Below are 72,089 nucleotides of genomic sequence, written 5' to 3' on the forward strand. Positions count from 1 at the left end.
GGAAGACTGCATACAGTGCCCATTCTATTTGCCTGTGAATACCACCTAATGAATATATATTTATTGATTGATTGGTTGTAAGAAGAATACAATTCAGGGCTTCATACCTCCCGCCAAGTGTGTTAGGTAGCCCAACAATAATTCCTCACCCTGTAGATAAGCAAAGCAGGTTTTACTGTAAGCCTGCATGAGGCATATATTAGCGCTAGTCTCATGATTTAATACAGATGTTTGTAAATTCAGTTTGGGGGGATCCCAAACTGTGGGAACAAGTGAATCTTAACGTCTTGCCTTTGGATTTGCTTTGAAAATGTCTAACTCCTTATATTTGATCTCCCAGCCCCACTCCACCCCACAACCCTTCTTTGCTTTGGGGTAAGAAAAGAAGATTTTATTGTTCCTATTTGAAAGATGAAAAAACTGAGGTTCAGAAAAGCCCCTAAGCAGCTAGTAGCCTAGAAGGACACATAGGAGGCTCCCAGCACTTTAACCACAAAGAGGTCCTGTGGTGAAATTATCAACGAATAATCCTCACCCCTAAAAAACAAACAAAAAAACACTCACCAGAACATGTATGTGAACAAGTCAGAAACCTTATTTTTCAACTCTCTATGCCATAACGTCTTAGATTTAAAACCAAAAATTGCAAGCAATCTGTATAGAATTCCTCTGGGGGAGAAATGACTTACTTCAGCTTATATTCCTCACTGTACTTGCTCTGAGTCTTGGGAATTACCTTGTCCATGTATTTTCATTCAGAATGAATGCTTTAATGTATTTCTTTAATCTTCTGTTGCATCAGAGAATATTGTTTCATGCATATTAAAGACTTGGGCATGTAATAGACCAGGGTTCTGACTAATAAAAGCGCTCAAAGCATGTCACTAGTATTATTGCTTTTCCTGGCTTCAGGATAGATGTGTTTTATTTGGTAAATAAAAAAAATAAAATAAAAAACACTAATGATGATAATAGTGATTATATTAAACAAAGGGAATTATTTTATTTTGAAAAGTTACCGTGGCCTTGTACAGATCATTATTCTTTTGAAGGAGTTGATCCTCTACCCTTTTTCCAGAGTGTTTTCTTCCCCATTCAGGCAAATCAACCAATGAGTATTAGAAACCTTTTATGGCTGTACAGAAGTAACAAAGAGGCAACATTTACCTAGAAAGTCTTCTAGTCTGGTTTGAGTCTATGAGACTTTCACAAAATAAATAGTTAAATGTACAAACCACATGCTCTAGAAAAACAGAGAAGGCAAAGTGCTTTCTAGAGGGATGGGGCTTAAGTGGGATTTGGGGAGAGTAGAAAGATTAAGATGGGCGAACAAAAGGAAGGAGGCGATTTGGGGCAAGGGGGGGGAGAATTTAAACATAGGCACAATCATTTAATAAACATTTACTGTTCCCCTCATTGTTCTAAGTGAGGTGGCCATAGAGATAAAAGATGTGGTCCCTGTTCTAGAGTTAAAAGTAGAACAGACCCTCGCAGGTGTGTAGACACGGTGGGAAGTACCATGTCGGGTCTGAGCGAGGGCTGCTCCTTGATCTCAGAGGAAAGCTGCACCACACAGCCAGGGGAGAAACAAAAGGACATAGAAAAGTTTCCCAGCATTGCTAATGCCCAAGAGGAATCTTAAGACAAGAAGGCATTAGCCAGAGGAAGAACATTCCAGGCAGATGGAATCCTTCCGTGAGAGCAAGAGGAAAGAGAGAAGAGAGAGCTTGTCACATGTCTCAGTTTGGCTAGAGGGGGTGTGTGTGCCAGAACAGTAAGCGATGAGGCTGGAGAACCAGGGAGATTATAGAAAAGAATCCTTTATAGTAAAGACTTTACTCTGAGAGCAGCCTGGAACAAATGCCATATTCATAGAACATGAAGAAGGAGGAAGGCCTGATTAGAACACAGGATTCTGTGGAGGTTTTAAAAAAAAAAAAAGGAAGAGAGAGTTTGGAAGGGGAAGTTAATGGAGGACTTTACTATCTTTCACAAGAAGTCAGGATTCGAGCCAGGAGTTAACGTGGTCACTGCAGATTTATGTTTTTGTTCTGGCATTTATTTCTGGGAAACCCATTTGACATGACTTTCATGCACATGATAACATACAGTCAAAATAATCAGACCAGATTGTGTGAACGGGGGCAATCACAGTCATACTGTCCGATTTAGCTAACATCACCTAATGATGACGTGGAAAATTAACGTTATGCCCTTCAGAATCGCAATGAATGCCAGTCTTTCTCAAATCATGTTTTGTCCTAATTTCTGATGTGTTTAGATGCCCTGTATAAAATAACATGTGCTAAAGTGAATGTGAACATCATAACTGGTACATTTTTCTGTATTTTTAATCCCTATTTGTAGATTCAAAGATCTTTTGGAGCACATTTACCTGTTAGAACTATGAAAAGTTGGTGGACATTGTCTTTCTTCCTTGATCTCAATCAATCAAGTATATTTGCATCATCTTTTAACAGTCAGGAAATGGAAAATGGAAATGTACGAGAGAGATTAAGAGTGGAATATTTCACTGTGATCCTTCAGCCTGATACTGAAAATAAATTCACACAATCTTGCTATTCAGTTTACCAGCCTGTAAAATGCCCTTAACAGCTTTCCCACACAAATGCCCTGGGGATGGATAATACAACTAATGGCAACTTTTTGTACGACTTCAGGATTTATTGCTGAAAAGGGAATGTACTGTGATTTAGAGATTTTGTATCTTTCAGGAGTAAGTAAATAACTATTGTCAGTATGGATCCTCCTATAATTTAGGAGTGGGGTCTGGATATAAGGAAAGATGAGACAGGTAGTATCTCTTTAATCTAACAGGCTTATGCAACAGACATAAAAGCTCATTTTCAAGGATCAAGATAAAAAAGAAATTAAACTGCCTAAAATTTTTATGTAATGAAAATATAGGGTTTTCTAAAACATAGTACTTAGATTTTAGGAAAAGAAGATTAAGGGTCACAATATTTGATGAAATTCCCAAACTGTTGGAAAAATAATATGAAAGGTGATCCAATGGAATAGTGTTGGTAAATGATACATCTGAAATAAATATAAAATAAAAAAAGTAAAACATGCTAAAAAAATCTGGCAAAAGTTTTATAGTAGAAAGAAGCCACACAACTATATTACATTCTCATAAGGTTTTAAAGTGTTAACCTTGGAAAATGAAAATAAACTTTAAAAAATATATACTAGAATAAGTTCTAGAGATACGCTTATGTTACTCTTTCGTTAGAGATGCCTTGCATAGGAGTTCAGAAAACATTTTATCATCTGCAACATAGTCTACAGCCTTGTTTATTGTATTGGTCAGCTCGGACCACAAAAAAAATACCACAGACTGGTGGCTTAACCTAGAGACATTTATTTTCTCACAGTTCTGAAGGCTGGAATCCAAGATCAAGATGCCAAGGTTGGTTTCTGGTGAGACCACTCTTCCTGGGTTGCTGATGGCTGTCCTCTCACTTATCCTCACATGGCCTTTCCTCTGTGCATGTGTAGAGAGAGAGATTGAGATGGTGTCTCTTCTCTTCTTATAAGGACACCAGTCCTGTTGGATTAGGGCTCCACCCTGGTGACCTTATTTAACCTTAATTACTTCGTTATATGCCCTGTTGATAGGGATAGAGTAGGATAATCAAATAGTTATTCCAGAAATCCCACTAGGGGATTGTACAATAGCTAGAGCATGAAATTTAGGGGGATTTGGGAGACTGAAGTAAGTTAATGATCACTCAAGAAAGTAATGGGAAAAATCCTGAAACAATGTCAGCTTGCTTGACTTACGAAGCAGAGCAAGTCGTTTAGCATCAAAGCCAGACAGGCTTGCCTAACAACAAAACTAAGCTAACTTGCTTAGCAACAAAACCATGCAATGACGTAGAGAATGGACTTGAGGACACGGGGAGGGGGAAGGGTAAGCTGGGATGAAGTGAGAGAGTGGCATGGACATATATACACTACCAAATGTAAAATCGATAGCTAGTGGGAAGCAGCCGCATAGCACAGGGAGATCAGCTCAGTGCTTTGTGACCACCTAGAGGGGTGGGATAGGGACGGTGGGAGGGAGACACAAGAGGGAGGAGATATGGGGATATATGTATATGTATAGCTGATTCATTTGTTATAAAGCAGAAACTAACACACCATTGTAGAGCAATTATACTCCAATAAAGATGTTAAAAATAATAATAAATAAATAAATTTTAAAAAACCCCATGCAATGGAGGCACAAGTCATGCCTCAAGACAATAAAACAATAGTGGAAAAATAAGGCCTACATCCTGCCCAGTGATGTCAACAAGTTAACGACCCCTAGGACATGCTCTGTGCACACATAAAAAACAATAATTTAGGGAAAGGTGACATTTCAAAGTGAAAGACCCTCATTATACTGAGACCTGAAATAATTTTTCCATAGCTCCATGACAGGCCAGATGAGTCATATAGGGTCAAAAACTCCCCCACCCGACATGTAGGAGGAGTTAATGATGGAAGGCTCGAAGAACGAGGAAGAAGGTGGTCTTCTCCCCCTCCCCTCTTTTCCTTTGATTATAAAAATGCAACCCGCTAAGTACTCAGGGCAGTGCAATGCTCGCCTACCCACTCGTAAGACTCACAAGCATCCTATTCCAATAAATCACTTCTTATCTATCACTTTGCCTCTCACTGAATTCTTTCTGTGCTGAGACATAAAGAACTGGAGCTCTTCAGAGCCCCCCCGAAATACCATCTAGCGGTTTCACTGTCTCCAAATACAGTCACATTGGGGTTAAGACTTCAGTGTATGAATTTTGTGGGGAGCACAATTCAGCCCATAACACCCATCAGTGTCAACTCTGGGAAGAGCTAAATCATAAGTTAAGTTATTAAAATTCTTACTAAGATGGTTTCTTTTACTAGTGCCTTATGTATTTATATATAAATATTTTAGTTATGTGAGTCATTATGCCAGGTATCATTTGTAAAGTCTAGATGCATTTATAAGAATACGAGCAGGGCTTCCCTGGTGGTGCAGTGGTTGAGAGTCTGCCTACCAATGCAGGGCACACGGGTTCGAGCCCTGGTCTGGGAAGATCCCACATGCCGCGGAGCTACTGGGCCCGTGAGCCACAATTACTGAGCCTGCGCGTCTGGAGCCTGTGCTCCGCAACAGGAGAGGCCGTGATAATGAGAGGCCCGCGCACCGCGATGAAGAGTGGCCCCCACTTGCCGCAACTAGAGAAAGCCCTGGCACAGAAATGAAGACCCAACACAGCCATAAATAATTAATTAAAAAAAAAAGAATACCAGCAACACTGACATAATTCTTTGAAGATTAAAGTCGCATTCTAATAAAAGCTGTGGATAAGGGGTCTAGGCTGGGCACCCAGATGGTGGAGGAGAGGAACATAGTGAGATAGATGTGGGACTCAGCAGTAGAATGAGAGCTGAAGGAACCTTGTTCAGGTTTGTTTCTTTGGGGAGAACAACAGCCTTGGTTTTTAAAAGCCTACTGTTGAAGGTCAAGATGGCAGAATAGAAGGACGTGGAGCTCACATCCTCCCACAGATACATAAAGAATACATCTACATGTGGAACAGTTCTCACAGAATCCCTAAAAGCTTACTGTTGTTATTTTTTTCCTGCTCAGAGCTTTTAAGTGGAAAAACGTGGTTTCACAAAAGGCAGCTCAGCTGAGACTCAAACATCAGTATTCTGCCCCAACCAGTCTGCCAGTACCTCAGAGCAAGACCGTAGGCAACGTTATAATCCCCGGAGCCCTCAATCTCCTCTTCTCTAAAGTGAGGTGTAGATCTTGATAGGACCCTATTCTACCCTTAACAGCCTGGTTGCTATGACCTAAGACTTAATTCTGGAGAGTGTGTATGCTGGTTCCAACATTTCTAGAACACTTGCTATGTGACATGTAAAAACCTTCCTTCCCCTTACATTACTTACAGAGATGGAAGTAGCTCTCTAATGAATGCCAAGCCTCACGCCCAACTTGACTGAACTCCGAGATATAATCTGGAAACCACTGTAATCTGAGAAGCAATGAAAAAGAAGAAAAAAAATAGCATAGTATTCAAGTAAATGGCCTTATTTCCATGGCCTTGTTATGTAGTCCGCTCATTTATTTAAAAGTAATTTAATTTTAATTACCCCAGTACTGTTTCTGCAATGCTCAGGTTAAAAAAGAACAGACTAAATTTCAACTCTGTGTGTTGAGAACAGAATGTTTTCTTTACAAGAATTAGAGTTTTATTTAGCAAATGCTGTTCTTAGTTTATTAGAAAATTCAAAATAGGTATACTTCTATGGGACATATCATCACAGTATGACATGACATGGTAGAAACACTTTATATCACTATATGGCCATCATTCGTATTTCTTAGGAGATTCCATATATGGCAGATGTTAATCAAATTGCATGCCTTACTCAATCTCTTTCTCAGAGGATCCTTTCCCAAAGCCACCATCAGTCAATATTAAGAGATAGTCACATCATCTAATTGAAGCCAGTCTCGTAATCTGACCTGAGAACTGCTTAGTTGGGCATTGATTTGGCTTCTGGAGTCATGTAGATGTAGGATGTGGATCTCCTTGAAGGATTTTTTTGGTTGAGAGGGAGCTGAGAAAGCTGCTGTGCAGGAAGAAAACAAGACAGAGAGAGAAGCCAGAAACAGCTGTGTGGACGGAAGGAGAAGAGTAACTGCCGAGGATCCTGCTGGCTTTCTTTATCTTTCTCCAGGTCCCCCGGGAGGCCAGTTTGCACTTCCTGCTTTTGGGTTCTTCCAAGAGATATCTCAATGCCCTGTTAATACAGCCATTCTCACCCTCTTGACAAACTACTTAAATATGACTTTGTAGCCCTTGTACTCAACAACCTCTTTATAATCATACTTTATCTTGGCAAACCATTCTAGAATTTAACCACATTTTATTACTTCTTCAGCCAGTGTCCCCTTATTTGCTTCCCCCACCAAAGCAATTGTATATAGGTTGTTCAAATAGTTAGCTATATTGTGCCAATCTGGCCAAGCAGGGCCATAGACTAAATTTTAATGAGCTTCTAACCCCAGTTAGTAATGTGGCACAATTTCCAACAGATGCATGCCACTGGTTAAAAAGAAGTGGTTTGGTTTCAGAAAAGACTTATCACTGCAAATCTATCACTGGAAATCCAACTGAAGATGCCCAATGAGCGTAGTAGGTTAGTAGTGTCAGTATGAGAAATGAATTATGCTCCTGTCATGTCTGTCTTATCTATGAAATCATTTATATCCACAAATGTTTTATGGTGATTCCCAAACCTCTCCAAGATCAGAATTACCCAGGGAACCTTTGTAAACATAAATTCTTAGGTCCATCCCAGAACTATAGAATAAGAACTCTGGGGACATGCGGTCTGGGAATCTGTGTATTTACAGTTCTGTAGGAGATTCTGAGGCTCAGCCAGGTTTGAGGACCAGTGTTCTAGATTACATACAATGTTCAGGGAGAAACTGGTCATTGAAAATAGAACACCAATCAATATAGGAAAATCAATTTTATTTTTAGATATCAACATTGAACAATTGGAAATTGAAATTTCAAAAAATACAGTTTACAAGAGCACCCAAAACATGAAATACTTGGGTAAAAATCTACTGACATATGCAAGATATATATTCTGACAGTTAAAAATACTCATGAAAGAAATCAAAGAATACCTAAATAAATGTAGATAAATACAATATTCATGGATTGGAAAATTTAGTATTGTTAAGATGTCAATTCTCCTAAACCGTTCCATAGTTTCAACTCAATCCCAATAGAAATCTAGCAGCAATTTTTAAAAATTATATGTTTCAGGTGTACAGCATTATAATTCAACATGTGTATGCATCTGTGTTTAAAAAAGAAATTGACAAGTTGATTCTAAAATGTACATGAAAAGACAAAGGAACTAGATTAGCCTAAACAATTTTTGAAAAGCAGAACAAAGTGGTAGGACTCATACTACCTGATTTTAAGACTTATTTTTAAATTACGGTAATCAAGACAGTGTAATATTGGCAAAAAGATAGAGACATAGATGGAAGGAATAGAATAGAGAGTCCAAAATTAGACTCATGCATATACAGTCAATTGATTTCTGAAAAAAAGTGCGAAGACAGTTTAGTGGAGAAGGGAACTTCCTTCCAATAAATTGTGCTGGAACAATGGAATATCCACATGCAAAACAATGAACTTTGACCCATACCTCATATTATATGCAAACATTAACTCAAAAAGGATAACTAGACCTAAATGTAAAATCTAAAGCTATAAAACTAGAAGAAAACATAGAAGAAAAATTTTTGTGATTTTGAGTAAGACAAAGATTTATAGGAAATCATAAAAAAACATGATCTACAAAAGAAAAAAATGGTAAGTTAGATTTCATCAAAATTAAAAGCTTCTGCTTTTTGAAGAACATTGTTGAGAAAATAAAGACAAGCCACACACCGGGAGAAAATATTTGCAAAATATGTATCTGATAAAGAACGTGTATCCAGGATATATGAGGAACTCCTAAAACTCAATGACAAGGGAACAACCAAATACAAATCTTTCACTAGTGTGGTACGTTTATTCCAATTAATGTTCCAATATTAATACATTGTTATTAACTGTAGTCCACAATTTACCTTAAGTCTCACTCTTTGGTATGGATCTTCCATGGATTTTGACTAAAGTATAATGTATATATCCACCATTACAGTTTCAAACAGAATAGTTTCATCTGTGTTTCACCTCTCCATCTTTCCTTTCCCTCCCCTCCTCCTCAACCCCTGGCAACCACTGATCTTTTTACCGTCACTGTAGTTTTGCCCCAACATTATATTTTGAGCCAGAGATTTCATCACATTTTTAGGCCGATCTCTTTGTTTTTCTTAAAATGAAGAAAGAATATGTTCATGAAATTGTTATTTTGCATAGTTAGGAAATGTTCACAGATTGAATTTATTTAGTTAGCTGTAGAGTTTTTTTCAAGGACTAGGTTGCATTTCCTACTCCCATTAACCTAGAGTGAATACGTCGTGGGTCAACTCAAGCTATAGGTGGAAGAAAGGTCCTTGGGGATAAATGAGCATCCAGATAAACCCAGAAATACCCAAGAGGGACACTGATTTCTCTTGTCTATCACCAATTGCAACCAGCAATAGTGTCACTTGACCACATTCTAGCCATTTGATGGAAAATAATTTTTCATCATAGATCAGGAGTCCACATGGGATAAGATCAAAGTTAAAAGAGAAATTCCTGTTTAACTGATGAAAGCAAGATATTTTTGCTAAGCCTCAGTTTTATGGAAAACAAAAGGAGGAGCCCATGTAGAAGCAGAGTGAATTGTGTGACTGATGGTGTGGAAGAGCATGGCCAGATGAAAGCTTAAAAAAATTAATACCTTTATAGTGCTTTATAGTTTTCTAAGTGCCTGTTCTCATATGTCCTTTGATACTAGTTATCCCTATCAGATGTGTTATAATATAGCTGTGTTTTAAGAGTTTGAAAATCTGTTTCTAAGAGTAATAGAGTGATCAGAAATGATCCTATAGTGAATATATAGTGGCTTTCCTCTTCTTTGCTTTAGTGAAATGCTTGAAAGTTTACTCTTTGTGCTGACAGTATGATTTGCTGTTCAAAAACTATTTTAGTCTCAGCAGAGATGGAGTTTGCACATGCATTTTATATAACTATGGCCAACTCACATGGGACGGGGTGGTGGGTAAAGTATATGATTCATAATAACAAATTGCTGCCTTTGAAATCACTTCCTACCATATTACTGACCCCTTCATTACAGTGGTAATGAAAGAAGAAAGAAAGAAAGAAAGAAAGAAAGAAAGAAAGAAAGAAAGAAAGAAAGAAAGAAAGAAAGAAAGAAAGAAAGAAAGAAAGGAAGGAAGGAGGGAGGGAAGGAAGAGAGAGAGAAAGAAAGAAAGAAAGAAAGGAAGGAAGGAAGGAAGGAAGGAAGGAAGGAAGGAAGGAAGGAAGGGAGAGAGAGAAAGAAAGAAAGAAAGACAGAGAAAGAAAGAAAGAGAAAGAAAGAAAAAAACCGAAATGGCCACTTCAAGGGGAAATTAGTGCTTAATTTCTGAGACTGCTTTAATGAATGGAAACACTGGCAGGATTTTACACTTAAATTGCAAAATGAAGAATGATAAGGCTAGTGTGTTAGATCTATCTTCTGAATGGAAAACACTTAATGCAGCATGTGATGAAAAAGCATCTAATGACTGAATACAGCCCTACAGTCAAATATAGTGTCTTTGAAGAAGGGTTTAAAAAATAAATGGGTGTATGTAGGTAGGCATGTGTGTGTTACATCCATTTAATCAGTTGCTACTATCATTAAGCAACGGACCACGCTTTCTGCATGCACCTTTAGCTTGCTAAAGATACTCCAATAAAGAGAAGGTACTGTTAGAAGAAAATTTCATATTTTATTAAAAGTGTCTGATGCAGTCCAAAATGAAGAAACGGATCTTTTCCTGGAAGAGGAAAACAAGACGTAAGACAAAGCAATAACCATAGGTTGGTCCAAGAGTCCCCATTTTTTAGATATCTGTTGAGTCATCTTCCAAAAAACATGTTTTCTGTCCACCCCTCCAACTTCCTCTTTCAGAAAACTGTTTCATCCTGAAATGCACTATTCATCCAGAAAGTGTACCAAATAAAAATATACAGCTCACTGATTTATTTCAAAGGGCATACCAGTGTAATCACCACACAGGGCAACAGAACATTGCCAAGTACCATATAAGCCCCTCCTGTCATCCTTCCTCCTTCCCTTGCCCCCAACATGCAATTGTCTTTTATACTATCATTTCTTTGCTTTTCTTGACAATTTTACCATCAAAGCACGCATCCCTAGACATTATAGTTTTGTTTTGCCCTTGTTTTTTTGAATTTTGTAGAAGTGGAATCATACAGTTTATATTCTTTTGTATCTATGTCCTTTCATGCAACATTTTGAATGTGAAATTTATTCTTGTGGCTGTGAGTGGTGGTCTTTCACTTTCATTCCATTATATACATATACCACAATTTTTCCTACCCATTCTACTGTAGGTGACTACTGTATCTGGATGGCTTTCAGTTTTTGCTTTTATGGGTGATGCTGTTCTGAATATTCTTGTGTCTTTTTATATACGTGTGCACGTATTTCAGTTGTACGTGCCTATGGGTGGAATTTCCGGTCACTGGGTGTGCCTATATGCAAATTTGGTAATGCCAAATAGCTTTCTGAAGTGGCTTTGTCAGCTTACATTTCTATCAGTGGTGTATGACAGCCTTCCTCCACATGGTTGTCAATATCTCGTAGGCACGAAAATATAATTGTTGAAATATGTTTTAAAAAACCTCACCACGATGAATGGAATAAATAGCAGGCTGAAGAGATGAAGAACGTGTTGAAAGATCAGACTGAGAAAATCTCCCAGAAACAGTAAAGAGATGGAAACCATGAAAGAACAGCTCAGGGATACACGAGACAGGAGTAGGATGGCCAACATCTAAAGGAGTCCCAGAAAAGGAAGAAAAAAATCAAACTATTAGACCATTTCAGAAACTGTAGAGATAAGCCCTCTGAATTAAGAAAAAAATTACTACTCATGCCTCAGTTTTTTGAGAAACGCAAGCTGTTAATAATTGAACGGGAAGGGTAAGCTGGGATGAGGTGAGAGAGCGGCACGGACATATATACACTACCAAATGTAAACTAGATAGCTAGTGGGAAGCAGCTGCATAGCACAGGGAGATCAGTTTGTGCTTTGTGACCACCTAGAGGGGTGGGATAGGGAGGGTGGGAGGGAGATGCAAGAGGGAGGGGATATGGGGATATATGTATATGTATAGCTGATTCACTTTGTTATACAGCAGAAACTAACACAACATTGTGAAGCAATTATACTCCAAGATATAAACATCTTATAAACATATAAGGATGTTAAAAAAAGAACTGAGTGAACAAATAATTAAATATATGCTAATAAGATTGATTTTCAGAATTTACGAAATACCTGGGACATTTAAAAGAATAAATCGCCTTATTCAGTGTGTGACTATCAGCCTGTGTATCTTTTTATTCGTACAAGTCCCGAAATGGTAGACTAGGACCATCACCGCCCACTGAGGTTGGCACTCTGCTGGTTCCCCAATTTTCCTGAATCCAACAATGATTCCTAGCTGTTTAAAGATGGATACCTGTCTGACTTTGACTACAGATATGTTTGTAGGCATTTTATAGTAAAGTCCCCCTAGCCTTGCCCCATCTATTAGATCAAACATTAAACATTTTTCTTTCTTTCTTTCTTTCTTTTGGTGGTACTGCACGGCATGAGGGATCTTTGTTCCCTGACTAGGGATGGAACCCGTGTCCCCTGCAGTGAAAGCATGGACTCCTAACCACTGGACTGCCAGGGAATTCCTAGATCAAACCTTCTTAAGACATTTCAATCGACTTCTTTGATTTAATGACAGGTGTCAACATCAAAACAGTCCCAAGATTTTATGATTTTGTGCTGCTTAGCAGAGAGATTGCAGAGAAACATTCTATCAATTAAAATGTAGTTAGAAACTAGAGAAAAATGATTACTTGCCTTTATGAGTCTTCTCTGGACACATATACAAAAACATATCCTACACAATTAAGATATGTATTAATGGCCATTTTCAGAACATATAAAAAGTCAATCCCCAAATGTTCATATTCTGTTTAGTCAGAAATGAAACACAATATACACTTGATCTGCTTTTCATTCCTTTCACTGTAACTGGCATTAGGAGAAAAAAAAAAAGGGCAGCAAGACCTGCAAGGAAATCTATAACAATTAGACTCCAAGGTCTCATTCTATCATTATCTATTGTGAATAATTATCCACGTTTTACGTATTTCACCTATTTTAAATCTTATCAATCATGTCAAACTGATTAAAATGGTCTAATTATGTTTTAGAAAATTTGGGGGGTATCATAGGATTAAGATATTTAATAAAACACATTTTGTGATTAAAGTCTCAGAAGAATCCCTTAAGTGTTAAGCCCTACTTCCCGAACCCCCTGTAATACACAGTTCACTCTGAAGCAGCAGTAAATCACTGAAGTGAACGTTTTCTTCATAATGTCACCAGAAAATAGCATAAAGAGTATTCTAACTACATGCCATGAAATTAAAACAACAGACCATGACTGATAGGAAATTATGGGTTTATCTTACTTTCGTGAAGATTTAAAAAAAAAAAAAGTAATATTTATGGAGAAAGTAATGAATATTAAATCTTTCATATATCTGCAATGATTAAAGAATTCACTTATGCCAGCGACTCTGCAACATGGTAAGATTTCTGTTCAGTTTGCACAAAGAGACTTAGAGGGCTTCCCTGGTGGTGCAGTGGTTGAGAATCTGCCTGCCAATGCAGGAGACACGGGTTCGGGCCCTGGACTGGGAAGATCCCACATGCCGCGGAGCAACTAAGCCCGTGAGCCACAACTACTGAGCCTGCGCGTCTGGAGCCTGTGCTCCGCAACAAGAGAGGCTGCGACAGTGAGAGGCCCGCGCACCGCGATGAAGAGTGGCCCCCACTTGCCGCAACTAGAGAAAGCCCTCGCACAGAAACGAAGACCCAACACAGCCATAAATAAATAAATAAAAATTAAAAAAAAAAAAGAAAAAAAAAAAAGAGACTCTGAGAAGTTAAATAGGGTCAGGCCACACAGAATGGTTAAGTTTGAAAGCAAATGAAGGCAATCATGTGAAAAGTATTCGAATATTTTAAGATGTCCTGATATTGAAAACATCCAGAATTTGTAGCTGAGACCTCCACCCTGAAGTGTGGTCCATGCACCAGAAGCAGCATCTCATTGGTGCAATCTCAGGCCCCAAACCAATCCTACTGAATTAAAATCCTATTTTTAAAGAAGCTCCTCAGGTGACTCATCTGCACATTCAGGTTTTAGAAGCACTACCATTGTGGGGAATTATTATTTTGAAAACTTAAGGCTAATAAGATACTCCAGTGACTGGAAGGAAATCAACATAGTTCATGTATTTTTGTGTAGCGATCATGGCAAATCCTCTCCAGAATGGGTGTTCCTTAAGAGTGAGGGTTGTATTTGATTCTTTTTTGCATCCTAGGCATCTAGTATAATGCCTGGCTCACATCTGATTCAGTGAGAGTGAATGAACAAATGCTGTTAAAATAAAAATAGAGCAGTCAAGTCAGTGATGTTACAGTATTTGTTAAAAAGGTTAAGATGGTTGGTTCAATGGGCAAGTACAAGGTCATTCAATAGGCACACATGAAAAGCAGAAGATATGCAAATGAAACATTTTTGCCCCAACACATAGTGGAAACAAACTGTCATTTGCTTAATTAGGAAGGAAGCACACAAAAAGTTTTGAGCATTACTCTGCTTTGCCTGATGATTTGATAACCGTGTCCTTTAAAGAGCAAATGTGACACTGGGATACATAAATATTTTCATTATGCTAAGCCATATTGTTGCTTTATTATGCTGGTCAAATTTTACTAGAATTCTGCACTCATTGACCAAGGAAGAACCTAGAATGTAAAGTGGGTTAAAGATAAAAATCACTTTAGGAAATTAAGAGACTTAGATAACAGTCCAGTGAATGCTAAAAGAAACATTAGTGAAGCCTGAAGCCTGCAGTGCAATCCTAACTATTTGGAGTTGGTCAAATGTCACACATTATGGGCACAGTCCCCGCAAGACTGCTCTCACTTCAGAACCAGCTGCAAGCTCCGAGGCTCCCAGGCCACCAACTGGTTACAAATTTGGGGGCGTTACCACTTTCCCCTGAGGTTCCATACTTCGCTAGAACAACTCACAGAACTCAGGAAGGCGTTCCACATTCCACTACAGTTTTATCATAAAGGATACAAATCAGGAACAGACAAAAGAAGAGACCTGTGGGGCAAGGTCTAAGCTTCCGTGTCCTCCTGGCACCTCCGTGGGTACCTACAGTCAGGGAAGCAATCCCAAACCTTGGTCTCTGGAGGTTTTTATTGGTCTCACTACGTAGCCATGATTGATTCAATCACTGATCCTGCGATTGAACGCAATCATCTCCAAACCCCTTACCTTCCCCAAAGGTTGGGCCAATATCCTGAGGCTCAAAACCCTAATCCTATAGTCACACGGTGAGACTTCCCAGCAAGGCCATCCCCGACCCTGGAACCACCAAGACTAACAATTCCTATCACTTGGGAAATTCCAAGGACTAGAAGCTCCCTCCTAGAAATCAAGGACACAGGTTGGCCAAATTCTTTACTATACAACGTGCCTTGCTGAGGATTCTGGCTAGGCTGGCTTACCTCTAGGTCAGATCTTCACACAGTGATCCACAAAGAGTTGGCTACATTCTTCTGCTATTGTTATTTTGTTGCACTGTTATTTTGTTATTGTTATCTTGTATGCCAAGAAGGGGACATTATATGGCAGAATTCAGAATGTATCTTTTTTTGTCTAATGGTATTCTTTGATGACTAGTTCTGCATGACACAGATATTTACTGAGTGCCTACTATAGGTATGACAGGCACCTGATGTGAACACAGATGAAGAAACAATTTATATCTACACACAGCTTGAAACAAAGACCTCTATGTGCATTCCACTAATGTGTCCATCAAACGATCTTCACCTATTCATTCAAGTATGTCTCACAAATTCTTTTACTAAAGACACTTCGTCACTCACGATGTTACTTTGGGTTACTTAAGTGTTTATAGTGAGGTACAATGAACAGAAAACATGCCCAGCGGCGTGACTGGGTTTGAAACCTACTCCTGCGCCATAGTGTTATGTGAGCTAGTAAGCTCTCACCCTGGTCCTCAACCTCTGTGTTTGCAAAAATGTAAACATGAATCATCACATCTACTTTGAGAGGCAGCACGGTGGTTAACGGCATGAATCTGGAACCAGACTGCTTGCCAGCTCCGGCTTTTTCTAGCTATGTTAAGGTTACGAATGTCACAATGCCACAGTTTCCTCATCTGTAGAATGAAGCTAATACTTACCCTTAGACAGGTGTTGTGAGGATTAAGTTATTGCATATAAAGCACTTATAATAGTGCCTGGTACCTAACAAGCACTTAAATACTGGCTATTGCAATTAGTATTTTATTCTTTTTTTTTTTTTTTTTTGGCCACACTGCACAGCTTGTGGGATCTTAGTTCCCCAACCAGGGATTGAATCCGAGCCCTTGGCAGTGAAAGCGCAGAGTCCTAACCACTGGACCACCAGGGAAATCCTGCAATTAATATTTTAAATTCCCTTATTATTACTTTTTTTGGTTGCTGGGATGACATAGTCATGAAAGGTCATATTTTAAATCTGGCACAAAGTACACATCCCAATGTTGATTTCCTTCACTACAGAAATTATTCTGTATTTTAGACTACTACTATTCCATGGATACAAATAAGTGAGATGAAGTTTACCTCCTTCTGATGGCAGGTCAAAAAAGGAAATGGAGTATAAAGGGTTAGCCTGACAAACCGATTTTTAAACAGTGCTAAACTGTTTAAAATTGGGGATGGGGTAGGTGGGATGAGAAGCTGGTAACAGGCAGTCAGAGGTAAAAAAATTAGAAAAGTATGGGGATAAAAGGATGACTTGATAAGTTAAAATTATAATATTTTATCAAGGATTCAGTAAAATTAACTTTTTTAAAAAAGCACAAATCCTTACTGTCTTAGAGTTTAAGGCAGTAGTATGATGAAGTGCAAATTAACATTCCTTTCACTTTAAAATATGAAAACTTTAAAAATGATTATCATTTGGGAAAAAAAAGACCCACAGTATTTAACATATGACACATGAAAATCAGGCAGAGTTTCTTGGGCTAGATCCTTAAATTATCATGGGCTCTGTTGCACCCACATATGCACAAAACAGGTTAAGGTCACCATCAGAATACAGTGGAATTTTAAGAATGAGATTAAATATTCCAAGTATACTATACTCACAAAATACAAGTGATATTACTAAGAGCATGGATACTAAGCTGTTTTAACCAACATTTACACTGAAAATGAAGATTAATAGGATTTTTTTAAATACAGTGGAAGCAATTCCAAAACTCACTGCTAAAAAATCAGGGCCAAAATCTTTCTGATTTAGACTTAAAACTGTGCAAGCAACGTATTGTGTGAATTTGCTAAATCTACTTGTGTTTTTTAATTTATCCAATTTCATCTTCAAGCTGTCAAATTAAATTTCATTTTTAAGAAACACTATAATTTTATTATTTTATAGTAATTTAAGACATCAATTATTTTCCCTTCAATTTATTTTTTTATTTTTATTTTACTTTTAAAGATTTTTTTGATGTGGACCATTTTTAGTCTTTATTGAGTTTGTTACTCTATTGCTTCTGTTTTATGTTTTGGTTTTCTGGCCACGAGGCATGTGGGATCTTAGCTCCCTGACCAGGGATTGAACCTGCACACCCTGCATTGGAAGGTGAAGTCTTAACCACTGGACTGCCAGGGAAGTCCCTCCCTTCAATTTAAAAATCCAAATCGCGAAATCTTTTAGCACCTTTGATGGGTAATAGGAAATCTGGCTTGTGATACATACTTACAGGATACAGGATCATGACTCTTTTTACTCTATTGACTATATTCCACAGAAAACGTAAAGCACATTTTCTCTAAAGAATACTTTTAAATGATCAGAGAAAAGCCTAAGTTTTAAAGTTTATGTACTTCCCATCTTCGTAACAAAATCCAACCTTCACTACCCCAATTCCGTCACATTCTTTTAAAAAAAAATCAGAGAATAATTTTTATTTATAATGAAGTTATTCTCTCTAGACTTTAAATCATCAGTTCACTCTTACAACAGAGAATCAATTTAAATAACACCACCAAAATGGAACGGAAAAAAGAAAACAATCTGCGCTTACATATCAATTTCTTTGATATGTCATAATGATATCCAATTTTTCTTGCAACATGGTGGTCCATTTCCAGTGAAATTCTCAACAGACTGTAAGCGTCACGGTCCTTCATCTTGACGTTTTATTCTAAGGTGTGCCAGGTGTGGCTCTTTTGATTGCTTTGGAAGTTAAACAGTCCAACAAGGGTTCTGAAGAAAGGGCGACTTCACATGTAATCCGTCCACAAATGACAGCATGCCTTCAGAGCCTCTGGTTTTTAGAAAAGTCCCTTTGGAAAGTTAATTGATTGATGAATTAATTCTACGTTATAAAGCGAATCGCTGCCTAGACAGTCTGTGCCAATGTCCCTGACCTCCTCACTTCCGCTGTTTTGTTTATCACATCATACAGCGATGGGAGTCTTATTTTGTCCATATTTTTGCTGTAAACATTGAGAAATATACCAAGGATAACTAACAAACCAGACCATACATACCTAAGAGAAAAAAATAAGGAAAAAAGATTAATGTCAGCGTAACAATTTGTCATTAACCACAGAATTTGATGACGTCACAAAAATTCCTCAATGAAATAAAATTTTGCTACTGGATACCTATAGTAAGAGCACTAAAATAAAACAGTATTTGTTTTATTTTACAAATAATATTTAGATCACACTAGATAGAATTCTATATTTTTAATGTTAAGTATGTATGTAGGAAAAGCATTTTACAAAATACTAAACGTAGTTCATTTTTTTTTGAGGATAATAGCAAATTTGAAGTCCAACTCCTACCAAAAGTCTCAAGAGTATGTTTAAAGCACTGGATATGTAAACCTGCCAATGGCCTTCTTAGGAATTCAATTCAGCAGTCCAACTAGTTGGGGTAGAATATAGAGAGATAAAAAGGGACACATCCTGAGAAAGTAGGAGAATTGGCATTGATTACTACAGTGAATACCTAGCCCCTGCAGAAAGAGAAACTAATTTATAGAAAACAAACAGAGTTTTCTATAAATACAGTTGTCCCTAGTATCAGCTGGGGACTGGTTCCAGAACCCAACCCCCTTCTACCCAGAGGATACTAAAATCAGTGGATGCTAAAGTCCTTTATTTATGGCATAGTATTTGCATATAACCTATGCACAACTTTGTGTATACTTTAAAGCATCTCTAAATTATTAGAATACCTAACACAATGTAGATGCTATGTAAATAGGTGTCAGTGCATGGCAAATTCAAATTTTACTTTATGGAACTTCCTGGAATTTTTTTTCTGAATATTTTTGCTTTGCAGTTGGTTGATTCAATCTGCAGATGTAGAACCCATGGATACAGAAAACCGACTATACATTGCTGAAAATTTATTTTGTGGTTACCTTTAAGCTCATACAGCTGACCCTTGAACAACACAGGTTTGAACTGCACAGGTCCAGTTATACGTGGATTTTTTCAATAAATATACAGTCAGCCCTCTGTGTGTGCAGATGTGGAACCCGTAGACATAAAGAGCTGACTGAAAGGGACTTGAGCATCCTTGGATTTTGGTATATGTGTGGGTCCTGGAACCGGTACCCCATGGATTCCAAGGGATGGCTGTACATTGATAATTTCTAAGTCTGAATCTTCTCAATTACCAACCAATATAAGTTTAAATGATGCTAATTTCAAATACATACTAGACAGTAAAGAAAACAGTCAATGCTTCCACTGAAAACCACAAACTAAGAAAACCATTAGGGTACAACTCTAACTCAAATCCTTTGTGGGAAAAGACAGCAAATAAACGTAACAATTTAAAAAACCACATATGTATATATATAAAATTTATATATTTGCACCAGGGCAAGGGGAGTCCCTTAATCTCACCACATCACTCACATTCATTTATACTCTAGACACGGTCACATGTGCATTGGGACTGGTTAGGCAATTTAAGTATACAAAATGATTTCTTCAAAATAATTACATACATTTCTGAAACAGCAGAAGACACAGCAATAAATTTGGATCAAGATGAAAAGGATTCTTTACAAAGAAATTAAGGCTGTTTAAGAGTAAACGTGAAACAAAAGTATCTAAAGGTAGAGAAACTTGTCGAATTAAAAAGTACTTACTGAAATGTGAATGGTTTGGCAAAGAATATAAATGAAAGGACAATGGTCATTCCTTTTCTCCCCGTTGTCACTGTAGGGAGAGGAAGGTTGGTTTTAGAATGCGCCTGTTGTCTTGGTAATATTTCGGAAATAATTTAGTTAACAAATATTTACAGAGCCTACTGTGTGCCAAGATCTATGTGAGGTGCCAAGGAAACAAAGGAAAGCGAAAAAGGAAGAAAATCAAACAGAAAGTCACTGCTCCTGCTACCATGGAATTTATAGGCTAGCAGGGTTACAGACATTAAATAACAGAGTTACATTTAAAGTACAACTGTAATAAGTGCTTGACGGAGGCCATGAGGCTATGGGGGCACGTCATCCTGTAGGGAGACATAGCAAGTCTGACAGGAAAGAAAGGATTTTTCCAAGGAAGACACGACTGGATTCCGTTATCTTTAAAAGCAGCAATCTAAAGGACATCCTAATGGTGGGCATCTCTGGATAAGACCATGAGACATCTTTCCAGTCCTCTTTACACTGTCCTTCCAGGATTATGGCCCGAAGCTTTCCTCCCTCGCCCCACCCAGATGCAGAGAGGAACTCTGCACGTAGCTCCGCTACACCTTTCCACCACCAGACTGTGTGCTTTACTCAGTTCCTTGTCTTATTTGTCCTCATTTCCACAGACTCTGTAGTTCCTGGCACTTGATCTTCAAAGCATGAATTAATGAATGAATACCAGATGAAGACACTGTTTTGGAAACTGTTAGAGCGCGATTCCCCAAATCTATTTTTCCTACTACTTTAGTAAAAAGACCCCTACTTTTAACTGGGATACCTTCCCTGCCTCTCCTACAGTCAGGTGTGGTCACGGGACGAAGTTTGGACAACGAAGTGGCAGCAGAAGTGCTGTCTCTAGGAGTGTGATTTGTAGGAACTTTCCATAAAGAGAAGGCTGTGTCTTTCATCTTCTCTCCACCCACCCTGTCTGGAATGAGGACGAAGATGGCAGAGCAGAAAGAGGGACTGGATTCCTGAGGAGCTGGAGCTACCATGCCAGCTTGGGAGGCACATGGCATACGGTTAAGAGGACAGGTCTGGAGCTAGACGGCCTCAGTTGAAATACTGATTTTGCAACTTACTAGCTGGTCGATCACTTGGCAAGCCACTTAACCACCCCGTGCCTCAGTTTACCCATCTGTAAAATGGAACAATAATAGCACCTACTTTATAGGATCATTGTGAGGTTAAGATGAATAATATATGTAAAATAGCTAAAATGGTACCTGGTGCATAATAAGGGCTATGGACATGTTAGCTGTTATATTACCATCTCTGGATTTGTTTCACGTGAGAGAGAAAGACACCTGCCTGCACCTTCAACACAAGGATTGCATCTCACATTTCTTTATACCAATCACAGGGCTCATCAATACATACAGACTGATATCAGACCCTTTTTGAACAGTTACTATCTTACAAACAAAACTGAAACCCAAGCTAAGTGTATGCATTTGCGGTCTTTCTTGACAGCATGAGCTGACTTGGAAGGTTACTGATATGGCCCAATCTACAATTAAATTCCCTCTACTTACCATTAGGGACGTAAACTTTAAAAAGCAGAGTCATATGTGAGCAAAGAAAGGGAACAGTTAGGAAGAAATATACTTTTACAGAGGGGGCATTTATTCATTTGTTTCATTTACTCTGTGGTATTAAAATAAACATTCCCCTAAAACCATGAAAAATCAAAATCAGGTAAATGAGTAAGGTGTAAATGCCTTATGGATGTAAATTTTATAGATCTCTGATAGAGATGATCTTGTCCAACCCAATCTCTTCACAAAAGAGAGAAACGAGGCCCAGAGAAGAGGAGAGACTTACTCTCCAGGTCCCGTATCACTGAACGTCAGGGCTGGGACTGGCCTGCACCTTCTCTCACACCCCAGCCCAGCGCTCCTCATGGCAGGTCACACGGCTTCCCATCCTGAGGGGCTTCACCCAGGGTTCTCTCCAGATGGGAGACGCTGAGAGCGTTCGTCATGTGGACCATTCTTTTGGCAAACAGTGTGAGGTAGCAATTGGAGTCCTCTGCTCCCCTCACCGGGCCTGACCTGCAGCCCATCATCTGCTCCCCTCACTCCTCCAGAGCAAAGCAAGTAACAACCTCCATTTCTCTGACATGCCAAGCAAAGTCCTTGCACAGAGCACGTGCATAATAATTATTAGTGAAAAGAGCAGCTCATCTGGTTGAGGTTCTAGAAAGTGTACAAACGAAAGGCCCCAAAACCTTTGCTCAAAATATACCTGTCATGTTTTAAGTGTGACAAAACTGTAATTTTCCATTATAAATTAAAAGTGATTAAAGACAGTATTTTTCCTGGAAGGTATTCATCCCATCATACTTTTTAATAAAAAGATCTTTTAATGTACTTAAAGTTACTATCTAGATAAATGTATATATTTGATTTTAAAATTAAACCTTCAAATAAGAAATTCAGATCAAACATCATTTTCTTTAGAATTTTAAAGAAATACCATAAGCCAAGGAATAAATTGGTGAAATGTGACAATTTTCTTTCTTTCTTTAAAAAAAATTTTTATTTTGGCTGCGCTGTGCGGCTTGAGGGATCTTAGTTCCCCGACCAGGGACTGAACTCGGGTCCCGGCGGTGAAAGCACCGAGTCCTAACCACTGGACCACCAGGGAATTCCCGACAATTTTCTTTTTAATGAAGAGTAGATGCTGCCCTTACCCTTTGAAAAAGAATATCAAAGAAAATTTAAATGCTTATTTCATAATCTAAGCAAGTATATCATTCTTACCTGTTACAGCAAAAAGTGCACCAAAAATTTTAATCAAAGCCAGAACAAAAGAGATTCCAAAATACCCAGTGAGGGAAAAAAGGAAAGCATAACCATAGGTCCGAACTGGATCCTGCAAATATAAAAAAGCCTGTTAGAAAAATGCAAAACAAACCCTGAGGTATTATAAATGAAATAAAACTACAGATTTTAATCAACTTTTTGAGCAATAATAAGCCATTCAACAATGCAGTCAAGCAAAGATTCTGATTTAGTTCTGATTTAATGGAAAAATAATGATGAAATTAAAAATCCCCAACTTCTACATTATGAATAGTTTTAAAATTAACTTATAGGAAAGAGCAAGGATAAAAAAATTTAAATATAAATCATTTCATTTCTGAAATAATTTCTGATTTACATATATTTTATTAAAGGAGTTATCAAATTATATAAAATAGTCTTTTGGAACAAGGGGAATTAGAAATACAGAGGAAACTAATTAATGGAAGATGTTTATTTTTAAAAATGTGATTAGTGTTTACCTTTGAACAAAATGTTACTGCAGGGCCTAATCCACTAGTGCATGTCAATCCCAATAAAATGTACACAAAACCGATTGAATACGAATATAAAACCTAGAGAAAAATAAAGTGGAAAAAAGTGCTATTTAACCAAAGGTGTAAAATGAAGGTTTTCAATATATGGCTCAATTTCTTTATTTCGTTAAATCTGTAGAGGAAACCATTTTAAAAGTAACATCATTGTTTCAATATGGCGTAATTTTCTGGAAATGATGGTTGATTCTGTTTATAAGTTTACACATTATTTTAGGTACAACATAACACAGCAGTACTAATCCTTTCATAAATGGTTACCTAATTATTCATTTTTTGCCTCATTTAATTACTGAATTCAAACCAGATTTTAATGTTGGGGGTCCTAAAAACAAACACAAAACAAAGATACTCTAAAACTACTTATTGGACATGAAAAAACCCAAACATTAAGTTTGCAAATGCATTAAAATACAATGAAAATAAGCAGTATATGACACACCTATTGCTTAATTTCCCAATTTTCCTACCAATCTTTCTATTACACTCCTTATAAGAAGAATCGGTGTCATCATCAAACTTAAATACCTGCTACGTGTCAGGTACTGTGCTAATAACGCTCTATGTGGATTATTCCATTTATTTCTCACAACCAACCTAAGAGATAGGCACTCTTAATCATCATTCCCCAATGTGCGGATGGAAAAACTAAAACTTAGAGATATTAAGTCACTTTCCTCAAACAGGAGAGCTAGTAGAGAACTAAGGCTATCTTAGTCCAGAGCCTACGTCTTAACCACTGTATTACATTCTTCCTACCTACTTACAATTCCTTAATTCTCTGATCGTTATCTTATCTAGGGAGAGTGGTGATGATGATCAAGAAAACTCCTGACCAAGATTAAAGTTCCTATGTTCTTAGGGACTCTGTAAAGATGCCCCACTCTGTTGACTAAGTAACCAGTCCTACATATCCTTACTGCTGTGTGCTCTGTCTGTCTAGCAAGGTGATGGGCTACAAAACTAATGCAAACACAGCATAACAACCTTCCTATATACAAACACCAACCAGCTAGAAGATATATTGGAAGAAAAGGCATTATTTGCAGTAATAACGGCAAAAAGATGAAACACCTAACAATAACTTCAATAAAAAATAACTGGATTTAAACAAAGAAAACTTTAAAATCTAAGGGACATTTAAAAGTAACACGTGAATAAAAGGAAAGTCATACCTTATTCTTGGACTGAAAGAATCAAGTGTATAGATGCCATTCTCCCTAAATTAATTTATAATTCAATGCCATACCAATCACAATACCAATGGGTTTCTAGTTTATTTGGGGATATGAACACCCAAGAATAACTACTGGTAGTAACATTCTGAAAAACAAAAGGAACAAAGGTGGCTAGTCCTAACAGATGGTAAATGTATGGTGATAAAGCTGCTGTCATTATATGGTTCTGGTGCAGAAATAAGCTTGAAAGAATAAAATTGTGAACCCTGCATTAGAATAAGATAGGATAAAAGAAGGTATTTAAAATAAAAATTGGAAAAGTGAATTATTCAATAAATGATATTGGGGAAAGTGGATAGCCGTATGGAAGAAAATTTTTTAAAAGTTTTAGTTGGATCAAAGATTTAATAAATAAGGAAATTATAAAAATAGTAGGCAATGGGCATAAAATTCTTAAATCTTAGAGTTGGAAAAGCCCTTTTCAATCATAATACATAGCTAGAAGTCATGAAGGAAAAGATAAGCTAAACTACCTGTAAATTACAAACTTCTAAATGGAAAATAATACCAAATACAAAGAGAGAAGAGAAATGATGTAACAAAGCATTTTTTTTTAACACGCCCCAAACTCCATCAATCAAAGAGGAAAAAAATTTATCAAATGCTTGCAATAAGGTATCAGCGGTGATAATGGTATTTTACTTTTTACCTTCCTATATTTGAACGTACTACTTTTATGAAAATAATGATGATAAACTAGTTTAAAATTGCAATGCAAGTCTTCAATACCATAATTATGTCATAAAATTAAGTATATCATCATTTTTGAGTCTGTCTGACGTGAAGAAAAAGCACTAGAGTATTTACCATTTCTGAATTAGAAGCATTATGGAGTTTCATAGCTTTCTCTTGGACATTTCCAATGACAGCATCTGCACATAGTGCCAGGGAGATGAGGATCACACCTTCAAGAAGGCATAAGAAAAAAATAACCTCCTCATTTAAACATATGAACGATAATCAAGACTTATCAGAAATTTAACTGGGCTAAAAAACCAAAATCAGACCTTAAATCACATTTGCTCAGCAAAGTTGAGTATTTTTATCCACAACCAGATGTAACAGGCATGTAGGTGATGTTATTAAAACAAAAAACCAAAAAAAACCAACTAATACTAATAAATTGCGTTAATGCTGTCACCTTGCTGTGTTTCACAATCACGTCAAATAATATTTCTGCTTTTAAGTAGATTATATGTTGGAAAGAAACACTGTATTAAACAAATACAGAAGAGATTCTTAGATGATCTATTGGGATTGGTGGTTAGTCAGTTAATTCAAACAATCAAAGGAAGAGGGAAAGCATAAAAATAGTACCCATATTATTAAAATATTTAATTTAAAACACATAAACATAATGCAGTTGTTAAGGCCTCTTCTTTGAGTATGGGTCTGTACTAAAATTCTGCACTTTCCTTTGTGTAAGCTGCATTCAGAACACAGTCTCTGTGATTTCCAAGTTGTTTTTAAAAAGTGCACCAAAAGCTTAGGAACTTGTAAAACAATCAGGGTATACAGTCCTTTCATATTTTTATGCTTCCCCCAATTTTTACCCACACTTAATTCAACGGTGATTTTATTGACTTGTCAAAGTGTTTTAATTAACTTAGTTTTCACAGTAACAATTCTCTCTTCAAACTCATTTTTGAATAATTTAAGTAATATTTAATTATTGCATAATTAAAATAACACATACAACTGACATGAACAAATCTGGAAATCAACACACTCATACAAATGTGCATGTCTACCTGAGAAGCACGCTACTACCTGCAAGTATATAGGACGCTGGCCACCAGTCATGGTGCTTTACCAAAAAAACCCAAAAAAACGCAACCTTGGTTATATCTGTGAGTCTGATGAGATTTGAAGTTTTCTCTATTTTTAAAAAATATATAAGCAATCAAAGGTAGCAGAAAAATAAATGTACATGTGTATGCACTTAATTGAGAATTTTCAAGTTTTCATACTTAATCTTCAATTTGACTTTTTATCATCTACCTTTCATATTTATTACCTAAATACACATTTTTATTCACCAAACTTGATTCTGAACGCTCTTTTCCTTGTTTCAAATATCAGATCTGTCCTCGTAAGAAAAAGACATGCTATTATCGAAGACTTGGAAAACAATGTCCCAGCTCCTAAAAGGCTATTCAAAGACATCCCAAAACTGTTCTGAACAATGGCAACAGCATGAAAATACCTGAATTGCATCTGAATTACCTGAATATTTTAAAGGAGGACATTTATTTGAATAAGTAAATTCTGATATATTCACTTCATACATCCAAAGTTTTATTTATGTCTGCCTTAAGTAACCATCTGAATAGCTAACCTAATCTCCTTCAGACAATACACTCATAGATCAAGGACTGTGGTAAGTGCTCATCAATTATTCTCAATGATGAGGAATCGTTAGGTTCTCACGCCCTTAAAAAACATTCCCATGGAACTCAGAAAGGGTGGGCACTTGAGTTATACTGAGAAGTTACAGATCACCGAAACCAGCTCTCTCCATCACTGTCACCACCCTCACCCCACCACGTGCAAGTGCTTTCATGTTCATTATTCCAGCACCTCATTCTATCCTTCCGCTACCTTTGTGTGAGGCAAGCTATTATCATTATCTCTGTTTTATGGTGAAGCACTCCTCTAAAACAGCTTTTCCCCTCAGTTTTCAAATATAATCTTCCTTTTGCAGTTGCTGACACGAAAACGAAGTGTTCCTGAAAAACCTAAACCATGTTAGAAACATCTGCAACTCTAAGCTTTCTCACTGAAGTAAGATCACTCGTACTCTGGATGATCAGAGTTGAAAGAACAGACCTAATAGGTTCTACCAGCATCGTCTATAAAAGGCTGGTTTAAAGGGCTGCTCTAAGATGCTGATCTGAATCCATTAACTTGGCCTGATTAACCAGGTCAGTAAGAAACACAGACGAACAACTGGTCAGGAAAATTCTGATTCTTAGAAAGAACAGCAAAGTTGACGTAAATGATTTTCTTCATCACTGCATACTTTTTTTTCTCACAAATAATTATAGTTTGTACTTGCTGATATATGTATATATATATATTACATATGCTGCTATTTTTGTTATTGTTATTTTGTTTTGCTTTGCTTTTCTCCCTGTTCTCTCACAGTTCCTTTGAAAGAACAATTTTTGTCAGGTATGAGGCTAGGAAATGGGATGAAACTGAAATAATCCCATGAGTAACACTCAATAGTTTAAGAATGACAATACTGTATATATAATAAGCAATCTCCCTGTAAGGTCTTTAGACTAAAAACAAGATTCCAACACATATTTTTTATTCTTATTTATTTCTAAACATACTATAATACCTATTCTCCTCGTGAAAGATCTAAATTTAATTTACAAAATTCCACATGGCACACCATGAGGAAAAGCGTTTATGGTGGAAGCTTTATGCACTTTAAGGTTATGACCACATTTATATTACACAGTTCAATATTAAAGAAGAGCATAATTTTCTTTTTTTAAGCTAAAACAATGAAAAGTAAGTTTGCAAGTTTCATTTTTTTTTAAGAAAATGAGAATAACAATTACTACTGTGATCCTCCTATAACTCATGTGTATATTTCCAATTCAGCTCATAAGAAATTGGTCTGTCATGTACTTGATAATGGGAGATTCTATCTAGGCACACAGCCTCTTGTCATGTCAAAATACTATACAAGAGTACTAGAAACAACTGTTATGTTTCCAGAGTTGTGATATTTTTACTATATGGAAAGTCCAAAAGCTTTATGTTAGATACGAGAATCACAGATGCCACACCATCATTTAAAACCCTCATGAAACTGTAAAAATTCTTACTCTAAACCGAAACACCTACAAAATCTAGGAATACAAGTAAATTCCTTACCTGTCAGGTTGAAATTTGGTGCAACTGTGCTGTCAGCTAGGGTAAACCATATCAGGCCGAGGCTCATGCATAAGGCAGCAGACACATCAGCAACATTGTAACGCTTTCCTGTGCAAAATAAATGTAAGTCAACCTCATTATGCAATTACCCACTCAGCACAGTTTTAGATCTCTGTGTTTAAACAAGCAGAGCAGGGACTGCCTTTTATATCCAATGTCAAAAATGACCAGGAGCACTTAGGTTAAGGCAGGAGACAGTCACAGAAGGGCTTTGAAAATCAAAATTATCCCGTGAGCACCAAAATGTCCTTATAAGTTAGATACGAGATCCTTCTTTATCTGTTATGATAGTGAGTAAATATGAACATTTAAAAAGTTTGTGGAAACTAGTGCCTCTTTTACTTTATGTATAACATAAGGCTATGAATTTTCTTATACTTAATAAGTTTACCAAGAAACCAGAGTAGTTATTCGGGCTATATATATAAGTTTGCAAATACTATAGTCAGATAACTTCTAGGTTGGTGAGGATTAACTTATTTTAGTACATCCAAGTTTAAATAATGAAATCACATAGTGTAACTTTTTGGAAGGACTGTTAAGGAGATATTATACAGGCCAAGTCAGTTACGATGTGAAATGTGATTTTTAATAGGAAATTGAGATCATTATTTTTTCCTGTGTGAACAGTTATCCTGAAATTATATGTGAAGTAGTTGACATACACATTTTCATTTTAAAAGGCTCTTTTGGGAAGGCTTATAATGCATAAAATGAAGTCAGGCTTTATAAGAACTTTAGTGATTATCAAAACATGATTCCTCATGACAGTCAGATGAACAAAACAAAAACTTGTTCCACTGCTTGTCGCTATCATTGCCTCCTCTCTTACTCCTATTTTCACATAGCTTGTAATTTAGTTGGGATCCTAGGGAGTCAACAGTAAGCAGAGTTGGTTAAAAAAACACTTGCTCAGCTTAAGCTTTACTTCAACATGGGAATCGTCCATTTGTATAATGGAGGTGGAGAGTAGAGCCCTGGAGAGTAGAAAAATGAAAGAATTGAAAAAAAGAGCTTTCCAGGTACTTCTGAGCTAGGCCTTCAATATGTAAATACAATATTTCTGGAAATGTATTAGGTTCCAGATTAAAAGAATAAAACAAAATACTATTTTTATTTTTCCCCATCTCTAAATTACTGATTTCAGATCCTGAGGTATATCACAGAAGTATCGGTGTTTTTATAATAGCTTTTTTTTTATTAGATATCACTCAGAAGTGTTACAATATCTAAGCTGTTCATTAAAGATATTAATTGAAGTTTAATGTTTTTCCTAATGCTAGATGCCATAACATATCCTATTAATTTCAAACAGTATGAAAATATATCATTACTATACCTTGAATAAAAACTCCTCCTAGCATAACAGGAATCAATTTGCAGCACTTGAAGATGACTTGGGTAGGATAATTCAGGTAGCCCAAGGAAGTGTTTGATAACCCCATAGTACCCACAGTTAGAAAAGCTATTATGATGTAGGTTTTTCCTGGTATTCTGTAAAAGACAATTTTTAAAATCTTCATTTTGGGACCCAATTCATACTATTGTAAGAGAATGTGTTTACAATGTGTAAATTTCTAATTACTCTTCTAATTTCTGTTTAATATTTCTATAAATATCCGTAAAATATCACTATGCTTAAAGTTACAACAGTGTTAACTGGTATAGAAGAATGTCGGTGAAAATAACAATTTACCTTTATTTAATCAGTTGTAAGTGAGAACTCTCAACTGTGTGAAAAAGTAGTACATTAGAGAGTTACTTAGATTCTTACTGAAAATATAAATGCTATTACATTTAAGGTTTTTTAACAGTAGTTATAGCTACATATAAAAACCATCTTGACTAAATTTAGAAAAAAAGAATTGATTTTTAAAAAAATTGGCTTCTATAATGGGAAAAGGCACCTTAGTTAATTAACTTCTAAATTGTTGTTCTGTTTCCTAACATTCCATCTAGCATTAGGAAAAATACATCTATCCATTCTGCTAGAATAACCTGAGCAGAATTTCTCTAGAAAAAGAACATGGTGGTTTAAAACTCTAGACATGGTTTTTATTACCATAATGTCTTATGATTCATCTCTAATGCTGTAATTCTATAAAATGTTAAAACAATCAACTTTTAGATGAGGAATCTGACTCTCTCCTCACGATCCCAAATTTTCTACTTTGGGCTCTAACTGGATTTCCTAAAGGAGATTCTTAATTTGGTATCTTCATAATTCTGAGCTGTTCTTGTGAGCATATGCTCACAAGATACTTAATGGTCTAAAATAATAATCTTGTACGTTGGTGCACTATTCATATAATTAAATTATGTTGCATTTTTAGATCTAGTTTCCATTTTGGGATTTGTGTTCATGTTTAAATCAAGGCGACGAAATTCCACATTTTTTATACGGCTAGATATAAGGCAAAATAATTTATTAGATAAGTTCAATTAAAATGCATCATTTCCACTTACATTTCAATTTTGAGACCTTTGCTTATACTTTACTAACACAGTGGTCAACATTTAAAATCCATGTGGAAATAATTGGGCGTGCCTGTTATGCATCAGTGTACACAGACACTGGTTTTTATGCTGTCCATGGGGTTTAACTCTCAGTGGGGTATCAGTGAAGGAGGACAGCACCACTTCTACAGGTAATGATAAAAGTCAGAAGAGGCAAATTTCCTCATCCATAAATTGCAAACAGTGGCCAGAAAATAAAAATTCGGGTCAGAAGAATCACAAGATTAAAAAAGCAGCACAGTAAAGGAAGAAAGAAAACCAGCCTGGAACTCAGGAAACCTAAATTCAAAAGGTTCCAAATCTGAGTGCAGCCTGGGGCACGAGCTCATGGAAATCCCAGCTCTCCTCCAGGTCTGCTTTCTCACTGGTGAAATGAGGTTAGATTTCATCATCTTGCCTCTAGGGCTCTCACTGTTTCTATTTGAATACCCCAATTGCTTACTACTTTAGACAGGATGGGAAGTTGTAACTTTGATAAGCCCCTTGGCTTTTCAATTTGGTAGATAGATCTCCTTTATTAAAAACTCACATAGAGGGCTTCCCTGGTGGCGCAGTGGTTGAGAATCTGCCTGCTAATGCAGGGGACACGGGTTCGAGCCCTGGTCTGGGAAGATCCCACATGCCGCGGAGCAGCTGGGCCCGTGAGCCACAACTACTGAGCCTGTGCGTCTGGAGCCTGTGCCCCGCAGCGGGAGGGGCCGCGATAGTGAGAGGCCCGCGCACCGCGATGAAGAGTGGCCCCCGCTTGCCGCAACTGGAGAAAGCCCTCGCACAGAAACGAAGACCCAACACAGCCATAAATAAATAAATAAATAAATAAATAAAGTAGCTATAAAGTTTAAAAAAAAAAAAAAAACTCACACAGAGTAATTAACACTAAAGTTACAAGATGATCTTTGGTGAAATATATACTTTGGAGTAATATACTTCGGCGTATATTTAGGGTATTCTAGTCTGTGATGGGCTATATCACACATCACCATATTTCATCCTCAAACTGAAACAGAGAGAATTTAAGAAACTTCCCTGAGGTATTGACAGAATAGGAGGCAGTAACATGACTCAAATCCCTGTTTTCTGACCCCAAATTCTGTACTCTTCAAGTACATGGGTATTCATATAAATATAGGAAGAGAGAAAAACCTAAGCAAAGAATTTGACTAATTAAAGGTCTAAAGAGCAGTGTCACTTAAATAAATTCAGAAATAGGGGATTGGGCATATTTTCATTGCAATACACTTCTAAAGACTTTTTCGAAAAAAGTTTTTAATGTGCCTTTGAATGAAAAGTGTTCAATTTCTAATTACATTTATTATAGGTCTATAAATTCTTCTACCTAATTCCTTCACTCATGTTTCAATCAAACACAAATGACTTTAAATATGTTATGGTTATGTGGTTTAAAGGTTGGGAAAAACATGACTGGAGGCTCACTCCCCATCTTTTGGTAGCTGAGAGGGAGTTGTATCTTTTTAAAACTTAACAGTTAGGAGATGCATCATCTTTGTGTTTTTTTCATTTAATAAATACAGCATTGGGTTCTTTTATTTTAGAAGCAATCAGAGGTCCAGCAGTTTGCAATACATAATGAATATATATGGAAGCCAGGCTTCCATATATATTAGTCCTGACAGACACATTTAATTACTTTCTATTCTACCACCCATGGCTAAGCTAAGTCTTGTAGAGTTTCAGAACATGAAAATAATAAAGATGATCTCCTCAGATTCAAACATTTTTAACACTGCTGCTATAATAATTTATTGGCAATAGAGAGGTTGAGAGGTAAAATTAGACCCATGAAGAAATACTGGTGTTACTGATTTAAATATTTAAAATTTTATAGTTATTTTCATACAAACATCAGAAACATTTAAGAAAAAAAAGTAGCTATGAAAATTTTTTATTTTCACTGAAGGATTAAACATTTATATCAATGAAGAATGTCAACATTATAGCTCCTTATTACATTTAAACTGTCCAATATATACATGAAATATTCACGTATTAGGGTCTGATATGACAGGATAACCACACTTAAATTTACCAAGAAAATGTTTTATTCAAATTCCCAACCACCTTCTGATAGGTTTTAACTGCATATTGCTCAATATGCCATTAACAATATTTCAAGATATTTCTCAAACCTAGGTGGTCATTAATTTAAAAGATACTGTCATATAAACTCTTTTAGTTTTGACAAAAAGGAACATTATGGAATTTCTCTAATGTCCAAGAATGCAATTTCTACTGCTGGCCATTACAAACGCGATGATGTTAAGTGGAATATATCCCACAAAACAAAACATTAACTATACGTTTCAAAAACCACTATAAAAATAGGTATTGATATTTCATATCACCATTCTTATGTAGTACCATCATAAATTTTTCAGTAATCACACCTATTTCCATTATAAAAACATATATGTACATCTGAATACTTTCTCCTATTTTAAGAAGATCTATCTTAAGTTGAGTATAAACAACATTTTTATTTTATTTTTTTGGCTGCGCTGCGCGGCATGTGGGATCTTAGTTCCCCCACCAGGGATCGAACCTGGGCCCCTGGCAGTGGAAGTGCGGAGTCCTAACCACTGGACCGCCAACGAATGCCCAAAACATTTTTTAATCTGACAACATTACACTTTTTTCAATGTATAATGGAAATACCATATTTAATATTTTTAATAAGTTGATAATACTGATAAAAATTCCTGGGTATTAAATGTTTTATTAATGGGAAATGTATATTTCACGTATAACATACTCCACGTGTGCAAAAAATGAAACAAAAAAAATGTACTACTACTCATGTACTTAACTGCCAAAAGATAAAAACAAATAAACCACATACCTTCTCCTTTTGTCCTGAATAAGCTGAAGCTCTATTAGGCCAAATATGGAGTAAAATGCAAACTGCACTAAAGTAAGGTACCAGCCATAGGGCTTAAAACCCTCCACTGAAAATATTAATTCCTGTCAAGAGAGACATGAACACTGTTTAAGTCCAAGGGGCAGATCAATTTCCTCACAGCGCATTCCTATAAGCACAGCATTTTAATGGAAACCAAGCTTCACCCCCAACAACAAAATGCACAAAAAAACATCCAAACTGTAAGGCTCCTGAGAGGTAAAATTAGAGAAGTTAGGAGGCCTTCCCAAAGAAGTGACAGTAGATATCCGGGTATGACAAACAGCAGAACAGGAAGCAGGGGAGGTAGAACGAGGAAGCAACCCCCTCCTATGCTTTTTTCTTTTTTTAAAAGACCAAAATTAAAAGAGTTGCCCAAAACAATGCGGAAGGCAGCTGATTCACGGGCTCATGTGCTCTTATAAAGAGCGCGCTCCACGAGGGTCTGTTATCTCAGGCTTGTTTCCCAATAGTCAGGTAATCGGTTCAGATCAATAATTAATGTTACTTTGTAGAATTCTTGCGCCATAGATTATATAAAACTTCTCCTTATACAGAAATGGTTACTCTTCTTAAAAATAATGTTATATCATGAAAAAATTTTTGTTAATTGTTAAAAAGCCATTCTTAATCTCATTAAGAGGTATTCTAATAAAGCTATCTGGCTTAATTAAATGCATTAAACTATCCACCAAATATATATATATTTCAGCTGTATTTGAAATAAATTTTAAAAAGATGAAATTGATGGATAAACTTATGTTCAAAGAAAAACTAAACACAGCCTCTAAAAAGATCCTGAACTGATTTTGTACATTTAGGATGCTGTGTAATTCCCCAAATTTAGATTTCATGTTCAAGTAAGTCTGTCAGTTATTTAGGAGATTTCTGGTTTATAAACTATAAAACATAAAAATAGCTTTATTAATATCCTGGCACTCAGGTAAATATTTCACTTTCTATATTGCTAAATTTACTACAAAACCCCATTTTCTTTAACCTATTTTAATATCCAATTAGTAGCAATGTCAGTTCTCACCAAAGTGATGTTACAACTATAATCGGTTTATCTAATTTTAAAAGAAACTTTGCACATATATTAGTTGTAAATTAAAATCTCTGATCATTTATCAAATAGAAAAAATTTAATGAAATTTGTAAATTTCTAATTCATTTTCCATTAAAATGGCTAACTTTGCTCCCAAGCTATTTGGTAACAATGGTTATTTCGAAGGACACAAAAAAATGTTTCTCAACAAGACATTCTAACATTTGATAAAAGTTACTATTTTGTACTGTTCTTCATTGTGATACCTGAATTCTTATATCATCTTCTAGTACAAAAGTCAATTATAAATATTAAGATTTTAAAATTCATGTTGTTTTACACTAATACACCCTATAGTATTTTCAGAAGCTAAGGAACAGTCACAATTCTGTCTCCTCCTTTATACTTACTTTTATATTTCATCTCTATAAAACAAAGGAAAAGCATACAACAATTTTTAAGATCACTCTGATTATAAAGAATATCAGAAATATTATCTATGTTTTCATAGAACATGTGTTTTCAGAAAACACATCACTTTCCTTTTCTTCAACTACAAAGATTTTCTCATGTTAGGGAGTTGCATAAAAAAGCAAAGTTGGTAATGGCTGAAAATACCCACTGATGAGTTGACAATTGGTAATTAACGGTCCCCATGCACACATTCTGTTTACACTAGCCTGGGTCCTCATCCATCCAGCTCTTGTCCTTGAAGCTCAGGAATTTCCTGGTCAAATGTATACAACTATCCCATAAAACAATGCAAATACAAGACAAACTGTGGCAATGTTAGAAATGTTTTGCATAGGCAAAAATCACAGAAAAATAAGGTTCTGGCAAAGTTGAATTAGAAGAGGAAACCAACAAGAATGAGAACACAACAGATGCTTCAAGAAAAGGATGATTCAAGTATTATAGGATTGAAGAGACACCCTTGGAAAAACAGAAAACATCCTGATACACTTTTGCAAAATGACCTCTTAATGAGCTCCAGGAATCAAGAGTGAACTAGAATGTGGCTTTTGTGCTATTGTTCAATTTCATGTGAGAATTATGTTCCAAAATACCAATCAATACTTCAACCATTTTCTTTTAAAAAGCACATGGTGGGGCTTCCCTGGTGGCGCAGTGGTTGAGAATCCGCCTGCCAATGCAGGGGACACGGGTACCAGCCCTGGTCTGGGAAGATCCCACATGCTGTGGAGCAACTAAGCCCATGCGCCACAACTACTGAGCCTGCGCTCTAGAGCCCACGAGCCACAGCTACTGAGCCTGTGTGCAACTACTGAAGCCCGTGCACCTAGAGCTCATGCTCTGCAACAAGAGAAGCCACCGCAATGAGAAGCCCATGCACTGCAACGAAGAGTAGCCCCCACTCGCTGCAACTAGAGGAAGCCCATGCGGAGCAACGAAGACCCAACGCAGCCAAAAATAAATAAATAAACAAAAATATATGTATATTAAAAAAAACCCACATGGTTGCAATTACCTACATTTTGCAAACTGTAACACTTCGTATTTGTTCATAATTTTAATTTTTTAAGATTGTCTCTTGCTTCCCTTCCCCCACGTAAAATGTTTCACTCTAAAATTTGGATCCCTGTTTTCAGTCAATTTAATCTTAAGTAGCTCTTTTCTACTACTATACTAAGAAACTCAAATTTGTGAATAAACTTGCTATCCTATAAAAGAAAGTATCTTGGACAAAACTATTAGTAGTGCCCATGCTGAGCTCATTTGTTATAAATAATTAACATATTATAAACAAATAACTAATTTTTTACCTGTAAATATCCATAAATTAGGTAAAATACCAAAACTCCAGCAACACATATGAAAAATTGAGTAAGTTTGTTAAATCTGCTGAGATTTATGCCAAGCACTACAATGTCATCTATCGACTTGATGTGTGGCGACATTGCTTGGGTTTTGGATGGGACAGTGATAGAAATATATTTCCTGGAGCTGTTGAACTTGAGATCCATTGTTCTTATTTTGCCGCATTCAGTGCTTCCAAAGTTATCTTTGCTGGTTTCCTCCCCTTTGTTCAGTCTTTCTTTTGCCTGCTGAGCCAAGCCCTACAGAAGGAAATAAACAATTAAAGCAAAACATTTAGACCATCAAGTAAAGTGCTATGCTCCAAATAATATCTCAAGTCACATTTGGAAAATCACACAGGTAAGAGTTATTCTCTCTGGACAGTAATATATTAATTCTCCTATTCAAGCTTCCCATCCACCAAAACAATATGCTTAGTCTCCAAACACGACTAAATTAAATATACACCATTCTTATTTCCACAGCAACAAACTAAAAGCTAACCTTGTATTTATTTCATCAAAGTAAACGTGCCTTTATTATGTTTCCATTTGCAGTGAGGATATAATTTTTAAAGCCCACAATAGTTTACGCATAATGTCTTCAACATTAAAGTCAATCTTTAATTGCAGAAAAGAGTAAAGAACAGCCCAAACTCCTACAGCTACCAAGACAATTGTAAAATTTATTTGCTAATGACATTTTAAAATAAAGTGAAACATTTGTAAGTTGTGCAAAAAGGTAGAGTTAGCCAAGATTATAGAAAGGATACTATGCTTTAGCGACAGCACCTCTTAGGCTAAAAGAAAACGTTTTTTTCCTTTGGAGAAAAATCTCTGCAATTTCAAAAGTCTTTGGTAGTTGTTCCATGGGTATAAAGTTTCAGTTGTACCAGGTGAATAAGTTCTAGGGACCATCTGTTGTAGAGGCCCTATGACAGTGTCTGTGGTGAACAACATGGTGCTGTGCACTTAAACATTTGTTAAGAGGGCAGATCTCGTGTAAAGCATTCTTAACTACACACACACAAAGGGGACACAAGGACACTCCTGGTGGTGACAGATATGTTTATTACCTTGTTTATGGAGATGGTATCACAGGTGTGTATGTATATGCCCAGACGCATCAAATTGTATCTATTAAACATGTGCGTTTTTTTGTATGTATCAATTATACCTCAATAAAGCTGTTTAGAAAAAAGAAATAAAGAAGCCCTTGGGTTTGTAAAAAGCTGAAAAACACATCATTTTTTGTTAGTCTGTGAAAAACAATCATGAAGGCTCCAGAGATGACTATCAATTTCTCTTTGGATTAATAGAAACTGAAAAGTAAATTCATGTAAAAGTTGAGGAAAGCGCAGAATTATGACAAACAGAACAAACTTATTAAGAAAAACTTATCTTCCTAGAAAAGAATGTCTGTTACAATCCCAGTGGGAATTAAAATTTACACTCTAGTTGAGAGAAGAGGATAAGAATAATTTTGACAGTGAACTCTCTGGAAATCTTAAAAAAAAACCCCAAAACTGCCATATGGTGATTTAAAATGGCAAGAATTAGAGTCATCTCTTCATGATCGCTTCTAGTTTGCTGATTTACAGAGATTAAGTAGGTCTCCTTCTGTAATTTAAACTTGGGGTCAAGGCTCTGACTACAACTTGTAACTAACAATAATACACAGGCATCAAAGAACATTTGTTGTACGTGATACCTGCCACATTTCTAAATAGAAAATGTGTAATTTCAATAAGTTTTACTGTATTTCCTTTCCTTTGCCCATTTCTTCTTTTACACATTGTTCTTGTTGCCCATGCTACGTTTAATCAGTGTCATCTCTGTTAAGGCTTTTTAAGTCACCCTGTAGGATCCCCTTGGGATATGACTTTCTTTATAAAGCATGCCTTAAAAGACCTTACCTAAATGTTGTGTTTGAATGTAGAAGAAACAAAAAGGTTAGCAACTATTTTCCATACTTGTAGGCGTGGGTGTACTAATAAATGGGTGTACATTCTAATAAATCTGGCCCCATGTAGGTTTTTAAGCTTCCTTTCCCTGCCTTGCATTTAGAATGAAGTTTTATTAATCAGAACATCACTCGTCAGATCATGTGACTGATGAAGAAAGACACTGAACTCTGATAGCCAATAACTGTGATCCTAAATGTTTGCCACATCCCTTCCATTTCAGGCATTAATGACTGATATCAACCATCATCTAAAGAAACTGGTCTAATGTCCTTGTGATGTAGGAAAAAATAAAAAGAAATCAAGCACAGAATTAAAATTAGCTTTCAAATTAACCGATTAACATTTTGCTTTAATTTACAAGTTCATGTAACCCTTGAAACTAATGTTAAAATAAAAACCACAGGTGTGAATCACTGCCTAAGGTCTCTTCCTAAAGTCAACACAGACGTTTAATTACTTGAAGTTACAGATTGCTAAAATGCAATTAAAAAAAATAGCATTTCTAGCACATATTGAAATTTCAAAATAAATGACTGGTGACAATGTTGATTTAAAATGACCAACTTAAGTAAAATTTAATTTAATCTACTCTTTCCCAACCTTTTGAAGAAAAGTCTCCCACTACAAAAAGGTAGAACATAAGGAAAATATGTCACTACGATGTGAGCACCCTGAAAAAAAAAACTCGACTCTGTATTTTGCCACACTCCACATTACAATTAAAAGAATGTTGCCATTATAGCTAGGTTAACTGGACTCTGGATATTAATCATGACCTGTGGCGTATAATTATAAAACACAGAAAAACAAGATTCTTTCCCATTTCTTTGAACACACTTCATTGCACAAAGTTCAGGAAACTGTGTGCTAATTTTTGAAGGTCACTTTTTTTTTTCCTAAGGGAGAAAACTAAAATTAGGACTTTACAGGTATATTAAGAAATTAAGTATTACAAATAACACCTATCTAAATTATTTTCAAAGGCTGTATCTCCCTCTTCCAAGTCCCAAACTATCCCCAAAAGAAAACATTCATCCCCAAAACAGTTCTAGACGTCTGATATCCTACTGTAGAAGAAATGCATATGCCCAACATTAAAAAAAAAAAAAGTTAGAACGCCAAATCCTTCCACCTTCTTTCAACATTTCTTTAAGAAAATAAAACGGTGGGCAAGAGAGTTAAGCTGCAAAGACTGGAGGAATTTGAAGAACTACCAGTGGAAGTTCATGACAAGAACTTAACCCGATGAGAACAATCACCTTGCACTGCAAATGGACAGCAGAGTACCATACAGTACCCAGCTGAACGCAGATCCCGGACGTAGTTCTTAACTGAAAACGCTGTTTTGGGGGACCCAGGCGACTGACAGTTGTCCAGAGGCCCTGGGGATAGCCTACCAGACCCCCCCGGAGGTGGCCTCAGGCCTGCAAGCCTGCAAGTACCGGCCTGAGCGAGCTCTCGCCAGCCGTAGGGCGGAAGGGCGAGGACAAGCAGATGCTCCTCCCTGGAAACCGTGCCAGCAGATTTCCGTTCTTTATAAAAGGAAGTCACCCGCGCCCTGCCTCCCGACCTCATCCTCTCCCGCTCTCTCCTTAGGATGAAGATGGGCGGTGTCAAGGTTCTCCGGGGGGTGGGGCGGGGGGGTCTGCATCCCAAACACGGCGAAAGGCCCGGGGGGGCACGTCCACTCCCGAGCCAGTGTGTCACCTGAAAGGGGGACCCCAGCCCAGGGGGCGTCTCAGCCAGACGGAGCGTCTCCCCCTCCCCAGGTCCGTCGCCATCACCTCCTGCTTCTCCTCCTCGCCCACTCCTGCACGTCCCACCGCGGCCGCCGAGTCCTCGCCGGGTGCTGGTATCCCCGGCGCCCGCGCGCCACTTCCGCCTATGTGTCCGCCGGCGCGTGCGCAGTCGCGCGGCCCCGCCCCCTCGCCGGCCGCCGGCCTCCGGCGGCGGGGGCGCGGTCACGTCTCGCGCAGCCGCCTTCAGCTCCGGGGCGCGGGACAAGAGCCGACGTGGTGGCTCAGTGGTACCGGGACGCGCGCTAAACGCCGCGTCGGGGCGGTGAGCGCCTGTCGGGTAGAGTGTTCTCATCTTCCGGTCCGTGCTCCTCGAGCCTGTGCAGCCCCCCAGGTTGCAGGGCCCGGTCCCCCGGTCCCCGTGGGCGCCCACGCAGGTGGCGCCTTCCCGGCCAGTGGCCATGCGCGGAATTTGAGAAGGAGGCCCCGTGGAGAACGTTGAACCCGGGTATAGACACCGTTGGGGTTCCCTCTGCTTGATCCAAATGAGATGGGGTAAAGTCACAGTACCTTTCTCTGCTGCCATGTTTTACCTGCTTTCCGGGGAAGGTGAACCCAAGTAACGCTTGGGTTGCTTCTGACGTAGTAATTCAGCTTGTGGCTACAGCACCCCCGGTCCTTTTCATGAAAATGTCAGCGTTGTTTGGACAGTGCCACTTACTGCTCAGAACGTAAATCCCACGGCTCTACCAGCTCCCAAACTAAACATTTACCCTACAGTTAGGGCTGCATCTACAATCACTGAGATGCAGTGATGTACAAACCGAGATGGGATCGGTGATGAATTGATTTGGGGGTAACGCTAAAATGATATGGAAGACAAAGATTACTACAAGGAAGGAACCTTTCTGAGAGCATGCTTTGGATACCCGGGAAAGGAATGAATTGGAAACACACCAGGCATCTCCTGTTGTAAATGGTGGGTCTGGTTGGGCATTTTCATTTAATCCTTGTTAGGTCGAATTTTACAAATGTTGACTACGGCTTAGAGAATTTAAACTTCCTAAAGAAATAGTAAATGGTAGCCTTCCAATGATGCCATGCTGTTACCTGGATAACGTGGATTTAATGCTACTGCTAGGCATTTATACAACATGGGTCATGCACATAATCCATAAATTAGAAGTAGAAGCTCTCTGCCCTCAAGGAGTTACAGGTACACAGGAAAAGGTAAATGTTAGCATAAAACAACTCACCGTACAAGAGGTGTTCTAAGGTATCATCTCCTTGTACCTGGACAATTACGGTAGTCTTCTAGCCGGTCTTTCTACTTCCCCTTTATTTCTCTACTTTCCAATTCCTTTCAGCAGCTGGAATGATCCTTTTAGAACCTGACAGAATATACCATTCCTCTGCTCAGAACCCTTTACCATTTTACTCAGATTAAAATTCAGAAGCCTTACCATGGCTTCTAAGAAAGAGCTCAGTCTGGATAAACCACATCTACAGCTGCTGTTCAAAGTTCATCTAACGCCGTCCAAGCACACCAGGCAGCAGCACTCAGGACTTACTGTTCCTTCTGCACGGACCACTGCCCTCCCAGGTACCCACGGAACGTGCCCTCTCACTTTCCTCCGTAGCTGCTCAAGTGTAACTCGACCTGACTGTTCTTCCCGGACTGCTCCATCTAGGAGAGCTAACCTCTACACACACACACACTGGCCTCCCACTGCTTTACATGCCTTCGTAGCAGTTAGGATCACTTCCCGCACATTTGTTGTTTACGTCTCCCTTACCTCTTCGGCTCTACTGGAATGTCCCATGAGAGCAGGACTTTTGTCTCATTTATTCACAGGGGTACTGCCATCATCTAGAACAGAGCACTCCAGTACACAGTCAGCACTCAGTAAATACTTGGTGAATGAGTAAGTGCCACATGAGTGTTAGGATAGTAATAAGGAAATTCAGAAGAAGTCAGACGTTGCCTGGAGTGGTTTGTGAAAGCTTCTTTTAGAAGATGGAATTTAAATGATGAGGAGGATTCATACTGGGTGGGTGGGGGCTGTTTGGAAAGGGGGAAAGGGGAGGGAAGGGTAGTCTGAGCAGAGTCAACCAAAGTAAACAGAGACGCTAGACAAGGCAGTAATCAAATCTACAGTAGTTCTAAATGCTGACCTCTAAAAGTAGAACCAAAATAGGAAACTGCTAATAGCACATCCCTGAAAATTCACTTTGCCTCATCAAGGCTAGTTTATCTTTCCCTCTTTACCAGCAAATCCCATCCTTCTTAGATTGTATCCATCAGATACTGTCCATTCCAGACTGACTGCGAAATATATTTAGAGAATAGTTGGAATTTGTTTTAAACCATGAAAAAGAAAATATCGAACATAGCATAGAATTAAATGTTTAAATAAAGCATAAGTGACACATGCATTTTAAGATTTCTCATATACATGAAGGACAAAGAAAATAATAGGGCGCAAAGAACCAGCTGGATTAAATGTCCCTGCAATTCTCGTTGGAAGTCCAAAGGTATTATGTATGAAGAAAGAAGAAAATCAAATAGTTTCACTTTCTAAAACTATCCCAATTTCAACTATGACAGTGCTTCATTATAAAGTTATGTTTATTTAATTCTTTGCCATAAGGTTTTAAACCACTACATATATATATATATATATATAACAAGTAATAAAATAAATTATATATATAAATGTATAAGTGGGTACTAGTCATCAGTAATTTTCACAAACCTAATCATAAAGATTAGCATGACTATTGTCTTTTGATAATCAAAGAGTTTATTTATTATGGGAATTGCCCTTTAGGAATCTAGGGTAAACTTTTTATTAAATCAAATGAGTAGTACTTTAATTAAATATTATAAATATTTTTTAATATAAAGGTCAGTGTAACGGGCAATGTTGTGTCTCCCACAAAATTCATATGTTGAAGTTCTAGCCTCCAGTGCCCTAGGATGTGACTGTATTTGAAGATAGGCTCATTAAAGAGGTAATTAAGTTAAAATGAAATAACGAGGGTGGACTCTAATCCAATCTGATTCATGACCCCGTAAAAAGAGGAAATGTGGATACAGACATATACAGAGGGAAGACCATGTGAAGACACAGCCAACACCCTGATCTCGAACTTCCAGCTTCTGGAACTGTGAGGAAATACATTCTGTTGTTTAAGCCACCGGATTTGGTATTTTGTTGTGGCAGTCCTGGCGAAGTAATACAGTCAGTGACATATTTTTACAGGTCAAATATGAGCTATATGAGAGATGATCTGGAGAAGTACTTGTTATAGAGGAGGCATTTAACCAATACTGACTGGTGCATTGCTGCCCATTTACCCCTGTGATAACCCTTGTGGTCAAACAAAATTAAAGATGTGCAGCTATGAATTGGTTATAACTTCTGAGAAATTCATAGTCCTGTTGTGTCAAAAGCCTTTGGTGTCCTGACTCGTATTCTCAGCATCCTTTCTAGTTTCTGACTCACTGGGGGACAGGTTCACGCAAGCTTCCACTCTTCTCCCTGAAAGCTTCTCTCCTCTGTGTTTTGCCAGGCTGGTCTGCTTTCTGCCCCGAGGCTCTTCTGACTTTGCCTACCGGAGGCCAGCAGTAGCTCTCTCAGCTCACGCCACGCACAGCTTTGAAGTGTTGGTGAGTTAACACTCCTGGGTCAGCTTTCAATCAGGAGACAGTAGCCAGTGGATAAAGGTTCTTGTCTTTCAACCTGTAACAAGACAGTTTTGTAAGACCATTCTCCATGCTTCTTCAGAGGTCCTGGTGAAGTTGAGTTCTGGTTGCCCACAGCAGCAACTTCAATAACACACTCTCGTATCATCTTCTATATCTTTCTCCCCATTCCCTTACTGCTTCTTACTAGGATCACCTCCCAAATGACCTGGCTGCACACAGGTAGTTGTCTTAGGTTAAGCTTTGGGGGGAAACCAAGCTGGGAAGGTTGGTGTAAGAAGAAAGTCTCAAATGCAGCCTCTCAGTTCTCTGGAGCTGGGTCTCTCACCAGTCCGGTGGCGACAGGGATACCTCCTGGTGTGCTATGGCATCAGGGCTACTAAGGCGCTTCCTACCTGTGGTGGATTGAATATGAAGATGAATCATTCGTCTTCATGGTCGCTCTGGCACTTGAATGGGAAAGGGGCAATTGTACTTATAAGGCTGGGGGATTTTGCTGGCTTTTTTTTTTTTTAACTTTCATGGTCAGCCAGCTGTCAACTCAGGGCTCACCATGAGAGCTAGAAAACCCCCATATCAATATTTAACTATGGATATGAATGATTAATATTGGAATTGCAGGGCATGCATAGACTCATGTTACTGTTTTAAAAATTTAGTCTAAACATACTGTTGCAAAAATATCCATTACTGCATGCAGTAGGGTTAAAATAGACACACAGCAATGAAATCAATAAGGACAAATAAAGTCAAAATAATTTACAATTATAAAGCAAGAATACGAGCAATTCAGAACCATAACCAATTTGATTGATGGTATACTTTTTGACAACTTTATTGAAGAATAATTGACATAATCCACACGTTCTTAAGGTGCACAATTTGATGTTTTGATATATGTATATATCCATACAAACATCTCCAAAATCAAGGTAATGAGCATACCAGGAGTATCTCCAAAGATTCCTCCTGTCCGTTTATATTCTGTCCCCCCGACCCAACCCTGCCGCTACCCTTTCTGCAAGCAACCATTAATTTGCTTTATATCACTATCAATTAGTCTGAAATTTTAAGAATTTTAAATAAATGGAAACCTATCTTATATACTTTTTTTGTCTGCCTTTCTCCACTGAGATAAATTATTTTGCTGTTCACCCATGTTGCTGTGTTTATCAATAGTTAATTCCTTTTTACTGCCAAGTAATCTTCAGTTGCATGCATTGTACACTTTGTTTATCATTCCACTTGTTCATGGATGTTTGGGTTGTTTCCAGGTTTGGCTGTTATTCATCAAGCTGCTTTTGAGCCTTCATGTACAAGTCTTTGTGTAGACAGAGGTTTCATTTCTCTTGGGTAAATATCTAGAAGTGGAATGGTTGGGTCATATAGTAGGTGTTTATTTAACTTTTTAAGAAACTGCTAAACTGTTGCAAAGTAGTTGTACCATCTTACATTCCCACCAGCAACACATAAGAATTCTGGTTGCTCCCCATCCTTGCTAACACTTGGTATGGTCAGTCTTTTGAATTTTAGCCATTTTAGTAGGTGTGTAGTATTATCTCACTGTGGTTTTAATTTGCAATTTCCTAATGATTAGTGATATCAAATATCTTTTCATATGCTTATTGGCATCCTATATCATCCTATATATCTTCTGTATTTCTTGGTGAAGTGTCTGCTCAAATATTTTGCCCATTAAAAAAATTGGTTTGCTTGTTTTCTTACTATTCATTTTGGGAGATATATATATATATATATATGTATTTATATATCCATAGTTATATATAGTTATAATTATCTATATCTATATCTATATATATATATATATACATGCAAATCCTTTTATCAGAAATGAGAGTTTGAAATATTTTCCTCCATGTTGAGGTTTCCTTTATCATTTTCTTTACAGCGTCTTTTACAGAGTAGAAGTTCTTAATTTTAATGTGGTTCAATTTATAATTTATAATTTTTTTTGGTGGATATGCTTTTTGTGTCATATCTGATTAATCTTTGCCTAACCCAAAGTCATAAAGATTTTTCTTCTGTTTTCCTTGAGAAGTTTTATAGTTTAGGTTCTACATTTAGATCTGTGATCCCATTTCGAGTTAATTTTTGCTTTTTTGATGAAATTTTTAGTTCGCCTTTGTTTTTGCAAGTTATTTTTGTTGGATTTTGAATTTTAGGATGATAGATGTTTTCCGTTCAATACTTTAAAGATGTTTCGGCAGAGGATCTTTCTGCTTGCATTGTTTCCAATGAGAAATCTGCTGCTTAGGATCTACCAAAGGTGAACATTATTCTTGTGGAGTTTTGTTCTTATTGTTCATATGTCTTCTGGACACAGATTGTGACCACTTAACAATTAGGAGGTAATTTTGGGTATGTCCTTAGCCAGGGCACCACACTGTACGTCTTCAGGGCCTCTCACATCGGTGTCTTAGGAGACAACCTTGCAGCAGGCGTTAGATGGCTACTCTGCATCTTTGGAATAAAACAGTCACCACTTAGCAGAACCTAGTGCCCGGCAGGTCAGTCTTGTACCTGTTCTAAGGGGAGAAATATTAAGAGGAAATCTCTGTCAGGAAATTTTGCCCAAGATGCTTTTATGCAATGATAAGTTTTGATTCATTCATACAATTAAATAAATTAAAAATTTATAGTTAGTATCGAAGCTTTCATTTGACCATAAAATACATTATTGTTGGGGCTTCCCTGGTGGCGCAGTGGTTGGGAGTCTGCCTGCTAATGCAGGGGACACCGGTTCGAGCCCTGGTCTGGGAGGATCCCACATGCCGCGGAGCAGCTGGGCCCGTGAGCCACAACTGCTGAGCCTGCGCGTCTGGAGCCTGTGCCCCGCAACGGGAGGGGCCGCGATAGTGAAAGGCCCGCGCACCGCGATGAAGAGCGGTCCCCGCACCGCGATGAAGAGTGGCCCCCACTTGCCGCAACTAGAGAAAGCCCTCGCACGAACCTGAGACCCAACACAGCCAAAAATAAAAAATAAAAAAAAAAAAAAAAAAAAAAAAAAAAAATACATTATTGTTTGTTTTTTAGATTTTTTTTGTTACTGACTTCTGAAATAAATAAGGTGCAAGCTTTTATTACAATATTAGCCTGATTTGTGGAAGTCACACTAATATTTGGTTAGTTAAAATTGCAGTTGAGGCAATGTGTTATATTTAATACTAGAAAGTAGGTAAAAATCTCAAATCAGTTTGCAAAATGCATAATGAAACTCTTCCAAGAAATTAATAGCATAATATATAGATATACTTAATATGTAAAATAATATTCATTACTTGACATAGAAACTGCTTTCTAAATACATTGTATTTTTGCATTTCAAAGAAACAAAGAATCAGAGAACCAGGAGGAAATTTGTTCTATTCTATTTCTCTTTGTAACTAATATTGGACCAATTCATGACAGAAAGGTAGGTTTTTACCTATTTCTGTTTTCTCTGTACTCTAGAGAAGTTTCTACAGTTGAATAAATACAGTTAAATAAAGCCTGAATAGGTAAATGACGTGGCTGTTGTCTTTAATCTTTTAAGATATTGTATATAAGTTTTTAAAAAATTTATTTATTTATTTATTTTTGGCTGTGTTGGTCTTCGTTTCTGTGCGAGGGCTTTCTCTAGTTGTGGCAAGTGGGGGCCACTCTTCATCGCGGTGCGCGGGCCTCTCACTATCGTGGCCTCTCTTGTTGCGGAGCACAGGCTCCAGACGCGCAGGCTCAGTAGTTGTGGCTCACGGGCCTAGTTGCTCCGCGGCATGTGGGACCTTCCCAGACCAGGGCTCGAACCTGTGTCCCCTGCATCGGCAGGCAGACTCTCAACCACTGCGCCACCAGGGAAGCTCTGTATATAAGTTTTAAGGAAATTACTTCTTTCAGCTTAAAAGCTGAAGTCCTGAAACTGAAATATTGTAATCACTGACCAATAAATCAAGGATGTGGTTTAATGTGAAGGATTTTCTCAGTTCTTTGAATTAGTCTTAAAAATGAGATTTTGTCTTTTCTTATGAGAAATGTGTTACTCAGCTATGTTTACCATGAATTGCTGGTTCTTTGGATCATGTCTATTATACTGATGGTTGCCAACCTGATTACCCCATATCACAAAATTTTAGGGTCTTTCTGCTAGAGTTCTTACTGGGTTAGTGTTCATTTTGAAGGTATAATCAAGTCCATAAATTGCTAATAGAACTGTTGGATTTAAAGCAACCAGCTGAAGTCTCTTTCCCCAATACCCTCTTAGCAAATCCCCTCCCCACCTCTGAAATTCTCTTAATCAGTTTTCATTGCAACTATATAATATGTGACCATGATTCAGCTGCCTTTAGTTTAATTTCATCACAACAGCCTTTCATAAAATAAACTTCTCATGTCTTTGGATATATATATATCCATTTATCTGATTATCTATCTAATTCGAACAAAGGCTCTGTTATTCTGTTTATACTGTGTGTGATTATTTTAATGTGATTTAGGTCTTAACCGCAATGTAAATTCTTTTTGAAGTAGAATGGCTAGATTTCATTCACTTAGACATTTAAATTATCTGCAATAGGACTAAAATGGAAAGAGAAATATTACTTAAAACATCTTGTAATAATAGTCTATTGGATTCATCAGGGGAAAAAGGCTGGGGACCAACTACTTGGAGAAAAATTGTAGCATTTTGATTTACTCCTCTTTGGCATGCTATCAAGTAGAAGATGGTGTTTTCCCTTACCTTTCCCCCCTAATTTTTTGTCTTAAGTTTGCTAGGAAGAATGGAATAAAAACAGTGTATTTTTCAGGCTTATGAGATAACAGGAGAAATTCCATTCACATGTGTGGCAGCATAGGGACCAGGGAATAGCTGACACCACATGCACTTAAACATGAGACACAGGCTCTGTTTCCAAGGGCACGCTGCTGAATATAACCTCGGTGAAGAACAGCCGATTCTGGGGAGATGTAGTGCACATCACCCTGCAAATAAGACTCAAATTATCTTAAAGCCATTTTAAAAAATAAAGTGGCATTCTCATATTATATTAAAGGTCATTATTCATAAGAGTTTTGAGAATACCAAGAGTTGTATGCAAGCCGCATCTTCTAATTAAAATGGTTTGGGGGCAATACCCACTGATTATTATCCATTATTATTGCTGTTGGTTCTGGGACAGAAGTACAGTGTCATCATTCCTTAAAAGCCAGTGGATTGACACAGCATTTTCAGTTCTCTGAAATAGAGTTATCTATTACATTGCCAAATTTGGTCTTTTGCTACCCGTTGGGAATTAACATTTGGTGTGCTGGAGTACCTTAATTCTTATCAGTCATAACGTCAGAGGTTTTAACTGCTTTGCACACATTTGAGGAGGATAGGGTATTTGGACAGTCTAAGTAGCAAACTCCGTTTTGTATTGAATTAGCTGCATTAAGCCAGGTAATCCCTCAGAAACACATTCTGTTGAATAAGAGAGATGCCAATATGGAAAAGATTCATCCTCGCTTCTAATTTAAGTATCCTGCTGGGATAAAGAGTTTTGTAGCAATACAGTCTGACAGTTGGTTAGTTAACAAACTTTCAGTACCAAAGTGATTGTAAATAGACTGAATTGGACCTGTGGTTTGGAAGTAACACTTCTTACTAGCTATGTGTTTTTATTAACTTCTATGTGAAACTGCATGTACACACACATATATATCATGCTATGCCTGTGTGTGAGCGTTAAATGCTTTTGGTACAAAGTTAGAGTTGTTTAAAAGATCCGTTTCACTCTGTGTAGTAGGTGATTGTTAGCAAGACACGGCTTTGAAACATTGCTTAAATTACTCCCTCGTGTACTTGTGTGCTATAGCTACAGTATTGATGACCTTTGATCAAGTTGTTAGGGAACAAGGGTAGCAAAATGAATACTGCCTGGAAATCCAGAGATCTGAATTCTAGCAAGGCTCTGCCACTGTCACTCTCTGTAACTGAGAAGTAGCATCCTTCCCAAGAGCCCTCACCATTGTCCCCTTGCTGAGTAGGTTAACAGTCCCATCTTGTGGGCCACCACAGTTTTTATACTCACTTCTGTTTGCTTCTATTAGAACACTAATCACAGTGTTTTCCAGTTTCCATGCTTCTCTCTTTCTCTCTCCCTTTACTGGTCTGTGACCTCTAGGAAGGCAGTGACCGTGTTTTCTGTTTACCTTTACTGTCTTATGTAGTACTTCCTGTATAGGGGGCACTCAACGCATATGAGCTGTACGAACAGATTTGTATGTGAGGGAGTTGGAATAGAGTATCTTGAATAACTCAATTCTGTTTATAACGTGATAGTTGGTACAGGTATTTAATACAAATGGTCTGTAATAAATTTAGTTGAGTGAATGATTGCCAAAGCTATCATTGGGATTATACCAGATTACAAATTCCCAGATTGACTGGGTTTGCCTTGGACATCTGAGGTGTGTTATTCATTGGTTTGTGACTTATTAAGAATAATTGGAATATTTCAGAGTCATTCAATCACATCATGAACCTCAACAACGGAAGAAACATTTTTTATGGCTGTTCACGAAACAGTACAGTCTGAAGGTTATTTTGTCTTACCTTTAAAAATGGATTTCTGAGTATTAATCTCATTAGATTTTGGAGCACATTAGTTACTGATATTGCTAAAATGGGCAGCGATGCCATACTTTTAAATTTTCTTGAAAGCTCCAACGAGAACATACATGCACAATGTAATTCTGGATGGTTGAAATATCTAAATGTATGCAAATTTAGAGGTAGTAATATTTAATATAGAAATGTGATTTTGAGACTCAAACAAAAGGATTATTTTAGTCCTCTACTTTCATGGAAATGTAGGGGTGGGTCTTCATCTGGATCTGAACCTTGGAAGAAAGTCAGCAATTTGAGGATTGAACTCAACTTGAATTATTTCCTTTTCTTTTGTGCTTAATTAATAGGCTATGCTTCAGACTACTGGTCAGAGAAAATGCCCCAGACATGCTTTATTCTGGTATTTCTGGATTCTTTATTTAAATATTTATGTAATTTTAATTTTACTGTCTTCTTTAAGTTTTAATGTTCTTTATGATTATGAAATGTAGCCACATAGTTAAAAATTCAGAAGTTGCAGATGCGTATGTGATGAAAAGTTGATCACATACCCCTGGTCTCATTTAGTTAGTTAACTCATTTAGTTAGTTTCCCCTCTCCTAAGACAGCCAATGTTAGGGGTTCCAGATCAGTTTCCTGATCTGTCTTTTATTTTATGAAATCATGTAATTCTCAGTTTCCAGCAAGCTTCTTGAGAGCAGGATTGATGTCTAATTATCACAGTGTTTTACCCAAGCAAATATGTGTTGAATATTTCAGTAAATCATAAGCTCAGCCAAGGCCAACATCTTCGCTATCTTACATGAATATTTATAATACTCATTATTAGTGGGAATACACTCCCTAATAGTGTTTCTCCTTCTGAACCTTCAGTCATTTGGTTTCACTAGGCTGGATTGTATCCTCTTCTACAATTTTTGTTTTTTTTACAAATTCTATAATCCTTCAAATTTTGGATTTACGTTTTATACCTCATTATTGTCTCATTCTCCTCCCCATTCTCTGTCTTTACATACCTTAATGCTTAATACCATATGGGTTACACCAAATTATCACAATCTCTTATTATTCACTTTTGCAGATGTACAAAGAGTTCCCATATGCCCCACCCAGTTTCCCCTATATTAACATTTGTATTAGAGTGGTATAGTTATTACAATTGATGAACCAATATGGATACATTATCATTAACTAAAGTCCATAGTTTGCATTAGGATTCACTCTTGGTGTCTGTGGACTTGGACAAATGTATAAAGACATGTCCTGTATCCACCATTTAAAGTATCTAACATAGCAGTTTCACTGCCCTAAAGATCCCCTGTGCTCCATCTACCTATTCATCCTTCCCTCCCTCCCCCATGAACCCCTGGCAACCACTGATCTACTGTCTTCATTGTTTTACTTTTTCCAGAAGTTGTATAGTTGGAATCATACAGTATGTAGCCTTTTCAGATTGACTTATTTTCTTTAGCAATATGCATTTAAAGTTCTTTCAGACCTTTTCATGACTTGATAACTCACTTCTTTTTTATTGCTGAATCATATTCTAGTGTATGAATGTACCACAGTTTGTTTATCCATTCACATTTTGAAGTCCATTTATGTTATTTTCTGAAGAATAATTTTTTCCCTTATATGACGTTTAAAAGATTAAGTAAATGCAGAAGTAAAAACTATAGCTAATATAGTTTATTATTTCCAGAAACAAAGGATATGAGAAAATATGCCTCATGGTGAAACATTCAATTAAAACCTCTTTAGCTCTGAAATCAACATTTCATCAATATATGACAGGATTTAGATTTTGAAAATAAACACACTCCTTTTGTAATCATAAAAAATTTTTTTTAAATTTCATTTTCTGTGTAATCAAAATCTCCAAAAGCATGAGAGTGTAGAGAGAAATCTTTTCTTATGGATGTTTATCTCATTATTACATCTCAAAAATTTTTTTAGTAGGAAAGTTTTTAATGTATATTTTGTTAAGGTTTATATTATAGAGTCCTAGAATGTACAAAGGGAGCTTAGAGTCATCTGGTCCAATCGGTTGCCAATATCTGAATTTCTTCTCTGACATTGAAGGCAGGTGGTCTTAGAGCATATGTTTAAATGATAGGAAGCTTACTCTCTTACAGATCAATGGGTTTCATTTTTTTTAGGTAACTAATCATTAGAAAAGTCTTCCTTTTATTGAACTAAACTCTGTTTTCCCATAATTTTTACCCATTCATTCTAATTCTACTCCATGAATCAGAAAGAAGAAATTTAATCTCTTTTCCCAAGGATAGTCCTTTGAATATTCAAAAGAATATAATCTTTAGCTTTATTCTAGCTAAAGATAGCTACAATATCTCTCTGCATATTGAACTTCCTGAGCTCCGTATCATCTTAGATATCGTCCTCTGAATGGTTGTGCAGATGCCACTGTTCAAAAACATTTTGTGGACGCATGCCCAAGTTTTTCTCATTCATTCATTCGCTCTGTTTTTGAGTGCCTGCTACCTGACAGACTTTGTTAGATGCTGGGGATGTGATGGTAACCACTTCCCTGGCGGTCCCACATGGTTAAGACTTCGCGCTTCCACTGCAGGGGGCACGGGTTTGATCCTTGGTCAGGGAACTAAGGCCCCACATGCTGCATGGACAAAACAAAAGATGAAACGTATTTCCAAGGGGTGAATACAGACCAACAAAAAAGTAAAATCAAGTAGCAGTAAATTGTGATGAAGGAAAGAAACAAGGGCCCAAGACAGAAATGAATGGGGTGGGGAAGCAACTTCAGAAAGTTGTTGAGGGAGGGCCAGCCTGAAGGAGAGAAATTCAAAGGAGGAGCATTCCAGGTAATCATGGTCATATGTGCTCGAGCTCTGAGGTGGAAAGGACTTCAAATTCTAGAAGCTGAAAGATCACTGGCATTAGAATGCAGTGAGAAAAGGTGCATGTGATGGTTTTAAAATATGTCTGTGTATCTTTTCCTAAGATGAGGACTAATTTCCACCCCTTAATTCTGGGCTGGACTTCGTGATTCTCTTCTGATGAATGGAAGGTGGCAGAGGTAATGCTCTGTGACTTCTGAGGCATGGTCATAAAAAAAAATAGCTTCCACTTGGTTTGCTCTCTCTTGGATTGATCATTTGGAGCGAGGTCAGCTGCCATGTCATGAGCTAGCAGCCTGTGGAGAATCCCTTGTGGGAGGGAACTGAGCCCCCCCCCCCCTCCCCTGCCCCCCAGCAAGTGCCAGGTTGTGCCTGTGAAGGACCCATGAGAATGAGCCATTTTGGAAGTGGATCCACCTGCCCCGTCAAACCTCCAGTTGACTCAGCCGCAGTCAACATAATATCCACGGCCTCCTGAGAGACCCCAAACCAGGACCACCCAGCTGATCCACTTCGGAGTTCGCGACCCCCAGAAACGTTAAGACATACCACATTTATTGCTGTTCTGAACCGCTAAGTTCTGAGATAATTTGTTGTGCAGATAACTGATAGAAAAGGGATGTGTCAGGCAGATTGCTTTTGGATTCAAATAACATAAGACCCAATGACAAGCATCTTACAGTGAGGAGTTTATTGGCGCCCTTACTAAGAAGTCCAGAGGTGGGCCTTGGTCAGTTCTGTGGCACAGTCACGTCCCCAGGTGCTGGCCACTTTCTGTTCTGCCCTCTGTACCAGGTCGGTGATGTCCCCTCACAGAACCACAGAATCGTAGCAGCAGTTTTCAGTCATCACCCGGACGAGAGAGGCATTTCCTCCTGTGTGTGTTTCTACAGATAAGGAAAATCTCTCCCTCACAGTTGGTGGCCAGAACTGAATAAAATATCACACATAAACCAGTAGCTGGCAGATGAGATAGCAGGGACTTTGGATGACACCTCGATTTCTGGCTTAAGCCACTAGCTGGAAGGTACTGCTTTTTTTTGTTTGTTTTTTGTTTTCTTTTTTAGGTCATGTGGGGAAAATCAAGAGTTCCATTCTGTATATGTTAAATCTGAGATGTCTTTAAGACATATACACTGAGACGTCAGGGAGCAGTTGGCTATCTACATTTGGAGCAAAAAGAGGAGGTAAAAATGTAAGCGTCATCAGCAAAAAGATGGTTTTTGAATCCATGTAGTTGATGACTTGACCACAGGGGAGTGGATGAGAGGTGACAGCAGGCCCACAGCCAAGTCTGAAGAACCTCAGCATCTCAGATCTGGGTACAAGAGGAGCCAGTGAAGGGAAACCCGGGTAAGTAGGGGGAGGAGGGCAGGCAGAAGATGGCATCCTGGAAGCCGCCAAGGCAGCATTTTTCAAGGAGGGAGCGGTTAACTGTGTCCTTTTTGCCAAAAGGTTGAACTAATAAATGAGGATGTGTAAGTGACCTTTGGATTTAGCACAGGATGATGCTGAGGAAGGAGGTGGATTCATAAGAGGACAAAGGAGTCATGGGGCCTGAGCGAGTAGAGACAGCATGCAAATACTACTCCTTGGAGGAGTTTGGCCCTGAGGCGGTAAGGGTAGCTATAAGGGGATGTAGGATCAGGAGATGAAGGCTAATGTCAGAAGACACCAGAGCACATCTCTGTGCTAATGGGAACTTTCCCTCATAGAAAAAGAGAATGATTGACAATACAGGAGAGATGAGGGACAGCCCAAGGTGTAAAATCCCTGAGGACAGTGCACACACACATTTATGCACATTCCTATGTAACTTTAATTATTAGAGTACAAATAGAATATCCATTGTTTGGGGAGAGTAATTTAAGCAGTATGTTGGCTCTATTAACTATTTCTCGGAGAAACAATTTGCAAAGTGGCTAAAAATCCAGACTGCTAGAGCCAGATTTTTGCGGTTTCAAGTCAGCTGTGTGACCTTGAGGAATTTACTTAACCTCTCTGTGCTCCACCTCCCTAATTTTTATAAATGGAGATAGTAGTAAAAGTACCCACCTCATAGGGTTGTCATCAAGGTCTCCTTAGTTAATGTACATAAAGCATTTAAAGCAGTGCTTCGTCTATGGTAGATGCCCTGTGTGCTAGGCACCTACTTGATAGTATTTGCTGGGTTTGGTTCTACTAAGTGACTTAGGCTAAAGGTACTGTTACCAGGAAAAAAATATTGATTTAAATTTTATTATTATTTTTACATGATATGGGAGTTATGCGTAGAAAAGTATCATATATTGAGATGCAACCTCAAATAAAAAAGTGAAATTTACATTTTGAAAGATAGTTATCCGAGCATTATTAAAATCAGTTGGTTAGTCTTCATTATTTATTAATTTCTTCTTGTAGGAACTCTTGCCTTGAAATATAAAACTTGACAAAACATGATCACTAGACATTCATCAAAAGCATCCAAAGGATATTTGGGGGGAGGCAGTCAAGGTGCTAAATTAAACAATATAGTTCAAAATGGGAGATGGATTCAAATCTTGTACTATGTACACAGCACTTTCTTCCTCCCTCGCTGAATGTTAATTCCCACGCTAGAATGTCTAGCGGCTTGCAGGAGTCTGCAAAGATAGAACATTTATAGGAATTAATGCTCGGTGGGTATACAACACGGAGACCCTGAAGAACTAAAAAAGCATGAATAAATGTATTCCAATTACAGGCTAATGCAGGGAATGGGTTTATGGTGCTTAGAGGTCTGGATCAGCTCTCTGACAGCCTGCAGACATTAGGAGCCCCTCATGACTCGCCTGCGATGTGGGCATTATGGAGTGATTTTTACTTTACTGCCTTTTCCATCAGATCATCCCCTTTCTTTCACACACAAGGTTAATTCACTTCTTGATCACATTATTTCCTCGCTGCTCTTTGACAATATAAAAATTCTGAGCGGACAGCTCAATCCCTCTTCCATCTCAGATTTGATTGTTATGGTATTGCCTGGCGTCCCTCAGAGGCCTCCAGCAGCCTTTGCCGTACTTTATGACACTTAAATGGCTTGGCTACAATTTCTCCATCTATTCACGAAATGCTGTTAATAACTCATTTCCAAAGAGGCCCTTCTTTATGGCTTGGCATTAAAGGAATTTTTATTAGGTGCCAGGATAGGTGACACACAGCCCCAGTAACCAAAGAGTTAATTAATCTGTTGAAATTTATTGCCTTTTATACTGCACTCAGTGTGACAGTCCCTAAGAGAAACAGATACTATATTTACAACCCAGGTTGAAATATTCAGTAATATAGTCTGCATACTGACCTACTCCATCAGTGTATGCCTTCTGCTGGAAGATCCATTAATCACAGAAGATGAATTTGTATAATCTATCTTCTTTCTTATTCTGAGATTCCACTAAATATTGAAATAATAATTTATTGATTACCTTGCAATATAAATGTGTAGTAAAGTCACCCAAGACATTTTCATGGTAATGCATTTTGGAAGTTCTTGGCATTCTGTGGGAATAAAAGGCAAAGCTGTAATAGGAGTGAATACTCTTGTAGGCAGAGCACCAAACTTAATTTCATATTGTGTGTAGGGAAATGACAAGGTAGTTTCTGGACTACCAAAAGTCGAAGCCACAGCCACGATAATTACATTCTCCAAAGTAAACATCGTGAGTATTTATTATCACATTTGCACCTTACCTTCTTTGTGTTTTACCCCCAGAATATTTTAGACCACAAATAATTTCTTTGTGCCACCTTTCACTTGTAAAACCACTACTTTCCTGCACATAATACAGGCAAAGATGAAAAGGGTCTAGGTATGGTGGGTACTATCTTCCACTTGATTCCAGTAACATCTTCCGGGACCATTTTATAAATTCTCAGTCTGAATTGTATATTTCCTATCACTGTTGTTTGGATAGTCCTTTGGGTTCTTGCCCTAAATCTCAGTTCGCTTCTACAATTTTCATGAGTTCTTGCTATTACTTCTGGGGCAATGATTTTGTCATAATTTTAGGATCATGATAATTTTTGCATCAGATCTGATTTGGTCCAGAAACATTGGAGAAATATATGAAAGGTGTTATAGAACGTTGAGATGTCCTTGTGAATCAAGCACAATTATCGTTAAAAACTCAGAAATTCTAAATGTCCTTGTGTCTGGATATACAATATTACGCTGTTTGGGTGAACATGAGCTGAACAGCCAGCACCTCTGTTCTGCACATGTACCAGCAGCACCGACAGTATTCTACCGTAGGGTTTGTTGTAGGTGCAGTTCTAGCGGAATTCAATCACGTTCAGTTAATGTAGCCCTCTTCTAGTCTCCATAATAATTCATCTCAGTTTTGGGCAACTCTTTACGATCAGGATAACTCCGCAGAGTGGATGAAATTCTAATGTGTGAGGTTTGTTTTCTAGTGCTTTCCTGGCAAGGTTAACCAGATGGTGAAATGTAATAGCTTGGAAGATCCAGTTTTGATATACAGTCAATCATTTCTGAAATGATAATGAAAAAGCAAAAAGGATCAGAGCTTTTCAAATTCACTTTTTGGTCATGAAATTGAAAATATACTTTTTTGGAGGCTAAAGAAGTATCTCATCATAATTCCCCTGACATTTAAACCTCTTGGCTATATACTTCTAAAAGAAGACAAAGTATTTTGAAAATTTTGCCATACATTTTTATATGGAGTATATTTATATCACATTTTTTCATGTGAAAAATTACGAAACTTTTTAATGTCACCTGAAAGTGTTTCTGATGTAGATTTCAAAATAAAATATATTTTCTTAAGTGTTTTTGGTAACAATAATACCAATTAAGTCGTATATTTCTTCTATATTTTATTTCGATGAAACCTCAAATCAGTGATAACCAATATAATGTAGAATTAGGCAGTTCCTGAACCTTATTCTGCTATAAAACTTGCTAATTTGGCACAGATATTATTCTTTGAAGATGGACAATATATAGTTTTTTCATCAGGTTTGATTTCTACTGATTCGATTATTTTAATTATGGATTAATTATGGATATATATATACTTAAGTATCTAACAAAAGAATTATGTTGATGCATTCGATTATTTCTTTAGTGATGAAGTTTGCTGTGAGATGGCATATTACCACATGATTGCTGTGCTACTCTCCTTCTTATTTTCTTTGGTCCATTTTACGCATTGGTATTAATAGCTGTTCCTTGTTCTGCTCGTGTAAAGTTACATTCTGATTTCAGCTCTCCCTGGTGTTTGGCTAATTGGACTCTTCATTTAAAGTATACTATGTTTTATTACCTTATCTTCCATGGTATTTTACATTTTGGATTGACTGATTCTAATTCCTGTTTCACAGTAGTATACTTTCACAGTAGCACAACCTTGGGAATCCATTAAGTTTGGCCTTTAAAACACTGCTTTATTTTTCTCCACACAGTAGTGAAAAGCTGTGGCATTTTCCAGCACCCACATTGACTCCCTTTTTATAACAATGCTACTTTCCCTTCCCTTCTTAATTTAAATCAGTGCAACACAATATATATTTATTAACCATCCATTACATGGCAAGTTCTGTGTCAAGTACGGACTTGAATTGGCATACGTGCTACTCTCAAGCGGTTCAAAGTCAAAGTCTGTTAATTGAGACAGAAAAGTAACAAATGATGATTTTTAAAACCCTTCTTGCCCCCTTCTCACACAAAATCTTTAATTTCAGGAACTTGAAGTTGAATAATTTTGGAAGCTAACCTTTTATTTAGCTTTCATCCAAGGGCAGGTACTTCATTAAGCACTTGAAATGGATTATTTTACTTAATCTGTACAAGGCTGCATGGCAAGTACTATCATTGTATCATCCCCTTTTTACTGATGTGGAGGTGAGTTACAGAGAGGCCAGGGCACCTGCCCAGGCCATCCTTCCGGTGTACCACCTAGGGGGGATTGGAATGCGGCCACCGGAGTTCAGTGCTGGGGCACTTCACCACTCCCTCTCCCAGTCCTGCAGGATGAGACACATGTTATTCAGAGTAAGAACTAACCACTCTTTTTGTCTATTTATTGCTCACCTCTGATTATTGAATCCTTTCCCCAGAAATTTACAATGCCCCGCCATCATATAACAAGTTCCCCCATACATATGAAACAATTTGTAGGCTCTGTTTTATTCCTAGGTAATCTGTACTATTCTTTTGGTTTGTCTGTTCCTACCCTATTCCTATACTGTTTTAATGGCTATAATTTTATAAAATTTTTCATGTCTGATTGGGTGAGTCTCTCCTTTTTCTTATTCAAAATGTGTTTTCTCTTCTTAGCTCCTACGTCTTTAAAAATATTTTTTGTTGTGAAATTTATTATGCACACAAAAGAATACATAAAAATTTATGTCCAGTGTAAAGAATAAAAATAAAAAGCCATCACGAACCTATTATTCAGGTCACAAAGTACAATATTGCTTTGATATGATTCTCATTATGATCCTCCTTGATTTCATTCTCCTCCCAACCTCTTCCTTCTTCCAGAGGTAACAGGGTCAAAGTTTTGGTGTTCATCTTTCCCTTGCTTGTCTTTATAGTTTTTCTATCTACATCAATAACATATTATTGTTTTATCTGTTTATGACACTTATAGAATGAAAACAAATTGTATATAATTGTCTAAGACTTGGTTATTTTTTTCCATGTTGTGTTTTTGAGATTTATCCATGTTGATGTAAGTAGCTGTAGTTAATTTATTTTTCACTGTTGTATAATTTTCCATTATATGAATACAGGCATACCTTATTTTATTGCAATTTGCTTTTTTGCCCTTCCCAGACATTGTGTTTTTTTTTTATAAATGGAAGTTTTGTGACAACGCTGTGTTGAGCAAATCTATTGGTGTCATTTTTCCACACTTCGTGTCTCTGTGTCACATTTTGGTGATTCTCATATTATTCCAAACTTTTTCATTATTATTATATTTGTTATGGTGATCTGTGGTCAGTGATCTTTGATGTTACTACTGCGAAAAGATTACAACTTGCTGAAGGATCTGATGATGGTTAACATTTTTAGCAATAAGATGTTTAAATTACAGTATGTATATTGTTTTTTTAGACACGATGCTATTGCACACTTAATAGACTATGATATAGTGTACACATAACTTTTAAATGCACTGGGAAACCAAAAAATTCATGTGACTCACTTTATTGTGATATTTGCTCTATTGCTGTGTTCTGGAACTGACCCCACAGGATCTTTGAGGTATGCCTGTATAACAAATTATTTTTCCATTCTACTGTTGATTGATATTACACCCATTTCAGATTTTGCAGTTATGAGCAATGATGCTGTGACCATGCTTGTACACACGTTCTGGTATGCATGTGCAACAGTTTCTCTCAAGTATACACTAATTAGTGGTGTTGCTGAATCACAGGGTAGGCACACATTCAAATTTATTAGGTTATGTCAAACTGTTTTCCAGAGTGGTTATATTAGTCTATTTGCCTGTCAGCAGTATGTGGGAGTTTTTGTTACTCTACATTTTGCCAACCCTGTGTTGTCTGACCTTAAGTGTTTTTCTATTCATAGGTATAAAACAGTATTATATTGTGGCTAAGTTTTGTTTCTCTGATTATTAATAAATATATATATGTATATTTATATGTATTCTATTGCTTTTTTCTTCTGTAAAGTGCCTGTCCACATCTTTTCATATTGTGTTGCTTGCCTTTTATACCTTGATTCATAGAAGCCCTTTGTATATTCTCAATATAAGTTCTTTTTCAGTTATGTGTGTGTGTGACAAATATTTTCTCCTAGCTTGGAGCTTATCTTTTTACTCCTTGGTAAATTTTAGTCATCAGACTTATTCAATTTTAATGTAGCTCAATTTATAAATATTTTTCTTTGTAGACTGTACTTTTTGTATCTTGTTTAAGAAATATTTCTTACTGTGGGTCGTAAAGGTACTTTCTTATATTACCTTTTAAAAGTTTTATGCTTTTGTCTCTCACATTGATTTTCAATCAACCAGTAACTAATCTGTGTGTGCGTGTGTGTGCATGCGTGTGTGTGTGTGTGTGTGTGTGTGTGAGATATGATACAGGAAATCTAATAACAGTTTTTAATAGAAATAACTAAAATGCCAGCACCTTTTTGAATAGCCCATCCTTTTCCCACTGATAAAAAGTTCCAGATCTGTTATAAATCATTATAATCCATTTTGCATGGATTTGTTTCTAGACTTCCTATTCTGTTTATGTCTATTTATCTGCTTATACCACAGGGTCTTAATTATAAAGCTCAATGGTAAGTCTTCAAGTCCACTAGCTTAAGACTCCTCCCCAACTTGGTGGCTATTTTGGGGCTTTTGCTCTACCAAATAAATTGTAAAATCAACTTGTAACTTCAACAGTAACAACAACAATAACAAATCCAGTTGGGATTTGGATTGGATTCTTTATAGATTAATTGTGGGAAAATATACATAGTTAGGTTACTGACTCTCTCGAGGAATATGGAATATCCGTCTACTTAGGAATCTTAAATGTCTTTCAATAGAACTTTATAATTTTAACTCTAAAGAGCATGCATATATTTTGTTGGATTTATTTCTAAAGTACAATTCATTTTTGTTTCTTGTATAATTTATTTTATTGCACATGTTTTAAAAATCACAGTTTTTGATTGTTGCTGGTACAAAGATTTGCGATTGAATTTCTGTATTGATATTTTTATCCACCAAAATTATTTAACTTGTATATTTGGAAGCCATATTATTAGGATTTACACAGGTTTGTACTTGTTATATCTTCTTGGTGAACTGAACCTCTTACCAATATTTAGCAACTTTTAAAATCCTGGTATTGTGTTTATAGTCTATTTTGTTTGGTGTTACTATGATTATGTCAGCCTTCTTTTAACTAGTATTTGCTTGATATATCTTTTTTCCATTACTAGACTTTCTAGTTTTCTGTGTCCTTATGTTTTAGGTATGTCTTTTTTATGCAGCATATAATATTTTGAATTTTAATCCTGTTTGGCTGTCTTTGTCTTTGATTCGGAGGGTATAGTCCATTTACATTTATTGTACTATTGATATATTAAATTGGGTTAAGCCATCTTTTCCTTTCTATTTCTATTGTTGTAACTCCACTTCCTTGCCTTCTTTTTGATTAATTTCTTTTGTTTATTTTCATTCAATTATTTTCTCCTCAACCTGTTTGGAAATTACTTATTCTGTGTCTGTTTTTTTAGTACATTACCTATTTTAACATGCATTCTTAACAAAGCCTAAAGTTAGTTAATAATTATTCTTTAATTCTGAATCATGTGAGCATCTTAGAATATATTAATGATCAACCCCTTCTAAAATTACATTCAATTGTTGACAAGTATTTTAGTTCTCGCTAAGTGATAAGTTATTGTTATTCCTTCATTTTGTCAATTTTTAAAAGATTTTTTTCACATATTTTTAAATATTTTTGCTTATTGGTAATTCTTGTAGAGATTTTTTTCTAGGATTATTTCCCTTCTGTTCAAAAATTTATGAAATTTTTCTTTATTGGAAGTCTTCTGGTGATAAACTCTCTACTTTTTTTGATTTTTTTCCCCCAGATATCTCTGAGTTTTATTTATTTATTTATTTTACTGATGTATAATTGACACATAACATTATATTAGTTTCAGATGTACAACATAATGATTTAATATTTGTATACTGATAAGGTCTTTATTTCTCCCTCATTTTTGAAAGATAGCTTGACTGGGTACAGAATTGTATGTTGACAGTAAAAGACAACATGCTCACAATGAATGAAAATGTAGTAAATCTCAAGAAAGAACTATAAAATATGAAAAAGAACTAAATGGAACATCTAGAACAGAAAAAATACAATATTTGGATTAAAAATATTCCCTTAAGGGTCTTAACAACATATATATGAATCAAAACATGTCAGCTTACTTGAAAACTGATTAATATAAATTTTATCATCTGCAACTCAGGAAAAAAAAGAAAAAAAAATTAACACAACTTTATGAGGCTGTTGTAGCCATCTTGAAATAATAGATGGACACCCCCCCACCCCCAATGTGGTTCAGATATCAAGACTGATGATACCCCCCTCCCCCCCACACACACAGCAAGAAGATATGAAAAAGTTTATTACTCACATAACAAGCCTGTTTGGGAGAGCTGCGCAGGCCTCTGGAACTGATCTGAAAAAGACTAAAGAGAGTAAGGAAAGGTTAATGCTCTGAATCAGTTGCTGGTGTCTATAGAGAAGCTTTCTTATCAGCTTTGCCATCTGTAGGGCAGAAGGGGAAGAGGAAAGGACTTGGTTTAAAAGCTGTCAGCAGTTAAATGTTATAAAATGGAACATATTCATATTACAGAAACAATATCAAAATGTCTAAAATATATATAATTGGAGTTCAGGAGGCAGAGGAGAAAGAGGATGTGTCAGAAAAAAATGTTGGAAGATATTTATGGTTAAAAATGTCCAGATTAGCTGAAGACTCATATATGCAGATTCAAGAAGCCTGAAAACTATAGACCAGTTCTTTCTTGGGACAAATACTTAGGAGTGGGTGAACTAGTCATGTTGTATATCAGGCAGGGCTCAATCAGGAGAAGAAACCATAGTAATTTAAGCTGTGGAAGTATAATATAAAGAATTATTAAGCTGTGATAAGAGAGGGACTATATCGATGTAAAGGGAACTCTAAAGGCTACTCTAGGACTGAGAAAGAATACCCACAGGATGATATAGTTGGAAGAAGGGGGCCTTTCCCAAAGTTGGAGCTAGATCTCATTGGAGAAGGTATCGTTGCAGCCTACTGATTGGTGGAAAACTTCCCTGGGTTCCTGTGCCCAGAACTCGTCCATAGTTGCCAGGCAAGCAGGAAACAATGCTCTGGAATACAAGTGAGCTGAAGATGTGGGGCAGGTACACAGAAGCAGTAGTGCCGTTGTGAGCACGAGGTCTTCAGAACATGGTGTCCACCTCAGGAGGGCCTTGGCTGTTGCTAAGGGGTTGCATGTTCTGGGCATGCAGCTGGGACGTACACCACTGAATACTGTTGACGGGTTGTGCAGCAAGAATAAACAAAACAAAAAAAACCACAACAGACCAGAACAGTGAAGCCCCTTGTTCCTGCAGTGTTTCTGTAGTGCCCTCTACCGACCAAGCTTAACATTGGCTCACTGTAAAGGAGAAATGCTTAAAGAGTGCAGTCCACTATTGCAGAGCAGTTTCTGAAGGATGAATTTGAAATTGAGAAGCAGTAAATTGATAACTAGCCTGTAAAGTATATGTTTAAATTTATAAAAAATTGTTATACTGTTTTCTGAAGTGTTTGTACCAGTTCGCATTTACACAGTAGTACGAATACAGTTCCAGGTACTCAAGGTCCTCAATAATGCTTGGTATTGTCAGACTTTCAATTTTATCTATTCTAATGTGTATGTAGTAGTATTGAATTCTGTTTTGATTTTCATTTCCCTATTAATAGTATTGTTACGTGCTTATTTACCATCTGTATATTTGCTTTGGTGAAGTGTCACTTCAGTGTTTTTGGCCTATATTTTGACATGGGTTGTTCATCTTCTTATTGTTAAATTGTAATTGTTTTTTAATATTCTGGATACAAGCCCTCTATCAATATATAGTTTGAAAGTATTTTCCCTCAGTATGTGCTTGTCTTTTCATTTGTTGTCTTTGGAAGAGCAGGTGACTTTAATTTTGATAAAGTTTAATATATCGATTTTATAGGTTTATGCTTTCTGTCTCTCATGCTAAGAAAATTTTGTTTAATCTAAATTCAAAAATGTTTTCTCCTATGTGTTCTTCTAGACTTTATATAGTTTTAGCTTTTTATATTAGATTATCTGGCACAGTTTAAGTTCATTTCTGAAAGATAATGTTGCATTTGTTTATTTGTTTATGCAAATAGCTTCAATCATTCCAGCACCTTATGTTGAAAAAAATTTTCTCTCTTCATTGAATTGCCTTGGTGCCCTTGCTGAAAATCAATTCACCATATATGTTTAAGGCTATTTGCTAACATTTTGTTAAAGATTTTTGCATGTATATGCATTAGGAATATTGGTCTGTCCTTTCCTTCTCAGTTGTTACCTGGAGTTGTCAAATTGTGAGGTTTGAAAGCACAATCTTCTGTATTTCCAAGTCTTCCCAAGACTTCCAACACCATATGAAAGTTTGAGGGGATCCCCAAAATCAACTGCAGGTTTTATAATTGCTAGAACTCACATAACTCACTGAAAGCTATTATGCTCACAGTTAAGATTTATTAAAAGGAAAGGATACATTAAATCAGCTGAAAGAAGAGATGTATAAGGCAATGTCTGGGAGGATTCCAAACGTGGAGCTTCCATTGCCCTCAGGATATGTTACCCTCCTGATGTCAGTGTCTGACAATTCACATGGATACTGACAACCAGGGAAGTTAACCCCAGCTTTTGTTTTGTATGTTGTATCTGCTTCTTTATATTTAAGTGGCTTTCTTGTAGACATCATATAAATAGACCTCATTTTTAAAATCTAATCTGATAATCTCTACCTTTATGTGGATTATTTAGACCATTTATATTTATTTTGATCATTGTTTCTGTTAGGTGTAAATGTGCCTTCTTTCTGTTTGTTTTCTATTTGATAGAGCTATACTTTGCTCCTTTCCCCTCTTATTGTCTTCTTTTGAATTAGTAGATATTTTTATGATTCTGTTCCTCACTAATATTGACTTATTACCTTATTTTGTGTGTGTGTGTGTGTACGTGTGGGTGCTTTTGAGTTTACAGTATACATTTTTAATGTATTGCATTCTACCTTTAAATATATTACATTACTTTACATATAGTCTAAGAGTCTTAGAACACTGTTACTTCCATTTGTACTCTATAGTCCTTTGTACTACGGTTATACATTTTATTTCTCCATATTATAAATCTCACAGTTCATTTTTATTTTTTTCATTAAACCATCAATTATCTTTTAAGGAGATTTAAAAAGAGACAAGAAAATGTCTTTTATATGTACCACATATTTATCATTTCCACTGTTCATTCCTTTGTTTAGATCCAAATTTCCATGTGGTTTCATTTTATTTTTGCCTGAAGAAGTTCCTTTAACATTTCTTGTAGTGCAGAACTGCTGGTGATGATTTCACTCAGCTTCTGTTTGTCTGAAAATTATTTCTTTCATCTTTAGTTTTGAAAATTATTTTTAATGTGTATAGAATTCTGGAAAGTTTTTCTCTTAATACTTTAAAGATATCTCTCCATTTTCTTTGCCTTGTATCATTTCTGACAAGAAGTCTACTTTCATTCTTTCAATAGTTCCTCTGTATGTAATACCTCTTTTTTCTCTAACTTCTTTTAAAAAAAAATTTATCACTGGTTTTCAGAAATTTGATTATGATGTACCCTAGCATACTGTTTTTCACTTTTCTTCTGCTTGTGCTTCATTGAGCTTTGGATGTATTGGTTTTTAATTTTAATAATATTTGGCAATCTTTTGTTCGTTATTTCTCCAAAAATATTACCTGTTTCCCTGTCTCTTCTGGGATTCCATTTTCACAGATGTAACACTGCTGAATATTGTTCCACAGATCACTGATGCTCTGTTACTTTATTTAATTCTTTTCTCTCTGTGACTTTGGATAGTTTTTATTGCTATGTATTTCAGGTTCAATAAATTTTTTCCTCCAGTGTATAATCTGCTGTTAATCCCATCTAATATATTTCCATTTTAGCTAATCCCATCTAGTATAATTCCATCTAGTATATTTTCCATTTTACTTACTGTATTTCTCATCTCCAGAGGTTCCACTTGGGTGTTTTTTATATCCTTCATTTCTCTTTTTATCATGTTGTGGATCCCTCTACCTTCTTGCACATATAGAGCATATTTATGGTATCTGTTTTGAATTCATTTTATGCTATTCTGTCATCTGTGTCATTTCTGTGTCTTGTTGTATTGATTTTATTTCTTTTTGTTTACAGGTCACATTTTCCTACTTCTTTGCATGCATTATCATTTGTTAGAAATTAAAACAAATTGATCTTTATAGAATTTAATTTTTAAAACATCATGAAACTCCTAAAAATTAAAGAATATCAGTAGAATGTTTCTAACTCTGAAAAGGTAGAGAAAATCATTGATCTGACCAAAATTGATATTAAAACATTAGATTCATATTGGAATGCCTCATTTATATCTATATTTTTTCCTCTCATACTTGTTTGCTCACAACATTTTAAAGAAGAAAAGGAATATAAATAATCTTCCTCAAATAATTCCACTCTTCAGGTGGCCTCTACTGATGCCATGGGGAAATAGAGACCCATTACTGCTAGCCAGTGATAAAATTTTTGGCTCCCCAGTCAGAAATTCTAACAGCATCCTGGCCTCATTACAGTCAAGTGAAGATGGAAGACTTGACTCGAACTGGGCATTTGCTAAGGGTGAATGTGAAACTGAGGGTTTTTTGGTTTGTTTGTTTTGTTTTTTCTGTCGTGTTTAGCTAGAATAGAGTGGTGGTTGTATAAAGGTATTTTTACTAGGCTGTCACTTTCCCAATCCTTTGGCTAGAGAAAAAGAGCAGGGTTTTCTTGGCACTTTTGTTGTTGTTGTTGTTTGCTTGCACTTGTTGGCATTATTTCTGGTTTGCTGGCTTCTCCCTCACCTGGTCTTGATATATTAAGCAAAAGGAAAACTATGGGCCTCTCTGGTACATTGCCCCTTAGGTCCCACGCTGGTCTTGATATATTAAGCAAAAGGAAAACCTATGGGCCTCTCTGGTACATTGCCCCTTAGGTCCCACGCTGGTCTGCCTTCTTCTCTCTACATTTCAGAATCTTCTTATGTTTGCTTTATAAATAATGTTCAGGGTTTTATTTTAAGCTGTACCCAGTGGGAAGAATAGGAAGTGTCTATTATATCTTATCCCAGAACCAGAAAGCATGATGGATAATTTTTTATTGGATATTGGACAATATGAATTTTGTGTTTGTTGATGTTTATTTTTTAAATCTTCTACTAAGTATTCCTGAGATTTGTTCTGGGATGAAATTAAGTGACTTTGAAAGAGTTTTACTATTTCTAGGCTTACCTTCAAGGTTTTTAAGGTTGGTCCATATAAATCGTTGTTTTGGGGTTAATTTGCCCTCACTCCTAATGCAATACCATCTTTAGGACTTTACCTAATGCCTTGTGTTTTAGGATGTCTTTCCCATTGGCTACTGAGAAAATGAACTAGTCCAAGCCCTCTTTGAGCCTCAGGGGATAGTTCTTCCTATTCCTTACAGGTGAGCCTTTCCCTGGTCTTGCCTAACATTCTCACATTTATCCACAGATCAGTTCTTAGATAAAATCTTTAGGGGATCCTTCGCCGAACTCTAGAGGGAGCTCTTTCTCTGTCTAGTTCCTTCTTTGATATCAGGCCCCAAATCCTAGCCTGCTTATTCTCCCTAATTTCTGCATAGTCTCCTTAACTCAGCAAGGGCATGGGGATCTGTTTGGGTGTCTCCTGCCTATGCTGCAGCTTGGAAATTTCCCCAGGCAGTAAGCTGGGAAAATTTTAAGATTCACTTCCTGTGTTTCCCTGTCATACAATGTTTAAAACTGCATATCACATGTTTTGTCTGGTTTTCTGGCTGTTTAAGGTAGAAGGTAAATCCCCCCTTCTTAATCCACCTGGTTGGAAGTAGAAATCCTTGCTTTTTGCACCATCGCTTTTTCCCTTCTGGTTTCAATTTTCTTTAATTTTTTTTTCAGTTACTTTTCAATTACTAGTACTTTTATTTTAATCTCTATTGATCTGTCTATCATCTATCTATCTTTGTGTGTTTTTTGTTTGTGTTTTTACCAGAGTGGTATAGTCTAAGGGTTTGATTATTTGAAAATATCTTTATTAGGCTACAACTCTTGAATGATATTTTAGGTGAATGTAAAGTTTAGAGTTTCAATTATTTTACCATAACACTTTATGTCATTTCATTCCATGAGATTTTAACATGAATTGTTACTGATGAGATGTCTGCTGTCATGTGAACTTAGAAAGTTTTACACAGGTCCACCATATTTCAAATGTCAAGGTAATTTATAACTTTGAAGATGTATTCTTGCCAATACAAGAATGAAGGTGATGAAAATTAAGAGATTGATGGAGTGATCGCAGTGTGAAAACACAGTCAGTGTGTCTTAGAGCTATTTAAGATAGTGTAAGGTTGTAAAAAACTGAAAGATAGGATAAGATGTAAAAATTTCTCTTCAAAAGATAGATATAAACATAAAATATAATATTGTTATAATGAAAATTTGGACTTAAAGTCTGACATAATATTTATAAAGACTGAAACAAGTGGAGAGAAGATTTTCCAAATAGGAGGCCTCAAACAAATTTCTTTATATTTGTGACTCTTGACAGTTAGGTAAACATAAATTAAAATGCTTTGAAAAATCTTAAGAATAATAATTAATCTTTCAAAAGAAATAGCAAACAAAAAAGGACACAAATACTGTCCTGTAGAAAACAAAACAGCAAATAACTAGCAAAAGAAGCATAAAAACAGAAAAAACAAAACAGGAAGACAAATGACCAAATATAACATTTATAACAACAAAAATGAATGCATTAAAACACCAAGACTCAATTTAAATCAGGCAATGAAAAGAAACAAAACAAAAAGAGAAATCAGGGCTTCAAACATTAAAGTCAGACAAAGGCCAGATAATTACATGGAATAAAGAGAACCCCTTCACACTGCCAAAGCAAACAATTCACGATGATAAGTGTAACATTAATCTTTATGTGCTGAATAATCTATTATTGAAGTATACAAAGTAAAACTATTAAAATACAATGAAGAAATGATAAAGACATATTAGAGATTAGTCTATGTAGTCAAATAAATATATAAAGGATCAGGAGAATATTATTGATAAAGTAATAGATACATATGGAACCTTGTAACCAACAAAAAGTAAGTGTAGCTGTTTCTATTCATTTGGGCATTCATAAAAATTGATAATTTGTGAGGCCAGAAAGAAATATCTTAAAAATTCCCCCAAGAATAAATGTTTTGTCATAAGAGTAAAAATGAAAATTAGTAACAAAGATTTAATTCCACTGACAACTACAACTTAATCACTTAAAAATCAGTTTTGACAGTGCTTCTTAAACTTCAGTGTGCACATAGATCACTTGGGGGGTTTTGTTAAAATGAAGATTACGACGTAGTAGGTCTGGGATAGTCTGCATTTCTGAAAAGATTCCTAATGTTGCTGGTTCGTGGACCATATTTGTAGTCTGATAAGGACGCTTAAAGTTGTATTTTTTCCCTGTGCTGCAGATTTTGAACTTTCCATCCTCAATCATTGTGAGAACCAATTCCTTAGAATAAATCTTTTTCTATAGATGTACACATCTTGTTGATTCTCTTTCTCTGGAGAGTCCTGAATAATAAACTGTGCCACTCTCCATGCTATTTTGTCCTTGCCTGCACAGCTAGAAGCAAAGGTCTCCAAAGATGATGGAGCCACGTGATGCAAGGAGTTTGGATCCCTCAGTCACCACTGAAGTCAAAATGCCCAGCATCATGTGACCTGTATCAGCCTTTGTACAGGCTAGAAATAAATGTTCTTTCGTTCAGTCACTGGGAAAAAAATAAAGTTGTGTTCCTTTAATATAACACAATTCTAGTTTTAAAAAAGTCTCAATTCAATTTTTAATATGTTCAGTGTTGAAATCCAGGTGTCCTAGCTTATTTTTATTTATTTATTTATTTATTTATTTATTTATTTATTTTTGGCTGTGCTGGGTCTTTGGTTCGTGCGAGGGCTTTCTCCAGTTGCGGCAAGCGGGGGCCACTCTTCATCGCGGTGCGGGGACCACTCTTCATCGCGGTGCGCGGGCCTTTCACTATCACGGCCCCTCCCGTTGCGGAGCACAGGCTCCAGACGCGCAGGCTCAGTAGTTGTGGCTCACGGGCCCAGCCGCTCCGTGGCATGTGGGATCCTCCCAGACCAGGGCCCGAACCCGTGTCCCCTGCATTAGCAGGCAGATTCTCAACCACTGCGCCACCAGGGAAGCCCTGTCCTAGCTTATTTGAAGTTAAAGCTCTCCCTCCTGTTCCTCTCATGACCTGGTGGCAGGGCCCAGAGGGGTGTAAACTGACTGCTTCTTTCTTATGGGGCTTTAAAAAAAAAAAAATTTATTGGCGTATAGT

General features: G+C 36.9%; 1 protein-coding gene across 4 annotated transcripts; it reads right to left on the reverse strand.

The window, feature by feature from the left end:
* Positions 1-17,833: 17,833 nt before the first annotated feature.
* Positions 17,834-40,808, reverse strand: SLC35B3 (solute carrier family 35 member B3). Of its 4 annotated transcripts, none has more exons than XM_036869460.1 (10): positions 40,701-40,808; positions 36,917-37,210; positions 34,028-34,149; positions 29,993-30,147; positions 28,594-28,701; positions 25,507-25,604; positions 23,390-23,482; positions 22,866-22,977; positions 20,059-20,128; positions 17,834-18,436 (listed from the first exon to the last, which is right to left on the reverse strand). In XM_036869460.1, the coding sequence occupies exons 2-10, from the start codon at positions 37,115-37,117 to the stop codon at positions 18,286-18,288; spliced, it is 1,110 nt and encodes a 369-aa protein (XP_036725355.1). In that variant the 5' UTR covers positions 37,118-37,210; positions 40,701-40,808; the 3' UTR covers positions 17,834-18,285. The 4 variants fall into 4 exon arrangements, with proteins under 4 accessions (XP_036725355.1, XP_036725360.1, XP_036725359.1 ...); XM_036869465.1 differs by having other exon boundaries at positions 40,624-40,794; XM_036869464.1 differs by having other exon boundaries at positions 25,507-25,571; positions 40,624-40,754.
* Positions 40,809-72,089: the final 31,281 nt, after the last annotated feature.

This window comes from Balaenoptera musculus, chromosome 11, assembly GCF_009873245.2.
Source record: "Balaenoptera musculus isolate JJ_BM4_2016_0621 chromosome 11, mBalMus1.pri.v3, whole genome shotgun sequence".
Classification (NCBI taxonomy): Eukaryota; Metazoa; Chordata; class Mammalia; order Artiodactyla; family Balaenopteridae; genus Balaenoptera; species Balaenoptera musculus.

What these genes read in the sequence shown, in the direction of transcription:
- SLC35B3 (XM_036869460.1), bottom strand. Translation starts at nt 37,117, where the DNA reads ATGGATCTCAAGTTCAACAGCTCCAGGAAATATATTTCTATCACTGTC. An exon ending in AGGAGGAGTTTTTATTCAAG is followed by an intron (nt 28,702 to 29,992) that starts GTATAGTAATGA and finishes TATTTTGCACAG; the next exon opens with GAAAGCGTTACAATGTTGCT. An exon ending in TGCACTTTTTGCTGTAACAG is followed by an intron (nt 20,129 to 22,865) that starts GTAAGAATGATA and finishes CTCTCCCTACAG; the next exon opens with TGACAACGGGGAGAAAAGGA.